This window comes from Prunus mume, linkage group LG3 (assembly GCF_029339155.1).
Source record: "Prunus mume cultivar Tortuosa linkage group LG3, ASM2933915v1, whole genome shotgun sequence".
In the NCBI taxonomy this organism is placed as follows: Eukaryota; Viridiplantae; Streptophyta; class Magnoliopsida; order Rosales; family Rosaceae; genus Prunus; species Prunus mume.
The window spans coordinates 24,002,385-24,074,473 of NC_142700.1; the positions used below are offsets into that span (position 1 = coordinate 24,002,385).

Here is a 72,089-nt window from a genome sequence, read left to right on the forward strand (position 1 = left end):
GCAAGATTTTCAGATGCTCAATGACCTTGTACTACACCATGAAATGCAGCTGCAGCAACAACTTGTAAATGGAAATCAGCACTTTGACTCCTCAGCCTGAGCAATATCAGGGACAGTCTGTCTGGACATGCCGTTATTTTGTGTGAAGTCAGTATGGTTATGATGGTGAGAATTTTTTTCTCTGCATGTGTTACAATTGCTGCCGATCTGTTCACAAAAACTTTGATCCCGAAAGCGACGCGCACATAAGCCAAGCCAGCATGCTGCATTTACAGTGATGAGAAAATGGAAAATTATCACGCAACAAGTTGTCCACAATCAGACTCAAATATTACCTGACAACAATAGTTATAATATCATTTGATCGGTCTCCAAAAACGAATAAGGCAAGAATTGAGAAACTGCATATACTTTTTCAACATATTCTGAAGTTTACTAACTTAAGGTTCCAACAAGAATTCTCTGGGTTTAAAATTATAATATTAATGGTAGAGGTGTCAAAGTTTGAAAGTTTAAGCTTCATATTAACCTTATACCCTAAGCTTCATTTTAGCATTAGAAAATTTAAGCAGATTCAATCATATAATTGTAATTAGCTGAAAGTTTGAACTCAAGGTGTTAGCAATGGTACTCATCAGTACCCTTCTCAATCCAACGTGAGACCATGATGGTCGAAAACCCTAACTCCCAACCCGTCGAACCCAAAGAAGACTTCGGCCCCACTATCCCATCGGGGCTAGGGACTTCATGTAGTAGCGTCAGGGACGAATCCAAGATTTGAAAATGGAGTGAGCTAAATTTACCTTATGTACATTCTTTAAATAAACAAATTAAAAAAAAAACCTTTTGTACAAACCTACTAAGAATAGAAAATTTGACTTAGGGGTGTTAAAAACTTATAGTCCTGCAATATAATGAGTTCCAAAATGTGTTTTCCTACCCAAAATAAACCTATAAACAACACCCATATGTAAGATATGAAGAAAAAAATTCAAACAAATTAGGTGCGTTAATCTCATTCATTGCCTTGGCACAGAGGCATTAGGTATAATGTCAACCATCAATTTCATATTATGTCCTGAGCTGACATCAATTTCAGCATTAGATGATGTAATAAACCATATAGAAGGAGACATATTTGCAATATTTGTTACAGAGAAAAGCAACTAAAGAATATATTGAGTATTGAAAATAACGGAGAGGGGGTGATGTGCCTTATATGTACATATATAATAAAAAATTTACAATTTACATGAGTATTGAAAATAATAATAAAAAATTTGTATGGGCTACATGTAACATCCCACATCGACCAACGGAGAGGGGGTGATGTGCCTTATATGTACATATATACCTGCCTCCATCTAGCACGAGGCCTTTTGGGAGCTCACTGGCTTCGAGTCATGGGAACTCCAAAGTTAAGCGAGTTGGGGCTAGAGCAATCCCAGGATGGATGACCCACGGGAAGTTGCTCGTAAACTCCCAAAAACAAAACCGTGAGGGTAAGGGGGGCCAAAGCGGACAATATCATGCTACGATGGAGCCAATCCTGGGATGTGACACTACAGCCCATACAGCCCACAATGTGGGTTCATCCATGTGTCAAACGAACTAGGCCAGTCCAAACACGGCTCGCTTAAGTAAGGTCCGGCACAGTACGGCTAGTATCTTTGGGCTAACCGAGACTAGGTAATTAGGCCCAATGGCAATAGAATTATCACTAGTCATTTTACATTTAAAGGTACTTTAAATAAAGTCATTTGCTTCTTTTTTCAACAAATAATAAATCTTGTTAGTATATACATAAGTCAAATTTAACGTGGGCCCATCTCGGCCCGTTTAATGGCTTGGCTCGAGCCCATATGGGCTAGGATTGTGGGATCGGGCTTGGACTGATGATTTTCATACATGCACAGGCCTAGCCCCGCCCGTTTATTAAATGGTCCGACTCTAAACAAGTTAGCACGGTCTGTTTGACACCTTTAATTAATGGCCAAACACCTAAAAATTTAACAATTTTGTTGATTTTTGTTTGTTTATTTTGTAGAAGTACTGGGCCATTTGATGACAATTTCTATTTCTAGTTTTCAATTTTTTTATTTTTTATTTATGGCCATACATAGTGCCACAGAGGGCTCTTGCAAACAATAAAACAACCATTGCAAGAAATAAGCAAAAACAAGCTCACCATGAACTAAAAAACATAAGAGGATACATAAAACCATTGCAGTCGATGCTATAGGAAGATCACATGAGAGATGAGAACTCTCTACCAGCTTGGAATTCAAGGATAGAAAACACGTACAAGTGGAAAAGAAAATCTTGCTCAACTTCTACCAGGACACATAGTCTCAATGTCTCCCAAAGACCCCTAACCCTAGTAGATTCACAAGATCAATCAACTCTACCCTTCACCACATAGATCTGATGGAGGTACACTTCATCAATCCTAAAAGTGCAAGGACAACATAACAGAGGCCAAAGAAAGATAGATCTACACAAATCTACAAATATCCAACCAAAAGGGTTGGTAGGAAAACCCTAGCACAATTAAGGGTGAGCCAAACCTTGCAAAACACAAGGGAGACAAAAGCCTAGCACAAAACGGCTAGGAAGAAAAGCCCTCCACAAGTACAGGGGAAATAACTTGGTTTATTCGTATGATGGGATGGTTCTACGTGGTGATCGATTCACTTGCTCAATGTAGCCAGTCCCATATCATAATTTTAATTTTGACTTAGTTCAGTTATAATGAAACTTTCAAGTAGCACCTATTTATGTAGAACTTGTAAATAAAGTTTTTATTGGGGCCTAATTGTGAATTTGAGTTCATTAAATAAAAGTTCACGTTACAGTAATGTTATACCTTTTTTTTCAGTGAATTTTTTTGGGTGAAATTTATGTCTAGAGTTTCCAGGGCTGGGACCAGATATGTTCGAACGCAAGTGTCCAGCGGTTCCGTTACAACACGAAACCAATTTCTAGTTGTGAAATATATTATTGCCCTAATCAACCTATTTAAGAAATGTCACTGAATATATATAGTTTCCAGGCTTTAATGGACGGAATAAAGAAGAAGCTATTTCTAGTTAGCAATAAATATATATATATAATATTAAATAATCAAAAGAAAAATATGAGAGAAAGATCTCTCTCGAATAAGTTTATTTGAGGGACATCCTTGTAGGGTCCATTCTGTATTGTATTTCACTAATCCAAACGTCTATTTTGTAGATACTCGTTCAAAGATCATCTCTACAAAAAATCACTTGAATTCAATATCATTTGACCACTCAATTGAATTATTGAAATTTTAGTATTTTCTTAAAGCACTGTGTTCATTGATTTTGAAAGACACAATTGGATATCGAAACGATTTTCGATTTGTCTAATTTTTTTGCAATGATGATCTATGAATGTATACTTAAATAGTAGATGGTTTAAATCGTTAAAAAAAATTCGTAGGGAACCCTAAAGGGTGTCCCTCAAATAAAATTATTTGAGAGATTCCTCAATAAAAGAGGACTACATATATATGACCAGTCTGGTTTTTGGAAGTGTAAAATCGAGATCGGAATCATTGGGATTGGTCCAATTTCTATGTTCAAGTTGAGAAGTCTCAAACACCAAATTTTGGGACTGGAGTATGATGCACGTGTTGTGATTTTGAATTGGTGAATAAAAAAGGTGGGCAAGAAGAAAAAATGAAAATGAAAATTGTGTTATAAAAATAAAATAATCAGAGTATGAAAAGTACCACTGAATATTAGGAGTAGAATTGTATTTAGTCTTGTGATATTTAGACTGATAGAATTTCCTCTCAGATAGAACTCACTCTCTTTTGTTTCCTCTCACTCTTCCTTTCTTCTCTTCCTGTCTTTTCTCTCTCCTCCTTTGGTGTGTTTTACTAAGCAATGAGAAGCTTATTTATAGGCAAATTGGATGGCTTACCCAACATCATCATTAAGCTTTTTGAATATTATTTCATTCTTTTCTTTATGCGGATTCCATAATTTTCTTTACAACAAATTGAAAATTAAAACATTTTAAAATTGTTTTCAAAAAGTGTTCAGATGATGAAACTATTGTGGAGTGAATCCGAAAACTTGACAAGTGTATCATATTGATACAAAAGAAAGGTGTGTTGGGGCACACGCAACTTGGTATGAAAATGTAATCATACCAACACCCACATGTGCTATATGTTACTAGAATCTCAATGTGAACCATTGACAATGTAAACTATGTAAGAAGTGCGGGAGACCATTATCCACATATTCAATGTCTTAGAATCTCAATGTGAACCATTGACAATGTAAACTATGTAAGAAGTGCGGGAGCCCATTATCCACATATTCAATGTCTTGGTAAAGAAAAGTTCCCAATCTAGATTTCGTGCAGGGTTAGTTTTCTAGTTAAAAATATTATTCTTGTGGACCTAAATTTAGATGTACTCTGTCCAAAATTTCTACTTCAAAGTAGAAACTAATGTCAAAGACTTCTGACAGAGAAATAGAGTGAGATCGATGTAAGATCTCAAGAGGGAGTCCATTGGAGAAGTGTAGACATTCTATTCTAGCCTTTTGTTTTGGTCGAATACAACGTAATGATCATTTTTTTCGGTTGAATACGACCTAATAATCTTCTTTTTTTTGGTCGAATACGACCTAATGATCTCCTTTTTTGGTCGAATACGACCCTTATGATCCTTTGATCATATAAACATCCTCCCCTTGGTCATCCTAGCCTATGACCTAATGATTGAAATTATTTTATTTCAAAGTCAATTTTTAGGGATTATCTTTGCAAACAATCAGTCAATCGGTAATCATTTGGCCATGGGAAGTGTTAATATAAACACGGTATGATTGATAAAATTGAAATGATAATGGTAATCAATGAGTAATTAATCAATTTTTTATGTTTCTATTTTTTTATAACCAAAAGTGTCACTAACTAAAAGAGATTCTGATCATATTGAACAGTAAATTAGAGGACGGCGGATATGCACTTGTTGTTTGTGACCATGACGGTGCACATTTGAGCATGCCTATCCTATTGAACTGCACATAAGAAAAGTTAAGAGGGTCTGTACTTTTCATTGCTTTGAAAGAAAAAGGGTAAATCTTAGGCAAGGAATGATTTTCTTGGGGTTTTGGGGTTGTAGCTTAAGTCACTAATATATTTGAACTCCTCCTCCTCACACAAAGATGATTTCCTTTTCCTTGCAAGGGGATTTGTAGTTGAGTGGTTAATAGCATTGACTTATACACCTAGGTTCCATTTGGTTCACGAAACGGATTTGAGAGGAAATCACTTCTTATGTCATTTTTCAATGAATAAAAAATAAAATATTCTTTTCTCATGTTTGATAATGCTGGGGAAGTAACTGGGAGATGTTACTTTATTTCATTTCTCATGTTTAAAACAAAGTTTGTATAATTTTTCAATTATACCCATATTAAATCAAATAAAAAAAGAATGCATTTAGTGATATATTGTAATTCTAAATTCTTAATGAGGACAAAATGTTCATGAAAAATGTACATTTAATGTTGGTTCATTTTCCCAAACATTCCTATGAGGAAGGAAAACAATACTTAAGGAGGGAGGAGGGTTTCACTCTTCCCCCTACTTTTCTAGGTGCAAGGCAATCATTTTTCATGTCTGGACTTACCAAACATGAGAAAACAATTGATTTTCCATCTCTAAGCCTCCTTTCCCATGAACTAAACGGAGGTCTTCTCCTTCAATATTGCTTGAATATAATAAATAAATAAAACATTTCCTTTTCCATAATTGTATAAAATGGATATGTTTGACCAGAACAAAAATATTAAATGGCGTGGCCCCACCATAAAAAAGTAGAAATGAAAGCAGACCACAAGTCATTGTTTTCCAAGATTTTTAAAGAAGGATTTATGACTCCTCTCAGCAATTCATGTGAACAAAATGTTTTTCCTATCGAAAGGAAAAGGATAAATTAAATTTATGTGAACAAAATGTTGCTCACTTTTATTTTTTGTGTCTTGCATCATGTCTTGCATCATGTCTAACAAATTATCTTTTACTAATTTTCTAAAAACAAGTTACTGATAATACTTTTCCCCTCATCATGTGGTTACTCAAATATGGTATAAATAAATACGCATCATGTGATACTCAAATATGATACGGTACACACACACACACACAAAAAAAAAAAAAAAACCTACTTTCTAACATTACTCTTCTTCTTTTCTTATATGCAAATACCAACCATAACCATTAATGAAGACTTTTAAATTGGAAATCTCACACTGACCCTGGCACCAGGAAAAAAAAGGAATAAAATTTGTATATCTAGATGGTAGAAATGAAGAAGTTCTTATCATATCCTTTTGAAAATGAAAAAGCTTGTGGTCTCATCTCATATCTTGCTGGCTAATTACTTAAATGCACTGCCCCACTGACCACCACACTAGAGGTGCTCACGGGCTAGCTTCTACTTTGGAAACTGAAAATTTGCCTATAAATTAAATAAAACCCACATAACCCAAAACCTCTCTCACTCTATCTCTATCTTTCTATCTCCTTCTGTGCCATGCAACAGTAAAATTGGTCACCGAAAATCTACAGAGTCCTTCATTCCAATCTAATCCCATTCCGTTAATCCAATGGGCACTAGCACCACCATTTCAGTCCTGTTTTTGATGCTCATAGCCCTCCACAGTCCAAGCCATGCCAATCCCATCAAAACCATTGTTGTAATTGTGATGGAGAACAGGTCATTTGACCACATGCTGGGTTGGATGAAGAGAATCAATCCAGAAATCAACGGTGTGGATGGCTCTGAGGCCAACCCTTTGTCCACAACTGATCCAAACTCCAAGCGCTTCTTCTTCAAGAATGAGTCTCACTATGTGGACCCTGATCCTGGCCACTCATTTCAGGCCATCAGAGAGCAAATCTTCGGCTCAGATAACACCTCAGCTGACCCGCCTCCCATGAATGGCTTTGCCCAGCAGGCTTTCTCCATGGACAACACCACCAACATGTCTCAAGATGTTATGAATGGCTTCAACCCGGATATGGTTGCTGTCTATAAAACTCTTGTTTCTGAATTTGCAGTCTGTGACAGGTACTTATTCTTTTTGCTTTTTCATTAAACTTAATCTTAACTGATTAATTTAGCAAAGCATAAGTTTTTTTTTTCTTTTTTATTTTTTATAAATTTTAAGCGATAGATTGCATTCATAATTCAACCTAAACAAATCGTGTTAATACAAATACGAAAGCTTTGTTGTATATGAATGAATTTTTCTTAAAAATATATTAAAATTAAGAGAGAGAAAGCTTTTGGGAAATGAATGTGAGAGAGAAGGAATGCTTTGCTTCAAAGTATCATTTTGTTTGTACTCCCAAATTATTCATAGCTGTTAAAAAAAACAAGAGATTCCTCTTTTGTATTTTTTTTCATTTTCTTTCTTAAAGCTTTCAAGATTAATCTGAATTTTAATCTCTTACCTCTTCCTTTGCTGCTGCCAACCTGCCATGCAATAATTGCGGTTGACACTTGTGTGGGTTGTTAGATTACGACTTCTGACACTGTCTTTTTACTTTTTTTTTACTGTTTTACTTTTTTACCCCTACCTTTTTTTTTTTTACTATCCCAAACAAAAAACATTAAGAATTTTGTGTATGTGTTAGGTGGTTTGCCTCGGTGCCATCCTCAACACAGCCGAATCGCCTCTACGTGCATTCAGGGACATCAGCTGGGGCAACAAGCAACATCCCAGCCCTTCTAGCCAAGGGCTATCCACAAAGAACCATCTTTGAAAGCGTTGACGACGCCGGAATATCCTTCGGAATATACTACCAAAACATTCCGGCCACACTCTTCTATAGGAACTTGAGGAAGCTCAAGTACATAAGCAAGTTCCACATGTATGACACCTTCAAGAGCCATGCAAAGCAAGGGAAGCTGCCAGGCTACACTGTCGTAGAACAGAGGTACTTCGACGTCAAAATTGCCCCCGCAAATGATGATCATCCCTCGCACGACGTGTTCCAAGGGCAGATGTTTGTCAAGGAGGTGTACGAGACACTGAGGGCGAGCCCTCAATGGAACGACACCTTGTTGATCATCACTTATGATGAACATGGAGGGTTCTATGATCATGTAGCTACGCCAGTACATGGAGTCCCTAGCCCCGATGGGATCGTGGGGCCGGAGCCTTTCTTGTTTCAGTTCGACCGGTTGGGAGTCAGGGTTCCGACCATCATGGTCTCACCCTGGATTGAGAAGGGTACTGGTGAGTACTAATGCTAGCTCCTTGATTTCAAACTTTCAGCTAATTACAATTATATGATTGAATCTGCTTAAATTTTCTAATGCTAATATGAAGCTTAGGGTTTAAAGTTTAGGATTAAGCATTTAGAATTTGTATTAGCACAATATCACCTCATAGAATAGTTCAAAATGCAATTTGATAACCCTTTTATCCCACCTTACAAACTAGATGGTATGAAAAGTCAACAATGTCATTTTAATCTTAAGAGGGTAATTTGGTAATTACACACTTGTGCATGATGTGATTTAAGAAATGTTATCTCACTCACAAAGTTACGTGATCATGTTAAAATCTTAAGTTGTATCTTATGATGTTAGATTTTTGTCGTGTTATACAGTTTCACATATAATGCATTGCTTGTACTCAAAACTATTTAGGATTCTGTTAGGTTGATAAACTTGGTTAAATGGAACGACATAAGCTGCTGATTTCACACTACATAATCTGCCACAGCCTGAATTTGTCGGCATTGCTGTCCCATAACCATATGTCGAAGGGAATCTAGATAGAAATATCTTCTGTTGATAACATTGATGGCTGGCTTGCTTCCACCTATACGCAAGCCACAAAGAATTTGCTTCCCATTTCACACTGCTTTTGGTAAAAAGAGGACCTACTTCTATGGATTCTTTCGTTAATGCTTGTCAAGCTTACCAACAAAACAATAAAGAGATTGGCTGTCTTCGTTTCTTATCTCAACCAACAAGTAGTTTGGTTGATGACTTAGCCATATGATGGGAGAAGAACTTACATGTATCGGGAATGCCATCGTGGCGGTATTCCAAGCCTATCATGCATATGTCATATCGGAAAGTTAAAATACATGTCAATGTGTGATTGGCTCGGGATAACACCACAGTGGTATCCCTGTTATAAGTTTGTTTTTCTCCATATGAGGAAATTAAAATGTTGGGTGTCATCAATGTTTTGAGATTTTCTATTTTTGTTTTTCACTAAAATTCTGCATAAAGTGATGGGAGTTTGTTGAAATTGTTAATTGGGGATAAGTTATAGGCAAGCACACCACACAAAAGCTAGCAGATAAAGTCTTACTAACTGACATAAAACTCTTGAGGAAAGTCAAGTATGCCAAGTTGTAGGAAAAAGTATACCTTCAAAATGAACCAACTGATAAAATCTCTTAAACTGTTTAATACCTCAAGTGTTAGAAGCATTTTTGCAGGAACCTAATAGATTGCCTTATTTTGCTGGTTGGTGCAGAGATAAAAATAGCTAAACTTCTCTCTGTTTACATTGTCGTCCAAATTCAGTCAATATTTTCGTAGCAACAAATGCTCATTAGCTTTGATTTCTAGCAAGAACAGAATAAGTTGAAACCTGCATGGCTAACTGTATGAACTTTCTAAAAACCTATGGTTAATGGCATATTTTCTCCATTGACGATGACAATGAATCGATTATGCAGTCCTTCATGGACCTAACGGATCACCATTTCCAACTTCGGAATTTGAACACTCATCCATTCCAGCAACAGTTAGGAAGATCTTCAACCTATCTGCACCCTTAACAAAGAGGGATGAATGGGCTGGTACCTTTGAAGGCATTGTTCAAACACGGACAGAACCCAGAACTGATTGCCCAGGTTAGTCACATTCCACTCTCTAATCAACTGGAAAAGATTATATGTGTCTTATGTTTGTCTCAATTGCTTGCAATTTTGAGCAGAGCAACTACCAACGCCAGTCAAGATAAGAACAAGTGAGCCTAAAGAAGATGCTAAGCTTACTGAATTTCAGCAGGAGATGACGCAACTTGCAGCAGTTTTAAAAGGAGATAACATATTTACAAGCTACCCCAAAAAGACAGGGAAGGAGATGACCGTCAAGGATGGTAAGGAATACGCAGATGACGCAGTTAAACGATTCTTCGAGGCAGGGCTTTATGCTAAGAGAATGGGAGTTAGTGAGGAACAGATTGTCCAGATGAGGCCCTCCCTTACTACAAGACCATCACCCATAGTTAACCAGACACCATAAATAGATGAAATGAAAACTGGTAGTGGATCCTCAGGTGCATATGTAAAAAGCAGTCATCTTTTTCTATATCTATACAAATCCAGGGAAAGAAATTAAATTATCTCATGAAAGTTTAGCATTTCACGATGCTTATATTCTTCAGTTTGCGGGCTTGTGTATCAAATTATTTTTCCCATCTCAACTTGGAAAAGTTTTTAAATGCGTATTTGATTAAACAAAGGCTAAAAGACAAGTTCTTAAGCCGTGTTTTCATATCAGGGCAGGAAAAAATAAATAAAATTCCAGTCTTAAGTACAGTTTAATCCCCTTCTTATCACTCTCAAGTTAGGAACAGAAGTCTGATCACATAGATTATAAGAATTTGGAGAAATCAATTTGAATACAAAACTCCTGAAGTGCTATCAGGACTTTATGCTTTTCGTTAAGGGAACAGTAGCTGGTACTATCTTAAGCTTTCTGTTGTAGGGAAACTATCAGCACTTTATAGACTAATAAAGGGGCATAAAGCTTTCACAACAAACACCTTAAACTGTTACTCACAATTACGAACATCTCAGAAAAGTAAACTGCCCTTCTTTATTACTAATTTCTGATTAGCAAGGGCTCCAAAATCTTATTGTTTCAATTAAGCGTAAGTAATTCCAACATGTGAACGTATACAAAAGAATTGAGTAACCTTCATGGCTGTATGTAAAAGAGCACCAACAAGAAAATATCCTTTTTGACTCATCAAGACATTCCTTTTCTACCTATAACATTCTTTTGCTACGTTAAATTCCGTATCGACAGAACTCCCTCACAGGCTTTAAAATATCAGTAAGCAAGAGAAGAATTCATGGGCTTATATCTTACTTTTCATCTCAGCCACTAGTTAATGTGTTCCACCCAGGAATGTTTGCTGTAGCCTCATTAACCATCTTCACGAGCCTTATCTGCAAACAAGATCAGTGCAACATCTATCAATTGGAGACAGAGGATCAGTGTAACATCAATTAACTGGAGAGAGAGTGTCTGTTTTACATAATTTGCCTTCACATCCAAGACAAACTAAGTATTGGATGATTGGATGATGAATGACTCGTACAGACACTATCTCATGGCATTATGGCTATCTCTGTTTATTTTTTCTAATTCCATTGGCCTCAATTACTGAGACCAATTTATAATCACGACAAATAAGACGAAAGCAAAGCTGATTCAACCTTCTTGTTCTGATATCATTGTTCACAACCATGCTTATGGGTAGGGAGAAAAATTAAAGCAGCCTTAGACACAGATGAGCCAATTAATGCAGCCATTTAGCTGAAAAATATTTGTTAAAAAAATGTTTTCTTTCTTGCCTACTGATGACAGCATTCAGCACACGGGCTCAATGAAACAGAATCAACATGCCTCAAAACATATTAGTGATAGACTTACCACACTTTCAGGAACTCCTGGAGGGGGCAAGGAGAGGTTTCTTGGTGGAGGACCACTAAGATATGATCTCTTGTCAAAACGCCATTCTCCAATCTTGCCATAAGTCAGTTCTCCCTAAATGTTAGAAAAGAAAAGCCATTCAGTGTAATTAAAAGAATTCATGCAGAAGAGAGATCACTATATTAATTAAACGAATTCATGCAGAAATAGAGATCCTGAAACAAGTGCAGTCAAACTGCCTTTCATAACAAAAAATTTCAACAAAAAAAAAGGGCAGAGAGAGAGAGAGAGAGAGAGACCTTTAAATTATAGTCGCATCCGTAAGTATAATGAATGATGAACGTCTTTCCAACTTCCAAATCCCATGGAGGCTGCACGCTTAAACTAAAGCATATTAGATCTTTTTATGACTTGAGGCAAAAGTGGAAAACCACAAAAATAATAATCACATGAATAAAATAAATAAAACCCAAATTCAAACCTGCAGCATGAAGTCTTTACGAAGAATATGCTGCACTCCATGCAATGCAGATGCTACAGCATATGCATACCTTATTTCAGCAGAGAAATGACACCAACATCAAATATAAAATAATCAACCTATTGGACGGAGATTAACTAGCAATTGAAGCTTATTACTTACATCTCAAGCACCCATCCAAAGGCCTTATCAGTCTCTGGGTCATCTTTCATTCTCAAAGAAACATTCACCCATGTGGGAGCAATTTCCTCCAGCAAGGACTGTCATAGATAAATTAGTCAGTACACATTTTAAAAGTATGATTTTGTAGTGAAAGTATAACCGTCAGCCTCATGGACAACACACCTATAATTATGATGCGAGGATGATATGTATAAAGCATACATATAAATCATACATATATACATATATATGTGTGTGTGTGTGTGTGTGTGTATATACATGTATGGACATGACCCACAATGTATATATAGGCACTAATGCATACATATATAAGTATGGAGATGCAGCACACATAGTAATGTATAATTAAGAATCTGTGTTTCATCATTTATAATCACCTCAATTCATAAACTACATTAGCAATACAATATTTTACCTTCTTTATGATTCAAAGAAGAATTGCCAATCTGATTAATATCAGTCACAGGACTGTTTTCTCAGGATGAATTTTCCTAATATTTTCTCATTTCAAATTATGGTTTATAGCAAAAAGTAAAATGGTCAGCTTGATGACAAGACAAATATAGCTACAATGAAGATATGAATAAAGCACACCTACATACACACCCTCGTGCATTCACAATCACACTATGAAAACAAATGTTCCACCATTCATAATCACATTAATACAAAGTTACATTAGCAATAAAATATTTTACCTTCTTTATGATTACAGGAGAATTGCCAATTGGATCAATATCAGTCACAGGACCTTTTTCCTCAGGATAAAATTTCCTAATTATTTTCTCATTTTCAGCTGGTTTAATGTAGAAAAATGGATACCCTGCTGGACTGTTTCCATGTGCCAAGTTTGGCAAGGGATTTACAAATATGTGGTCAGGTTCGGCCATTAGAATGTATCTGCATTGATCATGATAGAGACCAGCTCTCTGATTTCATCAATGAAGAGAGGAAAGTTTTGCAAGAAGTTAAAAAGGAACAACAAAAGCTTACTCTTCCTCGATTGTTGCTTTCTCTAGCCATTGCACAAAAGCCCATGGTCTATTTAGGACAATATAGCCCTGGATACACATTAAATTTAAGTCAGAATAATTTATATTAGCAAAAAGGGAAACCCATTACAAAAATGAACTATATGCTGGGGTTTGATGTTCAAGTAATCTCCAGTAACATACATCTCCTATGCAATTAGATTTAGGATACCAATTCATATTTTTGCATGAGAAACTTTCATTTTAATTAGAATCCGGTTAAGCTAATTAATGTGATGTAGGACAGCAACAACAGATAGGAAGAATAAGGAACTCACTCCGGCCTTTGGCATCGCACCAAAGGTGTCCAGTAGAACAATAAAAAAACTGCCGGCATCGCACCAGCCTTTGGCATCACACCACGAATGTGCCTTCGAATCACTCCAAGTCAACCTGTGCTTCACAAAGTTCTGTGATTTCCTGCTGGTGTGTGAAGCACAGGTTGACTTGGAGAGATCCCAAGGCACCTTCGTCGTGACGTCGAAGGCCAGTGCGATGACGGAATTTTTCTAATTTCTCTACTGGACACCTTTGGTGTGATGCCAAAGGCCAGAGTGAGTTCTTTATTTTCCCTATCTGTTCTTGCTGTCCTACATCATAATGTTATAAACCTCAGAATTCTTTAGTAAATAAAAATGACTACAATATGAATAACAAAGAGCATTTGAACTAAACTATACAAAAAAATTAAAAAATAAAAGAAAATAAGTTATTGTTATAACTTTTGTCCATTATTCGTCAAACAAATATGGATGACAAGCAGATTAATTTCATTCTCCAATCTAATAATTAGGAGCCCTATGTCATAAAATGGTATGTAGACAAGCTTCATATCACATATATGTATCTTCTATGACTGTCAATATTTGGGGACATTTCAAGCATATGATTGCTTCAACATCAACTTCTGCCAAAGTAAATTTGTTTATTATGTTAAAAATAGTTGACATTTGATATTTTCCTTTGCATATAAATCTGTTCCTCTGATACTGAGTAGTAAAACTGTTTGATGATAAGCAATAGAAAAGAAAATTTTATGTTATTAGCAACCCATAAATCTATGACTACGCTTTAGTTAAAGGGGGGAAACAAGCCAAAAAAAAAAAAAAAAGGGGGAAACAAGTTAAGTACAAGTGTTGGCACAGCAACATAAGTACACTTTTACAAAACAATGTCAATCCAACCTGATGTTACAACTTTCATCAGTTCCTTCCTCTTTTTTCTCTTCGTATTGATGACACCTTCTGTAAGGATGAATCTGTCTAGTATATTTCTGTCCTTTTATTCAAATGATAATTTACTTACCACTTATGTAATTGAAAAGCCTTAATCAAATTGATTTGAGTCATTCCCCCCATAATTGTGATTTTATTTTCAAATGGGGTGATAGAGGGAATTCATGTTTTATGAGATATTACTTGCATTCTTTCTCTCCACGATGAACATTAGTTAAACCTTTTTTAATTTGATATCGGCAGATTCATTTCTTAAATACACTTTTGATGAAACAATCTATAACAACAATCCCTTAAACATTACATCAATCATTGTCATAGAAAGAGAATTGAAGAAGAGAGAACTAGCTCATGAGATCAATTGAAAAAATACAGAAACAGCATAAGTGAAGAAGCAAATTCCAACCTACATAAATCTAATAGGAAGTAGAGATAAGTGAAACAACAGTGTCAAAAAAACTCTCACCCGATCCAAGCCCCCTGGAAGAGGATCAACCACAACTGTTGGAATCTCCTCCATCAAATTGTCAGCATTTCCAGAATGCAAAACTCGTGTGAACTTTCCCATATCTGATCCAGGCATATCTTTTACCTTCTTGTACCAGTAATACATAATCCGACACTGCCATTGGCTATAGGGAGCATCAGTTGCTGTAAGAGCAACATGATATTTCGAATTCTTCGCGTTCTCATACCTCTGAATCATGGGCTTTATCAACCGATCTGCCCCCAAAAGCCCCGAGGATGAAGCCTTGTTGTGTATTACCACAGTTAACAAATTATAAGATGCAAAGAAAAACCCAAGTGCCAAAAGCACCAAAAGTACTGGTGATGCACGCCCCATGCCTTTTCTCCCAATCATCTTTATGTGTCACTCAATTAGAAATATGGATTGTAAATCCTCAAAATTCAACAGAAGTCATTTCCGCTACCTACAAAAATCTTTTGAATACCAACCAATTTGGCCAAGCAAAATCCTCCACCACTTCACAGCTCAATTACAAGTATAGCAAAGCCACACTTACTGTAAACCCATTAAATGCTATCCTTTCCCAAACTTCTACTGACTCAATCAGAACCCAGAAAAGAGCAATGGACTATTCTGCATTACCATTACAAGAGAGAAACTAATAAGTCAAGGTATGGTTTGATGTTAGAAGAGCTAGAGCCACATTGCCAATAAGCAATAAAATGAATTAATTCCAAAACTACCAAAATAAAAAATAAATAAAAAATCAACAAACTAAATCAAACAATTCAGAACTACACAATCCCATTAGTTCAACCAAAAATAAAAGGAAAAAGTCATACTTGAGCCAGAATTCAGAGGATTATTAACTTGAGACACAGATCTAAAGTAAAAATAATAAAAAGGACACACTTAAAACAGAGAGATAGAAGCACATAAAGGAAGATAACTGAAGAAAGTTTATAACTGAAGAAACAACTTAAAAGAGAAATGAATGCAGAAGAAAAGAGATTAACCTGTACAAACTGGGCACTTTCTAACTGAAAACACCCTCCTCCTCCGAGTCTGTTGGAGTTGGAGCGAGAGAAGAAGAAAGAGTTGGGAGGTTTTTTTCAACGCCTGCTATAGAAAGGTTTTTCTTCTTTTTGTTTTTCGGACAGAACACTATGGGAGGTTTGAAAAGCCGGATACTGACTGACTGACTGAATCTTGCATAAAAAACTATTTGAAAGGTCGGATACTCAAATATTGTCCGTATAGTTGTGGAAAAAAAACAAAAATTGTATTTATAAAACACCATGACGAGTCAATCAGACCAAAAAACAAAAAGAACGTTATTACCGCAATACTCGGCGGTGAACAAAAATTAAATGAATAAAATGACATAATTGTGGGCTAGGCCAATTTGTCAAGAGAATGTGTAGCTCCTTTACTCATGTATTAGAATAGTTAGAAGTGCTATGACAATCTTTCTAAAGAAAATGGACATATTATTTATAATTTTAGCTTTACACATGACCTGTTTCAAAGAAAAATTATAGAATACTATGGTAGTATGGTCATGTGGTATATTTTATATATGTATTATAATATGGGTGGACTATAGGGTTTATTTTCCTCTTTTTAAGGAATAATATAATAAATATACACTTATATTATAACATATATATAAAATGTACTACGTGACTGTACTATCATAATACTCTATCATCACTCGTTTTTTTGGGTTTTGTAAAGAATGTGGTACCAACCTTCGAACCCAAGACCACTAGGGTTTGGCATTGTTGTCTATGAAAATAATTGTTGTCTGATTTGCTATAAGAGAAAGCAGTTTAGCGTTTGGTAAATTTTTTTGTTAAAAGTGTTGTTGGTACTGATTTCCGCATAATCAAAAATGATTGCCGCATAATCATTAAACCCAGTACCTCTTCGAAATTGATTCCTGCATAATCAGAAAATGAAAGCACATCATTAGTTATTTTCCCTTATAACTTTCTCTCACAACAATTTGTAATAATAAGTGATTTTCTCAAAGTTTACCAAACAAGGTGGGCTTCCCAAAATTATTAAAAAAAAACTTATCACCCTAAATAAACAATGTCAAACTGGTACTAGGAGTTAGTGCAAGCGCACTTACCACAAGGGCAGGTTGAAGGCTAGTTTTCATCACTCATTTCAAAGAGCTAGAAAAGCCCCTTATTTTTTTTGGTACTCGGCTTGCATCTCTATAAAGTGAAATGTATACATTAAGGCATAAATGGAGAGATCCTTACAATAAGCCTAATTTACGTATCAATGAAATATGAATAGTGGATCCTAATGCAGATGATTGCGACTTAATTGTGGGAAATATTAAAGCATGAGTACGTATGAGTAGTATTGGTGTAAACAATTGAGATGAAAAAAAAGAGTGTTGTTACACGAACCTTAAAATTAATTGAGTACACCATACTATCAAAGTATTTATTGAATTACTAATTTACTCTGATATAAAATTATTAAAAATATATATATTGAATTATAAAACAAATATAATTTTAATAAATACATACTCACCATATTCGACCCTAATATATGTTTAGGGTATTTTCAGACTAGGGTTTCCACCTCTTGTGTTGAGTAGGATTTCAAAAGGTAATGCCAGTGTGAATGCATCTCAGCCTTCTCTGTCTTCTCTCGTAATTGGAATTTGGAAGCATTCAAATCCAGCAAAGAAGTCACCTTCTCATACTTGGCACCATGACAAACAATTTCCTTCAAATAAATTATATCTTCTTACATTAATCCAATCTCTGATAGGTACCGTACAATAATCTTATATATTTTTCTAGCCCTACCACTTTGCAAGTCTCAATTAAATTTAGAGTCAAGATCGTTTTGTATTTTTCTTTACACTTTCACCCTCTCTCATATGCTCCCACTATCAACAACTCAACACGCATAAAAGCCTGTATGGAACAAGTCATATCCGTCTTGTATTCAATCACTTTATCGGCTAAATTATCGTTTTTTTGGGGCAGCAATATTTTATCACATTTCCAGCTATATATAGTCAATTTATCGATAATTTTCTCGATATTTTCGTTCAATTGACAGCTTTAAATGATCAAAATATCGCGATATGAACTTTCAAATGGCGAAATTATCAATTTTTTGGTGCAGCAATATTTTAGCACATTTCCAGCTATATATCGTTAATTTATCGATTTAAATGGTCAAAATATCGCGAGATGAACTTTCAAAAAATAAATAATTTAAACTCAGCGCACACAGTGGGGTTTGAACCCCTCTCCACTCCAAAATTTTGCAACCACTTAACCATCACGCCAGTCATCATTTTGTGATAATAAGCTATGGAATATATATTTATAATACATGCGAGTTGTTTCTCAAAATAGAAATTAACATAATTACTTATTGTTTTATATTATTGATCAGTTACTTAATTACTTAATATTATTTATTTATTTTCTATTTAATCCATTTAATGTTATTGATGATTTTATTATTCATTATAAGTACTTACATTACTAAATTTCCCTTCAAATTGTTGCTTAATTACTTAAATCTCTATAATTATTTTCTTTGTTTACTACTTAATTCTTCCTTTGATAAATTTATTTATGTTCTTAGTTAATTTTCAATCTTCACTATTATTTTTTAAAGTATGGTAAAGTGCCTAATTTTCATGAAAAGTCAAGTTGGTTTAATTATTTTTCAATTTTTGATAAATAATAAATATAAGAATGTGTACCATGTCCAATGAATAATGTGAAATAAGGTTACACATGTATCTTACCATGCAATTTATAAAGTGTAAAATATTGTACTAAAAAATGATAAATAAATTACTATGGGGTGTTTAATTCTCTTCATTAATTACTCCATATTTTCTAAGTCACAAAGTTTGTCAGCTCGCAATATAATCAACTTAAATAACTCAAACCCACTATGTAATGCATTTCCTTTCAGTTTTTTGTGTCAAAATAATAGATGATTGACTAAGTAAACTTCTTCTAAAGTTTTATTAAAAATTTCCATGTATTTATCACAATTTTCATGGTTTTTATCCAATTTTTATCGATATCGATATTTTCCCGATATTTCCATCGATATTGACGTGTTTTTGAACCACCGATATTTCCGAAACTATCGATATTTAAGATCTTGTAAAGAAGAGAAAAGTAGAAATATCGCCACGGTCTGCTCGTGATAGCATTAAAACTTTTGTGCTGAAAAAGATTTAAGAAGAATCATATATGACCTATCTTTTAGTTATTTAGTGGGTTCATTTCATAAATGGAGCTTTAATTTAGAATGTTGCTAAACGAATCCTAAAATTAACTGAGTAGACTCTATGATCTAAGTACACATTAATATTTAAATCAAAATATAAAATTAACTAAGTACACCCTATTTAACTAGGATGTATCATGTATATTTTTGGTAGTTAAATAGGGTGTACTTATTATATTTTGATTAAAATAATATAGCGTACTTAGTTAATTTTAGGATTTGTTTAACACCACCGGAAAAGAAAGAAAAAAACTAATGTAAACAATTTAAAAAACATAACATGTGGACCTTATTAGAAAATTCGTGCATTAAACACGTAGGTACATATTTTTGAAAATGTTTTTGTTTTTGTACATATCACAAATAAGCATTTTTTCAAAGGGAGCGCCACAAGGTTCTTCATTGGGCAGGTCCAGGCTTCGCAGGCTTGAAATTTTGGATTCGGGTTGGGCTCTGGTTTTACGGGCTTTTTTTTTCCTCCTGGCAGTTGCTCAATCCTATGCAGCAGCAGCAGCAGCTGAAGCTGAAAATGATTTTAATTAGACGCAGTAGCTACTTCTCTATCAGTTTGGATGAGAATGATGTTCGAAATGGAGTTAAAACTTTTACAGAAGAAAAGTGGGTGGACGTTTTTCACAGATAGAGCCGCTTCCTAAAGTAAAAGTAAAATATTTCTACAGGCGCCGAAAGAGGACTTGTAAGACAGATTGAGGGGGATAATGTTATAAGTTTCTTAAAATTTAGTAATGGAATGAATGCTGGGATTTAAAGAGCCTGAATGAAGCCATGTAATCATCTTATTTTGTGCATGGAAGAAAATTAAACACAACTACAGTACATGTCTTGTTTCTCCCTCTCTATTCTTCTGCATATTCTTCCTCCAGCCTTCAATTTTAGAGCACAATGTGGAAGTTAAAAGATCCTTAATAATCTGATACGGTTAGTTAACAGGCTAGATTGTTGTTTTCGAAGCCCTTCGAGACAGAATTATCCAACAAAGCACACGATAGAGCACAAAGAAGCCGAACATGATCCCCACATTGGTCCATCTGGTGTCCTTGTCAAGTCCCCTACTCTTCAACACGTCATTGCCTGTGAACAAACATTTTGAGTGGGAGTAATCTTGAGGATGCCAAGAGAAACACTCGCTTCGAATGCTCCAGTATTCGTTTATCAGCAGTGTGTCCAGCGGATACCTATAAAGAGAAACATAGTACATGAAGAGCCAGTATTTTGGTATGCTCTCTTTTGGAATGAAGTAGCCAGAGAAGAGAAAGAAGGCTCCAAGAACTGTGCAGATAAGAGAATTTCCTGATATGAAGTCAGGAGAGACTGCACTCAAAAAGAGCACCAGAGAACTAGCCATCAAAATGATGAGCCAAACCACGAAAGTGAAAAAAGCAAAGGCAGCAATAGAGGGATTGAGTCCTACTAGCCAATACACAGGAACAGAAAAGAGAATTGCCACTGCAAACAAGAAGGGTAGGAAGACAAAGGTATTGGCAATCATGTAAGAGGAGATTCTATAGGCACCCCTTGAGGCTTCCTTCATTAAAACACGTCGCTCTTGAAGGTATATCGGTAGCGCCTCAACTGTAGAAGAGAGGAGAAAACTGAGACTGAAAGCGAAGAGGCCCAACCGCTCTGCTACTCCTTCTTCATCCTTCCTCACTTTCATGTATACGCTTGCCAAGCCAAATCCTCCTACAAGAGCTTGCATTGTTCTCGCCAAGAACAGCTGCTTTGTTCTATAAATGATCTTCCAAAATCTTGAGCACAAAATCATAATCTCATATAAACTAGAAAAATAATATGTACCAATCTTTCTGCTATCTTGTTGATCTCTGACAATTTCTTCTTCTGGCCATGATGAGTAGGAGTATGGTTCTTTGTTCTCTGTCCCAGATATTTGATCAGTTCTCGAATACGAATCTTCCAGTGTCTCTATTATTTCCATGGAAAATTCTATTGCATTAAGTTGCACTGGAATTTGCAGTCCCAATTTGCTTATTGTTTCTTCGAGTAATTCAATGCTACCATTATGGACAACAGAGCCATGAGAGAGGATCAAAAAGCTAGAGATGTGATAGAGAATTCTATAGCTGGGTTGGTGTATTGATAAAACCACAGTTCTTTGCTTTGATTTGGCCATTGTAGAAAGCATCTCAATGACTTGAAGTGCTGAAGAGCTGTCTAGGCCTGAAGTTGGCTCATCAAGGAGCAAAATTGGTGGATCATGAATCATATCAACACCAATTGATACCCTTTTCCTCTCTCCACCAGATATCCCTCTGTTCTCTTCATCTCCAACGAAACTATCCGCAACATGTACAAGACGGAGCTCTTGCATTAACCTCTCTACCCTATCCTCCCTCTCTTTTGCACCAATACCTTTGAGCCTAAACTTGGCAGTAAACATCAAAGTTTCCTTCACAGTGAGCAGAGGAAGCAAATTATCTTCTTGTGCAACAAATCCACATATCTTTCGCAATTGAGCAGGACTAGTTATCTGATGATCGTTGATCGAGACGCATTTGGGATCGAAGTCATTATCTTTCACCCTCCCTGATACTATTCTTAAAAGGGTAGATTTTCCAGTGCCACTTGGGCCAACAATGGCAAGAATTTCAGAACTTGTGGCAGAAAAAGAGACAGATTTGAGAATGCTAACTGGCTTAGGCTTCTTCTGCACCAGATGACAAAATGAAGTGGTTATAAAACCCTTACTTGGGATAAAAGTGTGGGAAAGGTTTTGTACTGTGAGCTTGTAAGTTGGGTTATTGCTGGAATGGTGGGGTGGTGGAGATGAGTAGTAGAAAGAAGAGGCAGGGCTGGTGGATTCTTCAGGGGAGTTTGAGGTTGAAAAGAGTATCACTGAGTCATCTCCATTATTCATGCTTGGCTGCGGTTGCTGCTTAAAGCAAGTTGCCATAATTTTTTTGAGCTCAGCTAATATTCCGCTTGAAAATGGATGAGAAAAAGAAATTGAAATTAATGTACAAGATGAGCCAGAGAAATGGAGGTTGAAGGAAAGCAAGAGCCAAAAGAAGGTGGTGTCTGGTTGGTGGAGTTTGGTTACCTATGGGAAACTTTAGACTTACAGGGCCGATGGGAAACCCTCATCAGAGTCTAGATTTTGGGTGAAGTGGTTTAGAAACCTCACAACAACCAACCTAATAAAACTTGCATACCGATCCAAAGACAGCTCTAGGAGATGCTTTGCAGGTTAATTAGCTAGGGTTACGTCAAGCAAAAAAGGAAAAAAAAAACTAAAATGTAATTGCAAATTTAGTGTATGTAAATAACTTAAGAAAAAAATAAAATACTTTGTTCATACATAAAAGAATTAGAGACCCAACGGATCTAGCCTAGTAGAAAATGGCTTTGACTTACAAACTAGTGATTTCATGTTCGAACTCCCATGGTACCCTGGTTGCGTGTGTGAGAAACCCTATTCTCTGTAATTTAGACTACCACTTATACTGAAAAAAGAAATCGGGAAGAGAAGAGACCTACCCATCTTAGTTGAGCTACATTACCGACTTTATAAAATAGTGTTTCATGATGAAATGCTTCAGAAGTTCAGAATCAATGTTATTGTGCAAAATCCAGTCAGTAGATTTATCCCAGCAAATTCCCCCAATATCCCAAGCTTTAACAATCGGCCAACTCCTAGAGGAGCTGAAAAGGCCATATAGATTTAATTTCCATCATATAAGTTGAATTCAATCGGAAGAAAACGTCAATGTAAGAGGGAGAAATAGACACAATATTCTTGCTGATTGATAGGTATCTTATTATCAGGCGGCTCAATAAAACTTGCAATTATAAACGGTGAATCTCTCTTTCAATCCAAATCATCATTGCCGTTACTCTTGGCTAAATATATATATATATATGAATCAATCAAGTGAATTATCATTTTATATTTTCTTAATATCATATGTATTACTTCTTATTATCAATTTTATGTTATATCTTCTTATATTAATCTTTACCTGTGTAAAAAAGAATACATTTTTTTCTTCTTTATTTTTTATTACATTGGAGGAAAGAAACCCCACTGTAGTTTGATGTGGGTGCCCTAGAGGGGAGGGGGAATCCACCACCACTATGGGAGCCCATTGGCACATTTTTTTCTTTTACAATATTTTAAACTACTCTAAGAATGAAAAAATGGAATCAAACTCGTGTAGGGCAGCGGACATAATGCCTTCCTCAATTGGCCTAACTCACATATGCAAAGAATATATTATCTAAACATGATAGCAACAATTATGGCTCTAATTACTAGGGAAAATTGCCCGAATTTTTTCTTTTTTTAAAGTGACAAATTGAAAATATAAGTTCAAGTGACAATTTTAGAACTTTCTCAATATATTTTTGGGAAACAAAAATCTTAATGCCTTGCCTCTTTACACGTACGTACAATTTTTTCGTAGTTTACCGACTATATTTTTCTGCTCTGAATGAGATATGGAGTTGCTCTTTCTAAGTCAAATTACCACGAAGTCCACCGTCTGTGCCTCTGCACAGCATCGCTCTTTCAGTTTCTGTGCCTCTCTGCGCATGGTTTCACTACCACAAGCCCTTTGAGTGTTGTTTCTGGTTTTGCACAGTTACATTACTATTTCTCTATCCCTCTCTCATGGATTCAAATGAAACCCAACGACCCATTGAAAACCAACCACAACCCAATCCAACTCTCCCCTTCACATCAAAATTGAAACCCTATGCGTTCTACTTATCATCCATCCTAATTCTCATCCTTGCTATCTCATTCAGTTTGACCAAAACAAACTACCTCAAAACCCAGCAGCTGAAGTACACATTCTCATCACAGCCCGCCATTTTTCAAGTTCTGTTTGGCTTTCTTCAACCAAAACAAAAAACCAAGCAAACCCAGGTACCAAATCCCATTTCCAAGCCCCCTACTGTGTTCTGTGGATGGCTCCTTTCCTTTCAGGTGGTGGGTACAGTTCAGAAAGCTGGTCATATATTTTAGCCCTTCATGAACACAGTAAAAACCCAAACTTTAGAATGGCTATTGAGCAACATGGTGATCTGGAGTCCCTAGAATTCTGGGAGGGCTTGCCTAAATATATGAAGAACTTGGCAGTTGAGCTTTACCACACACAATGTAGTATGAAGGAGACCATAGTCATATGCCACAGTGAGCCTGGTGCTTGGAACCCTCCATTGTTTGAAACACTCCCTTGCCCACCAACTGCTTACCAAAATTTCAAGTCGGTGATTGGCAGGACCATGTTTGAGACCGATAGGGTGAATCCAGAACATGTGAAGCGCTGTAACCAAATGGATTATGTTTGGGTTCCTACTGAGTTTCATGTGTCTACATTTATACAAAGTGGGGTTGATAAATCTAAGGTTGTGAAAATTGTGCAGCCTATTGATGTGAAGTTCTTTGATCCACTTGAGTATGAGCCTTTAAATCTTGCCTCTATAGGGAAGTTGGTTATGGGGAAGACAGCCCAGAATTCGAAAGTGATGAAGAAATTTGTATTTATGAGTATATTTAAGTGGGAGTATAGGAAAGGATGGGATGTGTTGTTGAAATCTTATTTGGAAGAATTCAGTGAGGCAGATGGGGTTGCCTTGTATCTTCTAACAAATCCTTATCACTCTGATAGAGATTTTGGGAATAAGATAGTGGAGTTTGTGGAAAAATCTGGAATGCAGAAACCAGTGACTGGTTGGGCTCCAGTTTATGTGATTGATACTCACATAGCACAGATTGATTTGCCACGGGTATACAAGGCAGCTGATGCATTTGTTCTTCCATCAAGAGGGGAAGGGTGGGGAAGGCCTCTTGTTGAAGCTATGGCAATGTCATTGCCAGTGATTGCTACGAATTGGTCAGGGCCAACAGAGTATCTGACTGAGGAGAATAGCTATCCATTGCCGGTGGATAGAATGAGCGACATAATGGAAGGGCCTTTCAGAGGGCATCGCTGGGCAGAACCTTCTGTCAGTAAGCTTCGTGTGCTCATGAGGCATGTGCTGAATAATGTCGAGGAAGCCAAGGTGAAAGGGGAAAAAGCAAGGGAAGACATGATCACAAGGTTCTCTCCTGAGATCGTTGCAGATATCGTTACTAAACATGTGCAGAATATACTTCAGAAGGTGGATAAGTAGTTGCACTGTTTTCTTTTAAGATCTCAAGAAGCTCTGAGTTTGCTTGCACTTGGCTAGGTGTTGATCATGAAGCTCAGGCTTACAAAAGGCTTTGTCAAGCCTGACTAAGGAAGCGAGGACAAATTTAAAACGTTCAAACGTAGCTCCTCTCTAAGTTGATTGGATGCTAAAATTTCAAAGCATTGTTGTGAGGAAGCGAGAAAATGAGTCTGTCTCGTATTTTATTGCAAGATTTTGATTGTATTTGAAGGGTCAGTGCTACAGTTTTTGAATTAATACTGATGAATTCAACATGTTTTCGAACACATGCAATGAATTAGATTGTTGCTCTTATAAACATATTCCTAATACACAGAGAACATAACCTCGGACCTTTCAAAGTATCAGATCAGCTGCAGTTTGAAAGGTATCTTTACTGTCATATTCGGAGCTTTACAATCCCTTCCAACTATCTCAGCTAGCATCTGAGTCGACCTTGGCATTAAGGCATTGGCATATGGTTGACATAGGTTTCATTCAGGAATTTGACCACGTTATCTACATTAAAAAGGTGACAGTGGGTTAGGCCAAATGATCCAGGCAGTGCGTTCGCCCCTTGCACCTGAGTTCGATCTCTCTCCTACTACATTGGGGTAGTTAGAATATCGGTTTGGATTCACTTGGATTGCATCTGTTTGAGAAAGGTTCCTTCCAGGGATGTGCCCTGTTAGTTCGTTTGTTTGTTCTAGGCTTCATCCTGCCTTTCAATTGAAAACATTTAATTAGAAAATAAAAAACACACATACATACACACGACTTTCATTACGCAAGATCAGAATTTGTGAGAATGGGGAAGTACATATGTGCACTTTGAATTCTTGCACTCTTCTGGGTGGGAACGAATAACAGTTATATTATATACATGGCCAGATATCTCATTTTCAAGATTTAGTGAATTCATTATATAAAAAAACTACTTATTGACATGGTCAGATAGATCACGGATGCCTAGCAAAAACTCAGTTTTTTGCTTTTTTCATTATGGTCAGATAGATCACAGATGCCTAGCAAAAACTTGCGAAAAACATTTGCTCAAATCATTCAATCAGGGTCCCTCAACCCTAGGTTATTGAAGATAGGGTGCGAAGACTGCAAGAACTTCCTTGTAGACAGGCTTCTTGAAATCCACAGCCTGTACCGAAAAATAATAATAATAAATACATGTTCAAATAATAAAAATAATATATAACGTTAGCTATTCAAACAATATGTATTCTAAGTTTAACCCACAAGATCAATAATTTGTTCTGCTGACATCCATGACCACTCCCCAAACTCAGGTTTTTCACTTCCATCACCTAAAAGATTGATTTCTTCATCCTTCCCAGTGAACTTAAGAAGAAACCTGTGAAATTGCACATACATGTAATTATGTAAATAAGACCATGTGAATATGAGCATGTCATCTCTAAACTTCAACAAGTTACTCTCTTACCTAAAAAAGAAGAAAGCAAAAGCAGAAGCAAAACTTTAGAATATGGTTTTCGAACTAATCTTGAGCACAAATTCATGCACAAATGAATGATTGCTACATTGATTGCATGCTTAAACGATTAAACTTGTATTGATAATTAAATGAAGATGATGGGATGCCTTGTGGTTATAAACTGGCATATAATATTTGTCCCCAGACGAAGGATTAAACAGGTTGCAGCCTACGCAACATGCAAGGCATTGTGATCCTGACACTAACCACTTCTGTGATTGGCCTTTCCAGTCTGATCCCCATTGTTGCTGAAGTTTTGTCCGAACTTCTGGTGGGAAATCATAGGTTAACCAATGAGGTACCTGAACAGGACAAAAGCCAAAAATAGTCATAACTGAATGTTTTCCCACAAGCGGATATGTACCAGAAAAGGTACGGATAATAGACAGCTAAAGGACATTATAACACACCAGATAATATACAATAACTTATTACCAATAATCATGTAATGCAAGCATAAAAACATGATGTAACAAAAAGAAAAACATAACAAACATAAGCTGCATATAAGTGTCTAAAGTAAAGAGAAACAGATAAAAGTAATCAAACATGTTAATGACTCATGTTGAACACCCAAAAAAAAAAAAAAAAATAATACTATCCATCATTTTCCAAAATAACTTGAAGGTTCACCAGATCTTCAGGTGGTAATCCCATTTCCTGCATTTCCAATTTCTTTCTATCTTAATGCAAACATTAACAAATGGAGTGTGTTAGTTAGCAGAGAGAATGTTTTCATAAAGAATAGGATTGGCATTAAAAATGCCAAATAAGCATCTTGTTTACTGCATAAGTAGTTGGAAAGGAATACTATAATAGATCATGAAATCTGCAACCTTGACTCTCTTAGAATGTTATTAATAGTATAAACAAGAATTACTACAATACCTCCAAGAAAAAGGCGGATTAAATAACCAGAAAATAAGGAACCAGATGCACCCCCATAGAAATCACACTCATTAATCATCTTTAGGTGCGTCCTTATTGCAGGAGGGGAGAATAAGAAAGGATTCAGAGTCTCGAAGTCCCCCTCATTCTTTTCCTACCTCTATGACAAAGACTTCCTCTCTGATCTTCCTAATAGGGAATAGAATACTTTCGAGATTGTGATAGAGATAAGGAGTTCAGTGATATTGGTAGAATCGGAGGAGGGAAAGGTGTAACAAGGATGCTTAGGGCACTTGATCGGACTAAGATTCATTTAGCTGTAGACCTTTTTTTTTAAAATAGAAACTTTATAAAATCAAAAGAGATAAACAACGAAACATGCAAGTGGATAAGGAATCCAGAAGAGCAAAACAAAAGAAAACAGCAACCTCAAGAACAAAACAAACAGAGGAAAGAAGGACAAAAACGAACAAGAAGGCCATCCAGGAAAAAAGAAAAGAGCAACACATCACTTCACAACCGCTAACAAATCTCGCATAATAGAAGAGACAGCCAAATTCTTAAAAACAAGTAACCAAAGCCCATAATGCCGCCCAAAACTTCACTCTATCCCACATCTCACCCACCCCACACCCTTGTAGTCCTAAAAAATTCTTCTGTTACGCTCCAACCATAAGATCCAGAACACCGCATTTAGCTGTAGACCTGACTAGGACGTTTTGGACTGTTGACAATGACAGAAGGTTGGGTGAGATGGATAACTACTGTAGTATACTCATTGCTTACCCACACCAGAAGCATTCATAGTAGAGTATTGGCTCAACCCAAGCCCATGACAATAATTTATTTTATGCCAATAATGTAAAAATAATAATAAAAAAGCAATCCATAATATCTATCAGAACCAAAAATTTAGTGTATCAAAATCTGAGAAAATGAATTAAAGATAAATATGAAAGCGACATACTTAGCACAAATAAGATTTTATTCCCAAGATCTTAAGATTATATATGGATTTGAACTTCACATAAGATCCTAATTCAATTAAAAAATGTAAAAGAAAAACTAAAACAATTCATGATCAGTGAAAGGCGACTACATCATTAGCTCCAATTGCTTGTCGGAATACAATGAGTGGTCGAGAGTTATAATGTAATAGCTAGGTAAGCTAAAGGATATCAGATTAGACAAGGAATTTATATAGAGCCTAGATAGAAAAAGGGAAACAAATCTGCGACAATTAAATATTCCTTTTTAATTACTTATGAAGTGTAATAAAATATTGGAAATTCGACAAGGCATTCATTCATTAGAACTTCCATGTCTAACCACGGAACAGCCAATTTGAAGAGTGGGTTCAACAATATATTTCAAGATGCCATGATTGCTAACACCAACAAAAAAAGAAAAGAAATTCACTTGTAATTGATTAGGTTCAACCTTTTAAGGTTATTAATTCTAAACAAACTTCGTTAATATATAATGTGTTAATTGCTATAATGTAACTAACATGAACTTATAGTGCTTTCACTATAAAACTGCAAATTTGTTTTATGAATAATGGAATAGAGTGTGAACCATAAAATTCTGGAATAGTACGAACAAGAGAGGGGAGATTCAATGAATTCTGTGACTCTATCTAACAATCTCCAGTTTAATGATTTGAATTGTTGAAGGGATAATATACATATACTAGCTAGTTTAGTAATTCTACCAAGGCTAAATTTAGAGTGCAAAATTGTGTAAGACTTGGGGGGTGTGTTGTTTCAGTGGTTTTTTGGCTTTGTTCCTCCCTGTTAGTTTGGGAGGGGTTGGTGTTGTTTGTTTCTTTTTGTGTTGTTGTTGTTCTTCGGTTGTGGTTGCCTTATCCACCTCCGTGTTCTTTTGCTTAATAATTTTCGTTTCTTCTCAAAAAAAACTTCAACAATTTTTTTTTCCCACATCTGCTAACTATAGTTGGATTTCCACTTACCGCTCATATTTGCATTTATGAAAAATAAATGTTGTTGCTTTATCCAAACACCAACATGGTAAGAAGCATATCTAAGCTCATCCTTGTAGACCACTTAGTTCAGGTTTTCTACTGCTTTCCCTTTTAACCGCTAAGTTTAATGTTTCCTTCACCAGACTTTATTGGTGTCTGATAACCAAATGAAAACAACCAACAAAATTCCAACAAAGACATACAACTCGATTAGCATATCTTTTTGCATTCTCTCATACTTACTTAACAAAATGCAGGCATAAAAATGTTTGGTGTAATGTTGCAAAAACATGAAAACAGGAATGGAAACACAAGTGTAGCAGCAGAAAAGTCCTACCTCTGCAAGAATTTCCGCTGAATTAACTCCTGTCTCTTCTCTTAATTCCCTCATGGCTGCAGTTCTTGGATCTTCAGCCTCATCAATACCACCCTTTCCAACACAAATTTTATTAAATACTATTTGAATGAAAAGAAAACAACGAAATCTCACACAAGAGGAAATCAAGTAATGACTGCAGCTAGTAGCTACACTCATTGGCATGTTCCTATTAAAAACTCTATACTTTCCTCCCTTTACATATTCAATAACTGATTCAACCAAACTTCATTTAGTCATGCCCTAAATGAAAAATGGCAATCCGTGATTAGAGCAGAAGGTAGGCACATTATCATTAACAGGATCCTAACTAGTACCACATAAGCAATTATGGACGATATTCAATTCTGAGAAAAAAGTTTTGTAACGGTTGTACATTGGAGTCTTTCATGCCTTACACTGTTTCATTCAACAATATATTTACCATTTGGAAATCCAATACGTTTTCAGAACTTGCCAATGTTCATTTAATCCTGTAAGTGGAAGCCAAACCCCACATATTAATATCAGGAGTACTGCCCTTTTAGATACTTCATGTTCAATGAAATGAGATGGCAGATCTAAGCTGCAAGTCAAAACAGTATGGCTAAACAGTTGTCAATTTTAGTACTTCTAGACCTTCTTCCAAATTGAAGATCCTTCCTTTCCTACTTGTATATAAAATGTTATATAGCAGGTAGGTTGCCTGACCATATTCAAAGGGGTGGTCATTACTTGTTACTGAAAGGTTCATCCTTTGTACCAGATATTGAGACATAGGAATGCAGAATTCAGCGCTTATTAAAATTTTTGTAATCTAATTCAATGTTTCAAGTGCTTGCTTGGATGCTCCAAAGAAACTTAAAACTCGTGTATGTGCTGTGTGTGTGTGTGTGTGTGTGTCAGGCGCAGGTTTGATGGAAACTCGAAAAAAATTATAGTTGTTATTTTAATACAGAATTGTTATTTTTAATGTTGAAAAGACTGTAAATGTTATTCAATTATATTAAAAAACAAACTCCAAATAGCATATTTGACTCAATCCAGCCAACTTAGGATTGTATTAGTATTATTTTTTCCAATACAATGCAATCTAATCCTACCTTAAAATCCAATCCCCAGTCACCAAACATTCAAAACAAAAAATAATAGAAAAACCCAGACATTCAATCCAAACTGTTATGAATTTACCTGCGGCATTTGCCAAGCATTGGGTATATCTAACCTTGAAGCAGCAAAAATCTGCGTAGAAAAATACGTATACAAAAAAATTCAGTCTATGGAGGTACATACACCTATACACACGAGTTGGTACAGACAGCTATAGAAGGAGATGAAAACCTGACCTTCTTAGAATCGTTGATGAGACAAATGCCGACATTCCTGCGGTAACCTTGGGGAGGAGCTTCCATTGATGACGACGATGGCGATGAAGTATGGGAGGAGGTACAGAGGAGTCTAGTATGATTGATGGGTTTTGGGGGGAGGAGTGGCAGGTGCGAAAATTTGGTGATTTTTGGAGGGCAAGTTTGGAAGGATTGAAACAGAACAGGAGGCCTGATGAGAATCGATAAAGGAGGAAGATGAAGTGGGGAATTAAGCAAAGCGAATCGGCATATATCCATTCAATTCAATAATAACGTCCAAATAGGGGGACATCTTCCAACTCCCCTGCTTATGTATATGGCTATGGCTCCTGACTGTGCCCGTTGGTTTTAAGAAACCTTCACCAAGGCAATGCTATATCTTCAACAAACAACAATATAAAATATAGGGTAAATTAATTTTTTTGTCCTCATGCATTTTCTATTCTTTAGTGTATATAGGGAAAGTAACCCTAAACCCTTTATTTCATTTCCCATGTTTGGTTTGTGTAGGAATGTGAAATAAAGTTTGTTTAATTTTTTCAATTATACCAATACTAAATTAAATATAAAAAAAAATACATTTAATGCTATATTGTAATTCTAAAGTGTTAATGAGGACAAAATGGTCATGAAAAGTGTGCATTTAATGTTGGTTTATTTTCCCGAACTTTTTCATGGGAGGGAAAACAAAACCCAAGAGAGGAGGAGGGCTTCACTTTCCCACATACTTTCTCATGTGTCAGGCAACCATTTTCCATACATGGACATACCAAACATGGGAAAACAATTGATTTTCCATCCCCAAGCCTCCTTTTCCATGAACCAAACGGGGCCTTACGGTCCACCCTCTTTCTCGATATCCCAATTCTAGCGGTTGTTAGCAGAAGTTGAGATAGAAAGAGGTAGCCGAAGGAAAGGCAATCTATATATGTCATTGGAAATCATGATTGAGGGTTTTATATTGTAGTATGTAACTCTACATGGAATCATTCACTATACTAGGGGGCGAGACATGACCGAAGACTCAAGCGAAATGCATCGAGGGGTCGTGGACCAATCCTCTTATCCATCAACCCATTGGTTAGGTCATTCACACTTTATCTTCTTTAATCAATTCTAACTGTTCACTCTTTGTTAACTATTCCGATGGGGCTTCCTCTTTGAGTGGAAGCCATGCACTGTTGAAAACAAGCGATAATTTATAAGTGAAAAGGGGTTTTCCACACACACTTCCAAAGTGCCATGAGAGTTAGAATGTAAGACCACTAGTATGTAAGTCAAGGCTGTGGATCCAAATTTCTCCATGATTAGTCTACTACTACGAGTGATCTGCAAAACAACAAATGTTAAGGAAGAACACTGCTGTGGTGTTTGCCAAGGAACTTTTGTTGCTTAAGTAAGATGGTGTTTATGTAAATATAGAGTGAGAGAGTGCAAAATAATTTAGACAGTGTGAACCAAGTTTGCATTATTGTTTGATGACTAATGTCTAAGTATTTACGAAGGCTGAAATATGTTAACTACTAGCATTTGTAGTCTTGTAGATGACAAGTGGTAGGTGATGAGTCTTTGTGGGCTTGCACTTCTCTGATGTGGAGAAGATAATGGGATTATGGTAGTTAACCCACAACGACACTATCCATGTTTGTAGGATGGTGGTTGTGATCCATTTCGGATTTCGTGGCGACACCTGCTGGTGCATGTGCTTTATTGAACAATGAACAGTGGTTGAGCATTCTTCCTCACCTGAATCGACTTTCCTTGAGCCGTGCTCAGCTAATTGAGGTTGTTGCCTGCTTACGAGCCTTGCAACATATGTCTTCTTAGGCCTAGGTCTTAAGGGTATTTTCATCATTCATGACATGAAGAGTCCACGTGGCGTGCTTTGAGTTAAGTTGAGAATTTGTGATTCCATAAAGGCCCTTTTCCATTTTTGGTTCTCGTTATTTTAATTTTAGTAATTTTAATCATATAATTTTGTGTATTGTTTTGGAACTGAATGCCACAACTATGCATAGATCAAAATGCCTTTAGATGTGGTATTTGCATATGGCCAAGTCGAATTTCATCTTGTAACACCTCGACCCAATTTAATTGTGTAATTTAATTTTTAATCATGAATTACAATTTTGCCCTTGGGAGTAGGGGCACTTTAGTCACTTTTCGTTTAAGATGGATTTTGGGGAATTGAGTGACATTTTTGTGTAAGGCTCGCCGATACAAGTTCGTAAATAGGTGTCAATTCTGAGTTGTAACGATCATGTAAAGGTTTGAAAACCGAAAGGACTTAAATGTAATTTTGAAAATTGTCAGAAAACCCTAAATACCCAGCTTTCCTCTCTCTCTCGCGTGCGTAGACCCCCCATACTCTCTCTCTCTCTCTCTCTCTCTCTTTCTCTCTCTCTCTCTTGCAATGCCGCCACTTTGAGAGACGAGATCATCGTTGTCCAAATGACCAAATTAGGCAATACATGGTCCCAAAGAACCATCTCTCTCCTCTATCTAACCTACCCAATTTCCTGATCAAAACCAAAGTTACACCTTGTATAAACTAGAAGATTCGGCCGAATTTCTCAACGTCGGGCGACGCTTCCAACCACTTCAGTCACGCCACCACTTGGAACAGGTAGCTCTCTCCTCCCTCTTGCTTTCCCTAGGTCGTGTGACGCCATTGATGGCTATTGCCAACGCTATAGGTCGGGAAATTTTAGCCAAAACCCTGACGGGTTTGTAGCGATTTTCTAGTTTCTCGCCACTTTTGGCCAGTGGTCTAAGAAGCAAAATGTTCCCTTTATTAGTTTGATTCATGGGTATAGGTATTGTAGGGTATTTTGAGAATTTGCAGTCACTGAATTTTCTCAAAACACCGCCTCTCGGCGGTGGCGATTTGGAGCAACGCGTGGTGGCCTATTTTGGTTCTACAATGTTCCCTGCATCGTTCCAAGCACTACGGTATGCTCAAATTCGGAATTGGTTGTCGTTTGACTATCAAACAGATATTGCATTTATTATCCGATATCTGGGTTTGATAGGTTCGGATTGTTCAATCAGTTTCAATTTCATTTATGTTGTTTCCTGTACCTCTAGGATCATTTAGGAACTTTTGAATCCGAAATTGAAGGTCGTGGGCCCCAAGGGCTCGGTTGATAATTATGGGAAGTTCGACCACTCAGTTGACCGCGAGTCTTCCGAGGTCGTCTCACCTTTCAAAGAGTATTAGATTGGCCTTAAGAACTCCCCAAAATTTGTGCACACACTTTGAGTCCTGGGATTTAGGAGTTTGAATTAAGGCTCACAGTTGAGGTACTTTTATTGATCAAGTCCCCATGTTATTTAAAACAAGTGCCCAGGTTCTACGTATGCAAGAGGCGGGACCCTCGCAGGGTCAAGCAGCTTTGGACTATTTGCAAGTGGACGTTTGTTTTAAATGGGCATTATTATTCTAATATGGAATTGCATGCGTAAACGAGTTTTGATTGAGATTTGAGTTATTTTGGTTTTGTTGGGATTATGAAACTATATTAATGTCTTAACTATGGTTTATAGTATTTTATGGGATTCTCGGATTTTAATGTGAGATTTGAAGTATATGGATATTTTGAGCTTGAGAATATGATATTTGGGATGTTTTGATTTGAATATTTGTGAAAGCGAGTTTTGGAACTCGGTTATATTTGTTGGAAAGTGAATTGTGAGAGATATGTATATTGATGATTATGGTATTTTGGTTTTCGGATTTGCACTATGATATGTACCTTCCCTGGTTTGATATGTTATTTTTCCACAAGGGCGATGTTGGATTCCAACGTGTGGGCTCACATGTCGATGATGAATGCCGTCATGTGGGTTAAGATCCGGGCACCCTTGGGGGGTGTGCTGTAGGCTCTTGAAGGGTAGTCTGTGCGCGTAGGACTTAATTTGGCCGTATAGATGATGTAGGATTCCTGCTTGTGTGCTATGGAGCGATAGTCTCCCTGTTGGACAACTCATCCCTAGTTTCAGGGTAAAATGTTGATACCCTGAGGGCTAGTCAAACAATCCCCCGTTAGATGGTTTTCCCCAGTACTTGTGATGGTGTGAGGATGATACTTATATATATATATAATATATATATATATATATATATAATTTAAGAAAATTTTCTTTGCATTTCATATTTTTTTAAGTTTATACATCGGCAAGGGTATGGTTACACGAAGAAAGGTTTAGCTTGATTTTTATACTATGCTATATCGGGATTATGGGATTGCTTTGGTTTTAAAGTTCAAGTATACTATAACAATGGATTTCATTGCATGATTTAGCATCGTTTTTCTAAAACGGTGGGGTTAGTACGTTCAATTACAATTATGTTCAAAACTTTATTTTTGTCCAGTCACAGTTTCTATTTTGAACCCCATAGGCCGTAGTTTACGTGACCCGAGCAATCAAGCCAAGTCTTCCTCTTCTTGCACTTCGATTTCATTGTAGGATACTTTTGCTGTTTATTTCCTTTGAAAACTACTTTGGATGTGTAACCAAAGATTTCTTAGATTGCTCTAATACTAAGTTGACAGGACCCATCCTGGATTCCCTCGTAGATAACGTAATGCCAAATTCACCTCCAATCGGTGTAGGTCTAACACTTGCATAAGGTACAAAACTAGGTGTAGTAAACAAGTTTGTGGCTCGTGGATTTATTAAAACACGTGCAAGATAACCAAAAACATGTAGCATACCAATGATGACATCTTGTGTGGCCTGTGCCTCCTGTCGAGTCAAAGCAAACACACGGGCCTGAGTCACTGGACGCACTTGTTGACCTCTTTGATGTCTACCACCTTTTCCCTGGAAGGTAGACTGAACCCCACTGCTGGAAGAAGAACCTGTAGCTGATGATGAGGCACCATTCTAACTTTGACTCTAACCATGATTACCTTGCCCCTACTAGGCTACTGCATTGTTGGACCACTTGGATGGAGACTAGGACAATTCCTCTTGTTATGTCCAACTTGTCCACAAGCGTAACAACCTAGGCCAGTCCTCTGACTCTGCCCACCGCTCTGATCGAAATGTAGACAGTCCCTAATAAAGTGTCTAATTTGTCCACAGTTGTGACAAGCTAAGCCAATTCGCTGTGAAGAATCCCTAGCTATGTTGGCAATGCTTGTTGACTGGAATTTTGACTCCAGTTTGGCATGGGTCCAAATCTTCCACTTCTTGAATTTGATCCGCATCCCTCTGACGAACCACTACCTGAAGAACCATAACTAGATCCTCCTCTTTTTGATAGACTCGACTTGGTCCGTCAAAGTTAGACGTATCTCGACGACATCATGCTGCACCAGCACTAATTTTCTTCGCCACTCGGTCTGTTGCTTAGGCCAACACTCTCATGGAAGGGTAAGTATTTGCAGTTACCATAGCTTGAATTTCAATCCACAGTCCCTCTTCAAACCGTTTGCACTTCTCTTCCTCAGTAGGGACCAACTCTAGGACAAACCTGGTGTTAGGCAAAAAATTGTCGTATGAACCTCCACCCAACACAATTTCACTCTCATCCCTGATAGACATGAGTTTTATTTAACTATGACCCATTCAAGACAAAGTATCTCTTAATTACAATCTCTCATTAAAAAGAGAACACCCTTTGATTCCAACATGGATTAAACTTTAAATGGGGGTTTTGTGTGTTTGTTTAAGTTTGCGGCTGCACCTAGGTTGACCCTAGGTTGCCTACATACCCCTTTTGAGGGATCAAGCCACTTGTAGTTCTTTAGAGAATTTGATTGGACTTTCAAAGAGTGAAGGACCCCTTAAAAGAATTTGTGGTGTGGGAAATATTTTATGGAAATTGGGTAAATGTGGTTGGCCCAGAGATTCAATTTGATTTTGTGGTTGGAAAAGTGTTTGGGGAAAATTTGGTTAAGGTAAACTAGGGATTTTGTTTAGACTTGCAGTTGTATCTGGATTGAATTTCCAAATTGACTACGTATCTTTGGCTGAATCAAACCATACTTAGTTCCTTTAAATTTGACTTGTGAGATTTTGTACCGTTTGAGTTTTGGCGTGGTTTTGTACTATTTGAGAAATTTGGGATTTTCATATCAATTATTTTCTAATTGATGCCTTTTTATTTTGAATGGAATTTTGGACGGACCAATTTTGATTTGAGGAAAAGGTCCATCGAACTTTATCTGATGGTTATACCAATTATTTGTTAACTGATATTTTCTAGCACTTGAAAATTGACAATGGTTGGCTCCATTAAACATGTGGGAGTTGTTATACTGTATGAACACTTGAATTTGGAAGATGACCCACTTGCCCTTCATCCTTCTTTGACGTTTTTTGGGGAATTGCCCTTGTCCCATTGATTAAGCATTATTTTGTTTTGTGCTTCCCAGATAGATCAAATTGGTGTTTCAAGAGTTAGACTTCTTCCATCTTCTCTCTTTGATAGATAATAATTAATTGTAAAAGGAGGGAGAGATAGAAAAAGAGAGAGAGAGAGAGAGAGAGAGAGAGAGAGAGAGAGAGAGAGAGAGAGAGAGAGAGAGAGAGAGAGTATTAAAAGGTCTTTGGGGCTTGTTTCAACTTTCGATAAAGCCACATCTTTTCCTTCTCCATCAAATCCCTCTTTCCTCCTCTGTATTTTCTCAGTCCACCACACTAAACACTGCTTCACCTTTTGCTTCTTCTTGGATATTTGGTTGGGAGCACCAGTCTCTGCATGTCCAGCAAAACCAATTGGTTGGGCTTTGGTTTTGCTATTATTACATCTTTATTAAGCAACAAACTCTCCACCCCACTTTCTTCCTCTACTTTTTCCTTGTTTGAATTTTGTAGCAACGACCTGATGCTTTGGTACATTCTTTTCTTTCTGATTTTGAAAGAAATTTCTATGGCTTTGCATATTTCCATTTGCAAACTGACATCATTTGGGTGACTAATTTGGGGCCCTGCCTTTGCTCTACCTTCTGGGTTGTCGTCATCCTGGGAAGATGAGTGCCTGACCAAACCATTTTCATGGGTTTTGTCGTCATAAGTGCTGACCTTCGATTTTGCTAGAAAGGGTACTTCTATTTTGGTTGCTGCGAGCAAGGAAGAAGTGAAAATGGCAGTGATGAATTTCTCTTGCTTAGCACAAGCAGTGTCGGTCTTGAATTTTTCAAGGCCCAGGGCAAAAGTAAAAATTAAGCCTTTATATATATTTAAACTTAATGGTAAAATTAGGCCCCAATTTTAATACTTCAAAGAATAAACAAAGAACAATATAACCTAGAATTTGAGAAATCCCCCTTTGAGAAATCCCCTTCCACGGAAACAAACTTGATATTTCCAAATTTGCAATCAATTAGAGCTTAAAAGAATTCTTGCAAAGAGAATGTGTAATTGCATGAGTTCACAAATCTACAAACAAAAAAACAAAAAAAAAATTAATATTTCCCTTTTCAATTGATATCAAATCATAAAAAATTACCTTCAATTGATTTCTACAAGGACCAATTTTGCACTGAATAAAAGCCCACACTTTGGATTTTGGAATCTCCATAATCTACCAACAAAAATAATTTTAACCTATAACTAAAAGAAGAGGATTCACAAGGACCAACTTAGATGGAGGCTTAGGATTTCAGATTCACAAATCACAAGGACCAGCTTAGATGAGGCTTAGGAGAGGATTCAAAACTCTGTAGAAGAAGAGAAACAAGAAAAAAAGACGAAGAAGAAGAAGAAGTAAAAGCGACCTGGATGAGTGGAATAGGAACAGACAAAAGCTTTCTTCTTCTTGAGAAGTGGAACAGACTGATCGTTGGTTTTTTTTTTTTTTTTTGCGTTTTCAAAATATTAAATCAGTTAATAGTTATAATAATATAATATAATACTTACTAAAAAAAATTAATATTTGGGACCCCTTGAATAATGGGCCCAGTGGTAGTCGACCGACGGTCGTCGGCCCGAGCACAAGATAGTCATTTGCTTTTAATTTTATGCAGGTTGCTAGACTGTTAACATGATTTAAACTCCTTTGCTAGCAGCCATTTTATGTGTCTTTCCCATTGATTTTGATCACTGGTGCATGTTTGCTTCTGTCTTTTGGGTGTCGAGAGCCATTCAGTTTTCGTTCTTTGATTGGCCTAGACATTCTTCCATTAATTTTATTCATTCGCTGCATAATTGAACAAGAATCATGACATTCCGTTTGGCTTGATGTTTTGCCATCGCCGTATGCTTCAAATGCTTATGTCACCAAGCCATGTGCCCTTGAACACTCAATTGGTGTTTTGGACACTCAATACGGTGGGGTTCTTGCGAAAGCCCATCTGCATATTTTCACAACAAAGAGGTCCTTGTGAGAGCTCTCTTTGAGTAAAAGTTGTGCAATCATATTGTCACTAATTTGAGAAGGATCAATTTCTTTGGCCTACAGCTTCTTAAGATCTCTTTGACAACAGGGAACTTTTGAGACTTCTTTGACAGTAAGGACATGGACGAATTTTGACGACAAGTACTCTTTTTCCCATATCAAATGGCTGTAAATGTCTTTGCCTATAAACGAGTTCAACCAAAAGAATGTTAAATTGACAAATAACATTATACCTTGCCATTTGTTGTTCTAAGCCAGGCCTTGCTTGTTAAGGGTCATTTTCAGGGGTTATTCTTCTTATATTTGGCCAATGCGGGTGAAGATATAGCCAGCTTCTAATTGCAACAAGTGAATTGCTCTTTGCTTGGCGACTTACCGAGACGACGTGGCTCCATACTCTGAGATGAGGGACTTAAACAAATTTGCAACACTTCATTATTTCTCTTTTTGTTTGCCTTTGAATATATGCAGGACCCGGAAAGGGTAATGGAAATAGTCTTTTATGTAGTTGAGCCTAACTCTTGGCAGGTACCAAGTCTCAGGGATCCCACAATGCACATGGTTTTTATTGGGTGATTCGGGACTGGCGATAGGGAGTTAGACAAGATGACTAACAAAAGGGGAATTATGGGATAATTGAAATAGGTGTTAGTTCATATAAATGGGCATTTGGGACTAAGTGGTATAAGCATAGTATGAGACGTATAGGTCTGCATTGGCTGTGTGATTGTATGTCACTTATTTTAATTATATCAATTTCCTGTAAAAAGGTTTATGTCCCTACTGAGTTGTGTTTTCGCTCACCCCCTAACAAATTTTGCAAGTATCGAACCTGAAATCTAGAGCTTATGATCATTTTAGCATATCTATAGAGTGTATTGTGTACATAGCTTGTGGATGAATAATGAACTACTCTTTTAGTGAACTCTCGAGTAGTTCTAACTTGTGAAATAGAGTAGTTCTAACTTGTAAAATAAGGTATGTAAAATTTTTAAGATTTCAAAAGTTGTCGTTTCTGTTGAATATTTTATGTGAAATATTTATTTTATTTATTTAAATGTTTCTTCACATTTTAGTTATAGTTTTTATTAAATTCTATAATTAATGTGTGAATCACGTCTTAACCCAAGGTTACATAAATCCGTGGGTTGGGGCATGACAAGTTGGTATCAGAGTGAGTTTTATGATTTCATTAAATTGTTTTGTTACTCACTGGCCTGTTAAATTAATATTTAGGATGCAACCCGATCAGAGTGATGATACATGGAGAGGGTTCCAAATGGGACTCGATGGCCTCATCCCAGTAAACGAAGACATATACCACAGTTGTCTACGCAACCAAGCTTATGTGGACCTATTTAATGAAATTATAGATACAGAATATAGAAAGATGTTTTATACTCCAGAGATGCAGAGACTGGTTGTTCGACATCGGTTGTAGGCCCACAATATTAGGAGTCAATATCAATTAAATATTGAATCACATTCTTACAACCAAGTGTTAGAAGATGTTGCAATTATAGCTGTTGATATGTGGCCACCACTAGGGATAGACTTACCATATGTTCCAGAACCACAGGAGTTAAACTTACCCCATGTCCCAGACCCAGAAGATGAAGCATATTTGGAACTTCTGGACCTTGATACTCTATTTGTTGAGTCTATTGCATCAGCTGCTTTAGTGGTAATCATTGAACCACAAAAGTCTAATCCAACTGACATCAATCTAAGTTTTGACGATGAAAATGAATATCCCGAGCCTGTTATCCCTCTTGTTGAAATCATAGATATTAGTTCTGATGATGAATAGATACTTTCAAAAGTTTGACTAATAAAATAGGTAGTGTGAACCTAACAGGCTGATTTTGGTATGGTGGATTTGTATAGTTTTTGTGGGCAGCCTTGTGAAGGTCTTGGAGTGGGGAGTTCTTTGTAACATAGGTTTGTGACTGTTTTGTTAAATTTTGTGAAATAGGTTTGTAACAACCTATAAATGTTTAATATGTATGCTTGATTTTCTATAATGTTTTTTTAGTATAATTTATAAATGTTTAATATAATTTTTTTTTAAATAGATATATATATATATATATACATATATATTTTTTAATCTTGTGGAATTATTTGGTAAAGGTTCAATTGTTAAAGATGGCTGGACTAGAAGGACAAAATGAGAATGATATGAGTGATAGTATGAGAATAATGTTAGCCATTCAGGATATGGCCTTTGTTATTCGTGAGACAAATCAACATAACCACAAACCCCACCAGGAAACTCAAGATGATCAAATAATGAGAATTCAAGGAGAATTTCGTAAGACACGACCACCTGTGTTCAAGGGTGATCCAAACCCTATGGCAATAGAAGAATGGTTAAGACAAATATGGAGAAAGATGAATGAACACAGAGTTCCTGGAAACCTGAAGGTGACCATTGCTTTTACCTATTTGGAAGGACATGCTTATCATTGGTAGGAATCTGTCTTGGCTATGCCTGATGTTGAGATTACAACTTGGGTTGCCTTTGAGACAATATTTCTAGAAAAATATTTTCCTAAAACTATGAAAACCATGAAGGTACGTGCGTTCACTAATCTTCATCAAGATGATATGATTGTGGGATAATATCAAGCTAAGTTTGAAGAACGAATGCGTTTTGCTCCTTACATGATTCTTGATGAGTCTGCAAAAGCAAAGAAATTTGAAGAAGGGTTGAGACTAGTGGTCAAGGAGAAAGTGGAACTTTTTAAATTGAAAAAGTATGCTGAAGTTGTTGATGCCGTAATGGCCGAACAAAGGATACTTGGTTCTAAGAGAGTTTTTGAACCTAAGAATCCTAACTGGGGACAAAGTAGTAAAGGCCAAAGATTTTTCCCTTCTCGTTCCCAATATCAAAATTCGAAGGGATTGTCCCCAGCTACAATCATATTAGATACCTATTGTTCCACAACCACAACCACAGTTTCGTGCACCACAACAGCAATTTCAAGCTTCACAAACACAGTACCATGCTTCGTACCAAGCCCCATATCAAGATTCACAGAATCAGTTTAGAGGTTTTGTACTAATCAAAAGACATAACGTCCGAGGGGATAACCTACACAACAAAGGCCTAGGGCACCAGGAACAGTAAGGAAACCTGAACAACTCACTCAAGGACGAGTATATATTGTTGGACAAGTGACAAAGCAGAATGAACCTACTGTGGTGGAAGGTACATTTCTAGTTTTTAACTCGTGGGCTAGAATATTGTTTCACCCCAGTGCTACAAATTCATTCATATCTGTGTTTGCATCTATTCTTGGATTAGAATATGAATTTATGAAATCCTCATTGATGATTGGATCTCCATTGGGTAAATGTGTTGAAGTTAATAAGTTGTGTAGATCCTGGCCAATAGAGATAGCAGATCATAAACTTGTTGTTGACTTGATGATATTGGAATTTATGGTGTATGATGTAATATTGGGGATGGACTTGCTTACCCAATTTAAATCTATTCTTGATTATGGTAGAAAGATGGTGACTATGACTCTCAGTGCAGGGAAGACATTTAGTTTTTATGGAAAAAGGAATAGTTGCAAGCTTGAATCAATCTTGGATAATATAACTTGTAATTATTTGAGATTGATTGCTTACATGGCCAATAAGAATCTGGATTATCCCAAACTTGAGCTTATTCCTATAGTGAAGAATTTCAATGATGTTTTTCTAGAAAAGTTATCTGGATTACCCCCAGAACGTGAAGTGGAGTTTTCTATAGATATCTATCTTGGCACATCACATATCTCTATATCTCCACATCAGATGGCACCAGCAAAGTTGAAAGAAGTCAAAACACAACTTCAAGAACTTGAGAGACAAGGTTTCATTCATCCTAGTACCTCATCATGAGGTTTTCCTACACTCTTTGTGAAGAAAAGTAATCAAAGTTTGAGGATGTGTATTGACTATCGTCAACTAAATAGAATCACCATCAAGAACAAGTACCCATTACCTAGGATTGATGATCTGTTTAATCAACTACAAGGTTCCTGATACTTCTCAAAGATTGATCTTTACTCTGGTTATCACCAATTATGAGTAAAAGCAGAAGATGTATCAAAAACTGCATTTCGAACGCAATACGGACATTATGAATTCCTAGTAATGCCTTTTGGATTGACAAATGCTCCGGTGGTTTTCATGGACTTAATGAATCAAGTTTTTTGACCTTATCTGGATCAATTTGTGATTGTGTTCATTGATGATGTTCTCATTTATTCATCATCTCAAGAAGAACATGAACAACACCTATCAATTATTCTACAGACATTGAGAGAACACAAATTATTTGCCAAGCTAAGTAAGTGTGAATTTTGGTTGACAGAAGTAAAGTTTTTAGGTCAAGTTATTTCAAAAGAAGGCATCACCATGTATCCTGGAAAAGTAGAAGCAATGTTGAATTGGAAACAACCGAAAAATGTTCATGAGATTCGGAGTTTTCTTGGTTTGTGTGAAGACCCGTATTTTAAAATATATATAAATATATATGTATATTGGTTATATTTTTAATTATCTTGGTACATAAATGTACACATTGTTGTTATAATTTTTTACTAATTATTATACTACTACAATAATAACTTATATATATATATATATAATTGTTTTGTTTTAGGTGTTATACTTTTAGATTTTGTTCTTAGTTATTAAAAAAAAAAAAGTAGTAATATTAGAAATAAGTTTATGTATTGCTTTTAACTTTATCTCTTCCTTGCCGACCAAGTTGAAGTGGCCTAGATAATTTGTACAAACACACTTTAAGACTCCAAGTGTCAATCTATTGAGATGACTAAGCCTTATTTAGCATGAGGTGTTGGCAAGTTGATAAATAGCTATCCTAAACTTGGAGATCAAGTTCCCACGTGGTCATCACCTCTCCACCAATTAGAACAATTTGAAACCTCTTGAGTATTACTATAAATAGGACACTTCCTTTGTTTTTTTGAAAGCATTTTTACCTGCATGAAAGTTCTTACAAAGAGAGAAAAAAAACGTAGAGGGAGAGAGTAGTAAGGAAATTCTTGGAGGAGGTACTTAGCTTGGGTTTTCGTAATTTGGAGCTAGCTTTGGAATTAAGGTAGGGGTTTCTTGGGGGGCCTTTTTCAGAGATTGATTTAATTAAATTTCATGAGCATAATATTATACATAGTACTGTTTGATTTACGTACTCTTAATTGTTTGAACAATGTGGGCATGATTATATGTACATTGGTGATATTTAAATGATTACATTGTTTTTATGAGATATGTGAACTATATAATGTCATGGAAATTATTTGGAGTTCTTGGGTTGAGAAAATAATGGTGGAAAAAGAGGGTAATGGGAATGATCTTTTGTGCGTTGAGTCTAATCATGGTGTACTGTGTCTCGTGGATCCCACAGTGCACATGGTTTTATTGGGTGATTCGGGATGGCAAGAAAGGGAGTTAGACAAGATGACTAACAAAAGGGGGAATTATGGATGATTAAAATGGGTGTTAGTTCATATAAATGGGCATTCGGGACCAAGTAATATAGGCATGGTATATGACGTGCAGGTCTGCTTGTCCAGTTATATGAATTAACGGGATTAGATGAAGAGCATTCATGCATTGTTACTAATAATGTGAAATTTGACTGCTTGATTATTTGTCACTTAATTTAATTATATCAATTTATAGCAAAAAGGTTGTTGAGGCCCAAAAATCCAAGGGGCTAAGCCCAAATTAACCCTTAACCCAATATGAGTAATTGGATGCAAAATAAGCTCAATCGGGATAAAAGAAAATTTATAAAGGCCGCCAACACAAGCTATAAGCGACAAATCATGCTAAACAAGCACATGCAAAAGGTGCCAAGGACATACCGATACTACTAGATCACGCTCACATGCTCATTCGGCACTACTTGGCCCGACTATAGCCCGTCATGGCATAATAAAACCCCAAGCACGAGCATAGAAATCATGCGCATTCTAATACTAAGCTACGTCACGAGCTTAAGTGGGCCCAAGCCACGAAATTAACCGGGGCTTACTGAGAAGGTTGTGGTATGGAGGGAAACAAGCAATCACGGGGCCCATTGAGGGTTCAAGGAACGTAGGTTTCAAAGCCACTTGGGGGCTTTGGAACTCAAGCCCGTTCCTAGAACCCAAGCATATGGGTTAGCATGAGAGAGAGGAGAAAAAATTGACCCATGCTCTAGGAAGACACCAAAGAACCTACCAAGATATTTAGCCCAGCCCACATCAATAGAATTAGAGGGAAAGCCTTTCCAGCAGCTTGACAAAAGACTGTCAAACGATAGAAGCAACAAAGCCAGAGAACCCAATACCATATGTACAAGCCCAAGCCCAGCAACTTGCAAAATCCTGGCGTCAAGCCCTATTCCCGTTTGAATTCCAAACAATGGTCATAAGGGAGCCACGGCAAGACCAGAGGAAATCCATGGGGGTGAGAGAAGTATCCATCGGACAAAAGGCTCCATCTCTCCCCTTTTCCTCTGTAAGCTCTGCCTGGGAGAAAACATAAGGAAAGCAGGTGGCGCCTTCCCCTCTATGGGAAAGCCCAGCTGCGTCAAGCCATTGGAACCGTGAAGGGTTCCTTACCCATGCCCCTTGGATGGAGAAATTCATCAAAATAGGGCTAAGTAGGAGCTGCCAAGGAAAAAGGAAGAGGAAAACCAGACGAAATTGGAGCTCCTAACGCCTATAAAAGGAGACTTTTTGCTACCCAGAAAAGACATCCACAACTCAACGATCCAGACCTTGACCAAGCTTTGTCAAGCAAATCTGGAATTTTCTCAAGCCACCCAAACCTCTCTTCTGTTCATCTTTCTTCTTCTTAGGATAGGGCTCGCACTGATATTTCCTCCGTAAGAAACCCACGCTGTTTCTCTCTCTCAAATTGCTAAACTTGTGAAAGCTTAGCTCCCATGCCACATGCTCCTCAAGCTAAGCCATTAATGAAATCCTCATGCTTATTTGGGTGTTAGTGAAGTGATCCTGAGAGTGTTCTTTTAAAATCTCATTAGATTTTCTAAAAACTCTCTTGGGAGCTTGTTTTTCGAACTCAGGCATTTGGGGGATTTTGCTCGTTATCTTCTTACAAAGAGCCCAGTGCCTATTCGTCAGTTGCTGGAACAAAACCCCTACAAAGGTTTATGTCCCTACTGAGCTGTGATTTCGCTCACCCTAATAGATTTTGCAGGTACCGAACCTGAAATCTAGAGCTTGTGATGATTTTTGGCATGTCTATAGAATGTAACATAGCTTGTGGTTGAATAATGAGCTACTCTTTAAGTGAACTCTCGAGTAGTTCTAACTTGTAAAATAATGTAAAATTTTTATGGTTTCAAACGTTATCGTTTCCGCGTTATGTGAAATATCTATTTTATTTATTTAAATGTCTTCTTCACATTTTAGTTATAGTTTGTATTCAATTCTATAATTAAGGTGTGAATCACGTCGTAACCCATGGTTTTGTAAATCCGAGGGTTGGGGTGTAACAAGTTGGTATCAGAGCTTTGTTTTACGATTTCATTAAATTGTTTTGTTACTCACTGATATGTTAAAATATTGTTTAGGATGCAACCCGATCAGAGTAATGATACATGGGGAGGGTTCCAAATGGGACCCGAAGGCCTTATCCCAATAGACGAAGAAGTATACCATAGTCGCCTACGTAACCAAACCTATGTGGACGTCGTTAATGAAGTTGTAGAGACAGGGTATAGAAGGATGTTTTATACACAAAAATGCAAAGACTTGTTGTTAGACATCGATTGCAGGCCAATAACATAAGGAGTCAATATCAGTTGATTATTGAAGCACACTCTTACAACCAGGTATTAGAAGATGCTGCAATTATTACTGCTGATATGTGGCCACCACCAGGAATAGACTTACCTTATGTTCCAGAACCACAGGACTTAAACTTACCCCCGGTGCCAGACCCAAGAGATGAAGCCTATTTGGAACTTCGGACGTTGATGCTTTATCTGCTGAATCATTGCATCACCGCTTCAGTAGTTATCATTGAACCACAAAATCCTAGTCCAACTATCATCAATATAAGTTCTGATGATGAAAATGAATATCCCGAGCCCATTATCCCTCCTGTTGAAGTTATAGATATTAGTTCTGATGATGAATAGATTCTCTCAGAAGTTTGACTAATAAGATAGTGTAAGTCTAACAAGCTGATTTTGGTATGTATAGTTTTTGGTAAGCAGCCTTATGAAGGTTTTTAAATAGAAAGTTCCTTGTAATATAGGTTTGTGACTATTTTGTTAAAATAGGTTTGTAATAACTTATAAATGTTTAATAAGCATGTTTGATTTTCTGTAATGTTTTTTTTTTCTTTTCTTTTTCTGCATATAATTTATCAATGTTATATATATAGGTATATTTTCCTTTCTGATTTCTATTGACATGATTAATTGCATAAAAAGTTGCTATGAATTAATTAATTGTCAATTTCATTTTTCATAATATGTATTACTTCATACAATTATTTTTGTGTCATGCCAGTATTTTTGATCTTGATATATTGAGTGATTTAACCTAAACTCAATTATGTGCAACTCATCAGCTTACACACTAGCAATTCTTTTTACTGTATCATATAGGTTTGCATTTAACTTACAAAGACAAGTGGCAGTTTTTAGTTTTGTTAGATTCTATTAAAATCTTGTGTACATTTCAGTATAGTTTGGAGTTTTCTTAAGTATAGCATTCAGTTATTTTATTTAGTTTATTTGACTCTTCGATTCACTAGATTATAAAAATCCATACTAGATTTCGTTAGCATCAACACTTTTTATTGGTATCTGTCATTGTGTGTCTTACGTTGTGCATATGACAAATATGCTTATTTTAATATTATATATATATATATATATTTTAATCTTGTGGAATTATTTGGTATCAAGGTTTAATTATTAAGATGGCTGGAGTAGAAGGACAAAATGAGAATGATGTGAGTGATAGTATGAGAATAATGTTAGCCATTCAAGATATGGCATCTGCTATTCGTGAGACAAATCAACAAAACCACGAACCCCATCAGGAAACTCAAGATGATCAAATAATGAAGATTCAAGAAGAATTTCGTAAGACACGACCACCTATGTTCAAGGGTGATCCAAACCCTATGGCAGCAGAAGAATGGTTAAGACAAATAAAGAGAAAGATGAATGAACAAAGAGTTCCTGGAAACTTGAAAGTGACCATTGCTTCTACCTATTTGGAAGGACAAGCTTATCATTGGTGGGAATCTGTCTTGGCTATGCCTGATGTTGAGGTTGCAACTTGGGTTGCCTTTGAGACAATGTTTCTGGAGAAATATTTTCCTGAAACTATGAAAACCATGAAGGTACGTGAGTTCACTAATCTGTATCAAGGTGGTATGACTGTGGGACAATATCAAGCTAAGTTTGAAGAACTCATGCGTTTTGCTCCTTACATAATTCCTGATGAGTCTGCAAAAGCAAAGAAATTTGAAGAAGGATTGAGACTAGAGGTCAAGGAGAAAGTAGACCTTTTTAAATTGAAAAAGTATACTGAAGTTGTTGATCGTGCCTTAATGGCCGAACAAAGGATACCTAGTTCTAAAAGAGTTTTTGAAACTAAGAATCCTAACGGGGGACAAAGTAACAAACGCCAAAGATTTTTTCCCTCTCGTTCTCGATATCAAAATCCAAGATCATTTGAGGCAACTCAAAACTCAGGATTTTGTTATCATTGTCGACAGATAGGACATTACCGGAGGGATTGTCCCCAGCTACAATCATATCATATACCTGTTGCTCCACAACCACAACCACAGTTTCGTGCACCACAACAACAATTTCAAGCTCCACAAACACAGTACCGTGCATCTCCGTACCAAGCCCCATATCAAGATTCACTGAATCAGTTTAGAGGTCCTGTTGGTCAACAGACACAACGTCCAAGGGGACAACCTACACAACAAAGGCCTAGGGCACCAGGAACAGCAAGGAGGTCAGAAGAACTCACTCAAGGACGAGTATATGCTGTTGGACAAGTGACAGAGCCGAATGAACCTACTGTGGTGGAAGGTACATTTCTAGTTTTTAACTCGTGGGCTAGAATCGGTGCTACAAATTCATTCATATCCGTATCATTTGCATCTATTCTCGGAATAGAATATGAATTTATGAAATCCTCGTTGATGATTGGATCTCCATTGGGTAAATGTGTTGAAGTTAATAAGTTGTGTAAATCCTGCTCAATAGAGATATCAGATCATAAACTTGTTATTGACCTGATGATATTGGAATTTATGGTGTATGATGTAATATTGGGAATGGACTTACTTACCCAATTTAAAGCTATTCTTGATTGCGGTAGAAAGATGGTGACTATGACTGTCAGTGAAGGGGAAACATTCAGTTTTTATGGAAATAGGAATAGTTGCAAGCCTGAATCAATCTTGGATAATAAAAATTATAATTATTTGAGATTGATTGCTCACATGGCCAATAAGGATCTGGGTGATCCGAAACTTGAGCTTATTCCTATAGTGAAGAATTTCAGTGATATTTTCCCAGAAGATTTATCCGAATTACCCCCAGAACGTGAAGTGGAGTTTTCTATAGATATCTATCCTGGCACATCACCTATCTCTATACCTCCACATCGAATGGCACCAGCAGAGTTGAAAGAACTCAAAATACAACTTCAAGAACTTGAAAGAAAAGGTTTCATTCGTCCTAGTACGTCACCATGGGGTTTTCCTGCACTTTTTGTGAAGAAAAGTGATCAAAGTCTGAGAATGTGTATTGACTACCGTCAACTGAATAGAGTCACCATAAAGAATAAGTACCCTTTACCTAGGATTGATGACCTGTTTGATCAACTGCAAGGTTCCCGATACTTCTCAAAGATTGATCTTCGCTCTGGTTATCACCAATTACGAGTAAAAGCAGAAGACGTATCGAAAACTGCATTTCGAACGCGATATGGACATTATGAATTCCTAGTAATGCCTTTTGGGTTGACAAATGCTCCAGCAGTTTTCATGGATTTAATGAATCGAGTTTTTCGACCTTATCTGGATCAATTTGTGATTGTGTTCATTGATGATATTCTCATTTATTCATCATCTCAAGAAGAGCATGAACAACACTTGTCAATTGTTCTACAGACATTGAGAGAACACAAGTTATTTGCCAAGCTAAGTAAGTGTGAATTTTGGTTGACAGAAGTGAAATTTTTAGGACATGTTATTTCAAAAGAAGGCATTGCCGTGGATCCTACAAAAGTAGAAGCAGTGTTGAATTGGAGACAGCTGAAAAATGTTCACGAGATTCGAAGTTTTCTTGGTTTAGCTGGCTATTATAGGAAATTTATCAAGGATTTTTCTCAGATAGCTAATCCAATGACCAAATTGACACAAAAAGGAGTTAAGTTTATTTGGGATGATAAATGTGAGGAAGCATTTCAAGAGTTAAAAACTCGATTAACATCAGCTCCTGTGTTAATTATACCAGAAAGAGGTGTAAGTTATATAGTGTATACTGATGCATCATTGCATGGTTTAGGATGTGTTTTGATGCAATCTGACAGAGTTGTTGCTTATGCTTCTCGTCAATTGAAATCACATGAGAAAAATTACCCGACACACGATCTAGAACTGGCAGCTATTGTTCATGCATTGAAAGTGTGGAGACATTATCTATATGGAGAACATTTTGAACTCTACTCAGATCATAAGAGTTTGAAGTACTTATTCACTCAGAAGGAGTTGAATTTAAGACAAAGGCGTTGGATGGAATATCTAGAAGACTATGACTTTGATTTACATTATCATCCAGGAAAAGCTAATGTGGTCGCAGATGCTTTAAGTCGAAATCCCCAAAAAGTCATAGCCAGTTTATATGATCAAAGGTGGAAGATGGTAGAATCTCTCTATGATTTTGACTTGTATGTAGGTATGCACCAGGATCACGCATATCTATATAATTTAGTAACTCACCCCACTTTGATTGGAAAAATAATTGAGGCACAAGAATCTGATTCTATGTCTCAAGACATTCGAACTAAGATTACAACTGGAGAGACACCAGATGGATGGAATGTCCACGCAGACGGTGGATTAAGATATTTGGATAGATTGTATGTACCAGAAATTTCTGATATGAGAAAAGAAGTTTTGAAAGAAGGACATCATTCATTCTATACAATTCATCCTGGAGGAACAAAGATGTATCTTGACCTGAAACGTAACTTTTGGTGGAATGGTATGAAAAGAGATATAGAAAAATTTGTAGCAAAGTGTCTCACATGTCAGCAGGTGAAAGCTGAACATCAGAAACCGTCAGGTTCATTACAGCCATTACCAGTAGCAGAGTGGAAATGGGATCATATAACCATGGATTTTGTTACAGGTTTACCTAGGTCTCTAAAGGGACGAGATGCAATATGGGTTATAGTGGATCGTTTGACCAAATCTGCACATTTTTTACCAGTCAAAACAACAGAGTCCACTGAAAACCTTGGAAAGCTTTACGTTCGAGAGATAGTAAGATTACATGGGATTCCTGTTTCAATTGTTTCAGATAGAGATTCCAAGTTTACTTCCAAATTTTGGGGAAGTTTACAGAAAGCATTGGGTACGCAACTAAATTTTAGTACTGCTTTTCATCCCCAAACTGATGGACAATCAGAGAGAACCATTCAAATTTTAGAGGACATGTTGAGAGCATGTATTCTAGATTTTGGAGGAAGTTGGGAAGATCATTTGGTATTGGCAGAATTCGCCTACAACAACAGTTATCAATCTAGTATTCAAATGGCACCTTATGAAGCTTTATATGGAAGACCTTGTCGGTCACCTGTATGTTGGACTGAAATAGGAGAAACTGTGTTGTTAGGACCTGATTTGGTACAAGAGACAACTGCAAAGATTAAAGTTATCAAGCAACGTCTCTTAACTGCTCAAAGTCGACAAAAGAATTACGCTGACCAAAGAAGGAAACCATTAAGCTTTTATGTGGGGGATTATGTATTTCTTAAAGTCTCACCACGAAGAGGAGTAAAAAGGTTTGGAAAGACTGGAAAATTAGCACCAAGGTTTATTGGACCATTTGAAATCTTAGAAAGGATTGGTGAAGTAGCTTATAAGCTAACATTACCACCTCAACTTTCGAATATACATAATGTTTTTCATGTTTCTATGCTTCGAAGGTATGAACCTGATCCAACCCATGTTCTGGATTGGGGAGAGCTCAATTTAGATGAAGAACTGTCATTTGAGGAAAGACCAATACAAATTTTGGATCATAAGGAACAAGTGTTACGTACGAAAATAATATCATTGGTTAAAGTTCTTTGGTTACATGGGAATACAGAAGAAGCTACATGGGAATTAGAAACTGAAATACGTAAGAAGTACCTAGAATTGTTCTCTGATTCCAGTAAGTTTTTAATTTCGAGGACGAAATTTCTTTTAAGGAGGATAGATTGTGAAGACCCGTATTTTAAAATATATATAAATATATATATATTGGTTATATTTTTAATTATCTTGGTACATAAATGTACACATTGTTGTTATAATTTTTTACTAATTATTATACTACTACAATAATAACTTATATATATATATATATAATTTTTTTGTTTTAGGTGTTATACTTTTAGATTTTGTTCTTAGTTATTAAAAAAAAAAAATAGTAGTAATATTAGAAATAAGTTTATGTATTGCTTTTAACTTTATCTCTTCCTTGCCGACCAAGTTGAAGTGGCCTAGATAATTTGTACAAACACACTTTAAGACTCCAAGAGTCAATCTATTGAGATGACTAAGCCTTATTTAGCATGAGGTGTTGGCAAGTTGATAAATAGCTATCCTAAACTTGGAGATCAAGTTCCCACGTGGTCATCACCTCTCCACCAATTAGAACAATTTGAAACCTCTTGAGTATTACCATAAATAGGACACTTCCTTTGTTTTTTTGAAAGCATTTTTACTTGCATGAAAGTTCTTACAAAGAGAGAAAAAAAAACGTAGAGGGAGAGAGCACTAAGGAAATTCTTGGAGGAGGTACTTAGCTTGGGTTTTTCGTAATTTGGAGCTAGCTTTGGAATTAAGGTAGGGGTTTCTTGGGCCTTTTTCAGAGATTGATTTAATTAAATTTCATGAGCATAATATTATACATAGTACTGTTTGATTTACGTACTCTTAATTGTTTGAACAATGTGGGCATGATTATATGTACATTGGTGATATTTAAATGATTACATTGTTTTTATGAGATATGTGAACTATATAATGTCATGGAAATTATTTGGAGTTCTTGGGTTGAGAAAATAATGGTGGAAAAAGAGGGTAATGGGAATGGTCTTTTGTGTAGTTGAGTCTAACTCTTGGCAGGTACCAGGTCTCAGGGATCCCACAGTGCACATGGTTTTTATTGGGTGATTCGGGACTGGCGAAAGGGAGTTAGACAAGATGACTAACAAAAGGGGGAATTATGGATGATTAAAATGGGTGTTAGTTCATATAAATGGGCATTCGGGACCAAGTGGTATAAGCATGGTATGGGACGTGCAGGTCTGCTTGTCCAGTTATATGAATTAACGGGATTAGATGAAGAGCATTCATGCATTGTTACTAATAATGTGAAATTTGACTGCTTGATTATTTGTCACTTAATTTAATTATATCAATTTATAGCAAAAAGGTTTATGTCTCTACTGAGCTGTGATTTCGCTCACCCCCTAATAGATTTTGCAGGTACCGAACCTGAAATCTAGAACTTGTGATGATTTTTGGCATGTCTATAGAATGTAACATAGCTTGTGGTTGAATAATGAGCTACTCTTTAAGTGAACTCTCGAGTAGTTCTAACTTGTAAAATAATGTAAAATTTTTATGGTTTCAAACGTTATCGTTTTCGCGTTATGTGAAATATCTATTTTATTTATTTAAATGTCTTCTTCACATTTTAGTTATAGTTTGTATTCAATTCTATAATTAAGGTGTGAATCACGTCGTAACCCAAGGTTTTGTAAATCCGAGGGTTGGGGTGTGACAATTTGGCTGGCTATTATAAGAAGTTTATCAAGGATTTTTCTCGGATAGCTAATCCAATGAGCAAGTTGACACAAAAGGGAGTTAAGTTTATTTGGGATGATAAATGTGAGGAAGCATTTCAAGAGTTAAAAACTCAATTGACATCAGCTCCTGTGTTAATAATACCAGAAAGAGGTATAAGTTATATAGTGTATACTGATGCATCATAGCATGGTTTAGGATGTGTTTTGATGCAATCTGACAGAGTTATTGCTTATGCTTCTCGTCAATTGAAATCATATGAGAAGAATTACCTGACGCACAATCTAGAACTAATAGACATTGTTCACGCATTGAAAGTGTGGAGATATTATTTATATGGGGAACGTTTTGAACTCTACTCGGATCATAAGAGTTTGAAGTACTTATTCACTCAAAAGGAGTTAAATTTAAGACAAAGGCGTTGGATAGAATATCTAGAAGATTATGACTTTGATTTACATTATCATCCAGGAAAGCTAATGTAGTAGCAGATGCTTTAAGTCGAAATCCCCAAAAAGCCGTAGCCAGTTTATATGATCAAAGGTAGAAGATGGTAAAGTCTCTCTATGATTTTGACTTGTACGTAGGTATACATGAGGATTGTGCATATCTATGTAATTTAGTAACTTACCCCACTTTGATTGGAAACATAATTGAGGCACAAGAATCTGATTCTATGTCTAAAAACATTCGACCTAAGATTATAACTGGAGAGACACCAGATGGATGGAATGTCTATGCAGACAGGGGATTAAGATTTCTAAATAGATTGTATGTACCAGAAATTTATGGTCTGAGAAAGGAAGCTTTGAAAGAAGGACATCATTTGTCCTATACAATTCATCCTGGAGGGATAAAGATGTATCATGACCTGAGATGTAACTTTTGGTGGAATGCCATCAAGGGAGATATAAAAAAATTTGTAGCAAAGTGTCTTACATGTCAGTAGGTAAAAGCTGAACATCAAAAACCATCAAGTCCATTATAGCCATTATCAATAGCAGAATGGAAATGAGATCATATAACCATGGATTTTGTTACAAGTTTACCTAAATCTCCAAAGGGACTAGATGCAATATGGGTTATAGTGGATTGTTTGACCGAATCTGCACATTTCTTACATGTCAAAACAACATATTCCACTAAAAGCCTTGGAAAACTTTATGTTCGAGAGATAGTAAGATTACATGGGATTCTTATTTCGATTGTTTCAAATAGAGATTCCAAGTTTACTTCCAAAATTTGGGGAAGTTTACAAAAAGCATTGGGTACGCAACTAAATTTTAGTACTGCTTTTCATCACCAAACTGATGGATAGTCAGAGAGAACCATTCAAATTTTAGAACACATGTTGAGAGCATGTATTCTAGATTTTAGGGGAAGTTGGGAAGATCATTTGGCATTGGCAGAATTCACCTACAACAACAACTATCAATCTAGCATTCAAATGGCACCTTATGAAGCTTTATATGGAAGACCTTGTTGGTCACCTGTATGTTGTACTGAAGTAGGAGAAACTATGTTGCTAGGACTTGATTTGGTACAAGAGACAACTGAAAAGGTTCAACTTATGAAGCAACGTCTCTTGATTGCTCAAAGTCGACAAAAGAACTATGCTAACCAAAGATGGAAACCATTAAGTTTTAATGTGAGGGATTTTGTGTTTCTTAAAATCTCACCGCGAAGAGGAGTAAAAAGATTTGGAATGACTGGAAAATGAGCACCATGGTTTATTGGACCATTTGAAATCTTGGAAATGATTGGTGCAATAGCTTATAAGCTAGCATTACCACCTCAACTTTCGAATATACATAATGTTTTCCATGTTTCTATGCTTCGAAAGTATGAACTTGATCCAACCCATGCTCTAGATAGGGGAGAGCTCAACTTAGATGAAGAACTGTCATTTGAGGAAAGACCAATACAGACTTTGGATCATAAGGAACAAGTGTTACGTATGACAATAATATCATTGGTTAAAGTTCTTTGGTTACATGGGAATACCAAAGAAGCCACATGGGAATTAGAAACTGAAATACGTAAGAAGTGCCCAGAATTGTTCTCTAATTCCAGTAAGTTTTTAATTTCGAGGACGAAATTTCTTTTAAAGATGATAGATTGTGAAGACCCGTATTTTAAAAATATATATTGGTTATATTTATCTGTGTAATTATCTTGGTACGTATATGTAAATATTGTTGTTATACTTTTATATTAATTATTATGAATACTATTATAATAATACTTATATATTTCTATGTTTATGGTAATATTTAGTTTCTTTGATTATTAAACAAATATATAAAGAAGTTTGTTATCATATGTGTCCTCCACTTCATGCATGTTAAATGGCTAAGTTCAAAGGTGTAGTAATCCTATTACATTCGCAACACCTCGTGCTATTACATTTTATACCTAGCTGCAGTCTTATATTCATTACATGCATTATCACCTTGAGTTTATCTATTTACTTTGCAGGGTATGAGATACCTCATGCTATAATTTTGGGTTGCTGGCAGCCTTATCTTGTTAATATCATGCCAAATCGACAACATGCTATTTTGTTAGCTACCATAGGTTAGTAGCAACCGATTTTCCCTGAATATAAATAAGGCATTCTACAATTGAAATGAGAGTAAGAAATAAGAGAGAGAGAGAGAGAGAGAGAGAGAGAGAGAGAGAGAGAGAGAGAGAGAGAGAGAGAGAGAGAGAGAGAGAGAGAGAGAGAGAGAGAGAGAGAGTAGCTTGTGTTTTCTTAAAATTTTGAGCTAGCTTTGGAATAGAGGCAGAGAAAAGTAGAATTGTTAAGAAAAAGAATGGGAGATTGAGTTTGTGAATGCAATGAAAAATTGGGAAACACCTTACATTTCTAGCAAAAGCTTTGGTGTCAAGGTAATGGTTTCTTGGGGGCCTTTATGAGGATTGATCTAATTAAATTTCGTGAGCTCTATATTATGTGTGATGTTATAATGGATGTTCTTGATATTACAGTTTGGTTGATGTTCCTTGTATCGGGTGTTTACGTATCCTTAATTATTTGAACAATGTTAGCATAATTGTATATACATGGGTGATGTTTTAAATGTAGGAGAATTTGGTCTATGGATGCTACTTTTCATGCAAAACATCACAAAAAATATATATTAGAAAATTATTATTTACATTGATATAATAGATTAAATAAAATTAATAGAAGTACTATAAAATACTTATCTTTTGGGATGTGGAAGTTGGTCTCCATTATACTTGAGTACAATAATAGTTTTAGGTTGAGGCGTGTAGTCACTATCCTTAAGAGTAGATTTCACCCATCGAAGACAATGTCTCGATGTAGTAAGGTTGTATGGTAGCCTACCCTCCAGGATACAACAACTATAACCCTCATAAGCGTACACTCGCAATACTTGGATCGGATGAACAACTCGAATCTTTTCCTTGATAAAAGAAACAAATTGGAACACAAACTCAAGAATGTGGAGGAGAAAATAATGAAGAAAGGTGCCAAAAATCTCTCTCCAACGTTTTTCTTTTTGGTATATATAAGCTTATTGACTCCAGTGAATGTTGGGTTATTAACCAAGCAATTAAACCACATTTGCACGTTAAGAACAAAACTAAAGGCTATTGCTCAAATAGTAAATTTTGATCCCAACTAAGCAATTAACTCATGCAATAAAGCTTTGGAATCAAAACCTTCAACCACTATTGTAAAACCAAAGGCATTTAACTTATTTAAATGATAAAATAAATTGATACAAAAAGATAACGGAAATAAACCAGACCACAAAGGAGATATCAAAACCGACAACAAATTAATGTCCAATTTATTCATAACCAATATGAAAGAAGTTATAATTTTCATAAAATAGAATTAAATCAAACATGTAAAATTTCACTTTCAACATAAATTAGATAAATTAATTTTGTATTTTGAAATACTTACAAAAATTCCAACATTAAATGGTTACATTGTTGTGAGATACATGGGGGATATGTGAAAGGTATAATTATATCATGTCATGGAAATTGGTTGGAGTTGTTGGATTGATAAAATAATGATGGAAAATAGGGTAATGGAAATAGTCTTTTGTGTAGTTGAGTCTAACTCTTGGCAGGCTAGGTATCAAGGATCCCACAGTGCACATAGTTTTTATTGGGTGATTAGGGACTGGCGACAGGGAGTTAGACAAGATGACTAACAAAAGAGGAATTATGGGATGATTAAAATGGGTGTTAGTTCATATAAATGGGCATTCGGGATCAAGTGGTATAAATATGGTATGGGACGTGTAGGTCTGCATTGGTGTGTGATTGTATGTCATTTAATTTAATTATATCAATTTCTATAAATACAAAAAAGGTTTATGTCTCTATTGAGCTGTGGTTTCGCTCACCCCTTAACAAATTTTGCAGGTACCGACCTGAAATCTAGAGCTTGTGATGATTTTGGCATATCTATAGAGTGTATTGTGTACATAGCTTGTGAATGAATAATTTTAGTGAACTCTCGAGTAGTTCTAACTTGTAAAATAATGTAAAAATTTTAAGATTTCATATGTTGTCGTTTTCGCTGAATATTTTATGTGAAATATTTATTTTATTTATTTAAATGTTTCTTCACATTTTAGTTATAGTTTTTATTAAATTCTATAATTAAAGTGTGAATCATGTCTTAACCCAAGGTCACGTAAATCTGTGGGTTGGGGCGTAAACTCATGTAATTTTTTGTGTTCAACACCTGGATAACTCATTAAACTTATGCTCATACTCCAACATAGACATTGCCCCCTACTTTAGCCTTAAAAACTCGACTCTCTTCAAATCTCGATAGAGCGAGGATAAAACTGCTCATAAAGATACGCTGAAACTCAACCCAAGTTCACTTTCCTTTGGACTTCGCGCTTCTTTTGCATTCTTGAGACTAATGACTAATTGTAGTTGTAGTGCGAAGTCCGAAGGAAATTGAACCTGAGTGGAGTTTCAACTTATCTTCTATGAGCAGTTTTATCCTTGCTCTTACTGAGATTCAAAGAGAGCCGAGTTCTTGAGGTTCAAGTTGGGGGCAATGTCTCTCTTGGAGTATGATCACAAGACTTGACCTCTTTCAAAAAAGATTTGATCACATCAGAAGGAAGTCTTAGCTCATTTCTTAGCAGAGACACGTCCCTAGCCTGCGAAGTATAGCTTTCTCTTTGGATGACCTGGCATCGGCATTCCTTTTTTTGGGGGGTTTGGTCGAGGACTTCTCCCGTTCGACATGCAAATTATCCGAGTATGGGCCATACTACTTCCATCTCTCAACATCCTTGGCAGTGGGCAGACTACCAACTTTCTTCCGATACTCGCTCAACAACTAGTGTCATTCGTGAAACCTCGCAAGGATGTTCAAGGTCCGACGGACCTTAGCCATGTCCAGCTTGAGATCCAGCTTCTTGCTGATATCATTCTTTGTAAGCAGAAGACAGAAGTTAGTTGGTCACACATCAAAGAATTTAGACAAAATTGAAGCATATCAATAGAGTATGACGTACCATCGCAGTAAGTGAGGGGACCAAGTGGACCATCGTCAACCTCGGCTTCCCACCGTCCGTTAACCTCCAAAACATCAACGTGCCACACGTGATCTCCTTGGTTGAGACTGTCAAACACTTGGCTATGCATACGAGCTTGGGCATACTTCTTGTAGTGCCTTACTCGAAAAAGTAAAGAACTCCCCACCGTCAGATCCACTTGAAGACGCAGCTTAGATTCTCAAAACACATGATCACCCCAGACGTTTGGAGTACATTGGCTTGGGGCACACTCCATGGCGCAGAACACCTTTTGAAGAATTTCGACAACAAGAACATGAAGCCAGGCCTGCGACGCACACAAAGAAGAAACAGCCATAGCCGCCGCCATCAACGACGCATAGCCACAGTCGCGTTGCACCATCCGACCTATCCTGTTGCTCCAACTTTTGGTTACAACAACAATCAGCTAGTCATGACCAGTAGGTCCTCGCTGCAAAGAAAAACCAAGAAAAAAAATAATAATATGAATTTGACCTACCTTGGCATGTACGGCGACTCCTATCCTCAACAAGCAGTATACTCCTTCAAGATCTCTCTTACAAGTTAGAAAGTAGAGGATGACAAGTTTGCAATCTGAAGAGGAGTGAAGAAAAACTTTGTATTTATAAAGGTTGAGCATCCTAGGTCAATGAGGAATCACAAGCCTATTCCCATTGGGAGCCCAACTCTCAAAAGGAGCCTAACTCAAAGAAGAAAGCCCAAATGCAATTGGAAAGCCAGATAAATATTTATCATCTCCTCTATGCCTCACAAGCGCCATGCAGAAGCTGTGAGGCATTTGTGGGAACATATATTTCACTGGCCAATAAGAAGATAGCACGTGGAAAAGGAATATTCCTTAGGTGAACTAATTACTCTAATTAAATTATCTTTGATTTAAGATAGGAATATTTCCTCAAATCAAGGATCGAATTTCCACCAAATCTATTGGAGTAATTCCTATCATCTTTTTGGGGAAAGAATAATCCTAACCAAATAAGGATTATTCTCCCAAAATCCTAGCACACAAAGAGACTATAAATACATAAATACACAAGACATTCAAGGCAATTCTAAATTCCTCTTTAAATTCTAAAATCCTATAGAAATTCCTCACACACACACACTCTCTCTCTCTCTCTCTCTCTCTCTCCGCCCCTTACTCTCTCTCTATCTCACACGGCTAAGGCCACCCGACTCTCCCTGTGAGAAATCAACTTGCGAATATTCTCCCGTGCGAAATTTTGCTCAAAAAACTAATGCTAAGAATTGATATAACTAACTACCTCAATCTTTTTTGCATTCAAATTCATAAATTTGAGTTCCAGTTAAATAAATTTTTAATTTTTTTATCAAGTGAACTAAATAAATAAAATAAACTTCTGATAAGAATAGGTGAACGGCTTGTCAGAATTATCGGAAAGACTTTTGATTAGGTATTCATGACGTGGTGGGAAAAATGGAGAACCGGGAAGCTGACCCCACAAGACCATTTAAAACAGAAATATGTCTTTCAGAGTAGGGTCTAATCTGTAAGAATATGGATATGGAGTCAGCAGCAGATCACCTTCTCCAAAAGTTGTGGTGAAATGAGCTCCAGCTAAGATCAAATGTTTTTTCTCTTTTTTTTTTCAAACTCATTTTTCTCGTCCATTTGATTTGCCACACGGTATTTAACTAAGAATATTGTTCGAAATTTATAAACTTATAGTAGTTCATTGGCCAGATTCATGTATGAGAGAAATGTGAATAAATTAATTTAGTGGTTCATGATTCATGTATCTAGTCTTTTTTGTAAATTAATCTAAGCAATATTAGGATAAGGGGAATCGAAGCTATCGTGTATATCCTATTATGTGGAGAGGACACTAATTGTGAAGGTATTTGATGTAATGTAGAATTTAAAATAGTGTTGAATACAAAGAGTTCTTAAGAAGATTCAAAGTTTCCATTACAGGCTAATGGTCGTAAATGTTTCGACTTACACGCCAAAATAAAGAGATAGTCTCGGTATATTATTTTGTTCATAGTTTAGCTTACCCTGCCCCAACAAACATGAGATAGACCAGAATGTAAATTTGTTTTCCAAAAAAGGGGCAAAACTCATCTTGTAGTATCTGCGTTCTGAGCAACTTTTCATTTTTAAAATTTTCCAGATGTACAAGAATTTTTTTTTCTTTCCATTTTTCCTTTATACTATCGTTAAATGAAAATTGAAATGAAATAATGGAAATCCAATATCATTTCCTGGTCAGTGATTTTTTAAGAGCAAGAAATGATATTCCATTAAAACCATAAAACAACGTAGCAAGAACCAGTATGTTAATGGCTGTCTCGTTAAAATTTTCCCGGAGAAAATCATGCGGGACAAAACCCGGAATAACCCATATTATCGACTAACAAAAGAATTAAAACTCACACAAACAAATCTCACCCATTTCCTGGTCAGTTGAGTGTATTTAAATTCTTGGATAGTTATTAACTATAAATATTATGAGAATTTTTTTAAATAATTTTTTAAAGGGTGATAGCGATAGGGATTCTAGCGATAGGGATTCGAACTTGATACTCTTCCAAGTACAAACTAGACTACCATGCGAATTATTCCAAATCCCAATCCATTCTTGCCCCTGAAAGGGAATGCAGAAAACGTTGTACACATTACAACAACATTAACCTTGTACACAACATTGGCATGAAGTTATATTATAAATAACCTAAAAGAAAAAGAGAGACAGCGTGCTTCATAGCATCAAAATACACTTAGTTAAACAGCATCACTAAACTAAGCACAGAAAAGAAATTAACAACAAGAAAGACGAGAAAAAAACACAAGAACAGACAAAAAAAGAACCATTCAAGTTCCAGAAGGTCTGGGGGTGGGGGGCTTCTTGTTGGGCGCGGGAGAGTGAGTGGAAGAATCTTGCCCAGGGGCTTTTGGTGGTGAGTTTTTTGAGCTCTCAGTTGTAGTAGTTGTTGCTGTGCCAGCAGCAAGTATGGTGCCTTGGGCCAAGTCAGGGAGGTCGTCGCCGGCTATGAACTCCGGCGGGAGGACCTGCGAGAGCTGTCGGCGGTGACGAGACTCACGTGACATTTGCAAATTATTGGTTATCTTTATGTTTCACAGAGAGAGAGAGAGAGAGAGAGAGAGAGAGAGATGAAGGCAGAAGAAGTGGTGAGGTTTTGGTTTTGTTGGTTGGTGGTGGGTTTGTGAGGAGAAATTGGTGAATGGGCGATTATTTATTTATGATGTCGGGAGGGGAGTGAGTGGGTCTCTCTCTCTCTCTCTCTCTCGCGTGGAAGGAGTGATTTCATTCTGCCCTTCACGTGCCTGGCCACTCAATATCAGTCACGCCTACTTTTCGGTCAAACTTGTCTTTCTTATAGTAATTATGTTTCTAACCATGCATGGAGGCAATCAACTTCATCTTGTTGGGCTCCTAATAGACGAAAATGATTTATTTGATATTATGGATTACTAGTTACGGAGGGACCATTTCGTTTTGTAGGTTGGTCTGGCCTATTTCTCTTTCGTTGTGCCTACAAATCCCCATCCTCTCCTCTTGATTCCTCAATTCTTCTAAACAACAAAATACTTCTTTTCCCAAAAAAAGAAAAGAAAAAAAACCGTTATAATTTAGATTTTCTTTGGAAGGGCTCAATGTTGGAGCTTTCAAGCTCCATCGCTATAGTAGTATTATAGATAAACTCAGTGATACGTTAATGGAATAGATGATATGCACTAAAGGGACTATTAAGGCATAAAGAGGTGCAGTTGCACCTCTTCTCACTTGAAAAGTCATTGTAGGTGTTGCATATTGCACCTCTGCTCAGCCTAGGAGATGCACTTTAGGTGTTTAACTAAAAGCCTAAACAAAGTCTGTGTTGCTTTGTTGTATTGCGCTGCACGCATCGCCCTTGTTTTTTTTAAAAAAAAAAATCGTGACCAAAATAACGCCGTTTTGGACTAAGATTTAATAAATAAATAAATAAGAGGAAATCTGGGCTGCCATTTCGAGGCCTACATATGAAAAGACAAAAAGGCTTTAAACAAGGGCTTTTAACTCTAGGGCTTTTAACAACAAGACCTTTTTTTTTTTTGGTGTGTGGTGTGCCCAACAAGACTTTCTTTTGCTTCTACAACAATTGTAGGTTATTTGTAATGCTATTTTCTATGACTTATGAATGATATTGGTATTTTTTACATTTTAAGGATATTTGATTGTCAATTTTTTATATATAAAGCTTTTAACCTTTCAAAATTGCATATCCGCTAAAAAATTCATAAGTCCACTAGTGACGATGTGGGTTGTTTATTTCATATTAGGTAGACCCAATATCTATTAAATAATTGGTTCTTATTAGGTTTGGACGGATTCCTACTTGTGTTGAGATTAGGGTTTTTCCTTGATGGGTGGTAAATCTAATTGACACACTATATAAGTAAGGTCTCCTCACTAGTAACTATACGAATTAATGTTATCTCCATTGTAGTTGTGCACACTGATTAGTGAGAAAGACTTTGTTGGTGCAGTGTCAGATTATTAAGGATGAATGCTCCTTCTCAAGTTAATATCTTACGTTGTATGAATATCGTACTCGTACTAACTCAAGTCATCATAGTTTCTCTTACTTGTCCCTCGATTTAAAAATGAATCTCTTGGCAATTGAATTGATAAAACGTGATTAAAATAAGAGAAATGTTAGCAACCTTTTCTCTAACCTTCTCCTTTGGGACCTTCTTCCTTTTTTTGCTTGACATGTGTCATTCTCTTTACACTTAAAACAATGTCATTGATATATTATAAAAGATAACTTTTGCTTTCCAAGTTTACCCTTATTAAATATGTTCAATTTATCCACACACAAAAATTTCACAACTTTCTTACCATTTTATTAATTATTTTTTTAAAAGAAAATGTCTGCTTTTAAAAAAAAAAAGGAAATGTCCTTTATTTTTATTTTTTTTTATCACAAAGGGTTTAGATAGAAAAAAAAAAGTCATTCACATCCGTAAGCACCCCAATGGTAGTTAAGATTGTCATATACAGGGGTGGAGCTAGAATTGTAAAGTTGGGGGGGCCGAAATAGAAAATATAAGTATATAAAATACTTAAATATTCAATACTTACATGTTCAGAGCTAAATATTTCTAATTAAGTCATATCTAATTTGTTTTAGAGGACATTTTAACTTAAATTCTAAGTTGTTTATTATAAATTCTATATATTATATATATAATATAATAGAAGAGTGGTAAAATATGGGGCCACCTGTGTCTCAGGAGTGGCTCCGCCACTGGTCATATATGATTTATTTGTATTTATTACTAATATATTTGTATTAATTAAGGTGCATATCTACTATATGTAACAGAGAAATTATAATTTCTGGACCTCAGACATGTATGAATATTTTGCTGGTCAAGTTACACCAAATGGTATTGTTATAAGGACTTTTTTTCTTTCTATCTAAACCTTTTGTGTTTAAAAAAAAAAAAAAAACAAGAAGGGACATTTCCTCCTTTTCCTTTTTTTTTTTTTTTTTTTAAAGCAGACATTTAAAAAAAAAATCAATAAGATGGTAAGAAAATTGTGAATTTATTGTGTGTGGACGTATCTTATTTAAAAAATATTTTAACTTTCTCTTTGCGGTAGGACATATCTTATTTATTCTACCTTATCCCCTCCTCAGTGTCAGTGACATGCCAAAAGCCTGAAGCCAATATCACAAGGTACCCTTCTACGGATGTACCGCGGGTGACAAGCATTACATTCCAAAACGCAGTAAATTAAGATGACAAGCATTACCTTCCATGAATGGCTACTATTAATTTCGTTGCTGAATTGCACAGATATTTTATGACTTTTCAGTTTGGACCAGTCAAAAGTCTGGTGAGATATTTTAAGACTTTACCCCTAAATTGGCATGCATTTGCTTCCATTTGAAATTAGGGCTTGGCAGGACAGGATGCTTTAACCTAATTCATCCCACTGTAAAACACACCATATGATCTTAAAACTTGCATAGATGAAGAGGATGCTAATTAAAATGTTCTTTACTGATGGAACTTCTTGACGGTGGGGATCATGCTTCCAAAGAAAATTTCAATGGTGTTTGCATTTTCTCGAATTATCCACACCCAAAAAAAAGGAGGAAGTACTGTATAGTTGATCATTATGCATGCTAAAATAGGTAATGGACTTATTACAAATTCCGGAAAAATTAATTATAGAAATAATTGATGTCTTGCCCATTTCAATGTAATATATTGATGTCTTGCCCTCTTGTTCATTTGGGCAATGGACTCTTTATGCATGCTAAAGTTACCACTTTGGAATAGAGTTTTAATTTAAAACCTACCTTTAGTTTGGCGAAGCAAATTATCGAGGGTATGGTTGCTAAAGAAGGCGTTGCTTTTGCAGTGAGCGCTGATCAATTAGAAAGTGATTTTCTTTGGAAGAGCTTGTAGCTCAAGTGATTAATAACATTTATTCTTACATATGAAGTTTTAGGTTCAATTCTCTCCTTCTTCAACATTGCTTGTGTTATAAAAAAATAAAAAAAAAAGTAATTCTTTTTATATCATTTCTGCCATATTTATCACTCGGATTTTATTTGTACTATTTTTCCTTTATAAACTGGGAATTCTATTTGTACTTTTGTGGGGTTGTTTATGTTAGGAAATGAGGACCTTTAAGACTTTTTAACTATTGGATAAATTATTTGGAAAAAAAAAACTATTGGAAAAATTCATGATAATAATGATTATCACGTGGTAAATTAACTTTAAATGTACAGTGTATTTAGTTGTCACAGCTATTTAATGCATTAAATGAATGCATTTGAACGACGTTTGGTCGGTAGGATTGAATTTTCTTGGCTTTTCCAATTTCAATAATTTACAATCATATTCCTTATTTTTTTAGTTAAAATTTAACTAAAAACACACAAAAGTTATTTTAGGAGCTCTCTATAAAATTTGAACTTCAATCATATTCCCTAGTTTAGGGATTCAAATACTATAATTATTTTTTAATTCAATATGATTGGTCAATCTCTATAAAAAATTATATACAAAAATAGTTAGCATTAATTAAAATTTTAAACTATGAGTCCTTTCTCTTTCCTCAGATTTAGGAACTCGTAGAGGTCTCCCTATTTTAGGAGATGAATAGGGAGCATAATTGAAGTTGTATTTTTTAAATACAAATTTATAAATAAACCCAATCCTAGACATGTATTTATAAAAAAATCCAGGCACTATTTAAACATAGAAACACACCCAAAATCAACCCCAAAGTCAACTTTTTGGGTGTGTTTATAAATGGGTTTTGAGTGTGTATAATGATGAGTTTTGAGTGTGTTTATAAAGTGTTTTGGGTGTTGGGTTTTTTTATAATTTCAACCTCCATTTTGGGTGTTTTAGTGAAACTCCCTTTTTAAATTCCTCCCTAAAATTTGTCTAAGGAAGTAGTTTAAGGAGTCCATTGTGGATGCTCTTATGCATTGTATATGGCAGTGGCGGATGAATATTTCATTATCTAGATTAGGTCTGTAAAATGGGTCACCGGATTAGCTCAGTTGTGAGACGAGTTCGTTTAGGCCGTACCCAATCATTAGAGTTTTTCAACCTTAAAGGATGTATGGGCCGGGGTAGGCCCACCTTATCTTAAACAGGCTAAGCCTAGGCCCTACTCAAGGGCACTAAGAATTTTCGAGCTCATGAACAGGCCAATGGACCAAGAATGGACCAAGAATTTCAAGTTTTACCCCTATGTCATTAATTAAGTAGTACCCTTCCTCATTTACTCATCCTATGCTTTTATCTCCTTAGATTTGAATCTACATGACTCTTGTATTGATCCAATGACTACAAATTAACACCTAATAATGTGAAACAAGAAACAAGTAGAAAAATAATTGGAGAATATTAAATCTAATAATGGGTTCAAGATTTTTCATATGGAATATTATGAGAATAGATTCTGCAACCTTGGGGAAATATCTCGAATATGTTCTCTATATGACGACTTATTGTTAAGTTTTCCAGTAGTGAAATTGCTTTGGCTAAAAGACAGTTGAAGAAGCCCTGCAATTTTCAGTTTGCAGATTCCAACAGAAAGAGAGATGGTTGGATCTCCAAACAGAGAAAAAACAAGTGCCATCAATCGGAAGGCAAAAAAAGAAGAAGAAAGAGATGTCGAGTTAATTGTCCGAGAAGAACTCCAACCGCATTTGTTTCTCTGATCACTAACGTTTGAGTGCTATTTCTTTAATTTGTTTTCCAAATTAAAAGCAAGCCGTTTGATAAAGATATAAATTAATGTAAACGTTCCAACAACAAAAAATATATGTATACGACAATGTAGGGATGGATACAAACTGCTGCTTGGAGCATAGCCCCTAAATTCTCCTCAATTATATCTGCGTTGGGGAACATGTACGGTCATGAAGTAGACACTGATATAATAGCGCACTGGTGCTAAACAACTGAAGGATAGAGATGTGGTACACAACTACGCATTCGTCCTCGTTGGTCCCTTCCTTACAATGATAATCTTCTATATGCATAAAACAAAAAGGTAGTGGCAAGGGAGATGGCAAAAACCGCCAATTGGAGCCATTAAGATGGTTCACCTGTATTAGAGAAGTGGTACACAATGTGGTATTCATAATATTTTTTATTATTTAAAATGAAAATATTAAAAAATTTAACCACTAGCATAATAAGAATTAATTATGACCTTTGCAGTTTGAGTCTGTTCAAATTTATTGGCATCAACCGTATAAGTTTCCTAAATACAAACTGTAAAAACATAAATAATTAACTTTGACGTGCATATATTAGTTGTTAACACAAGAACAATGGAATTAGAGCCATACTATTTGTAAAAGGATGAATTTCATTATAAAAAAATACTTCTCTTTTAGAGACAAACCAATGAATTTTTTTTTTTGGGAGAGTTAGGGCTAAAGACTTTACCCTTACTATGCGCATTGGTGTTGGGACAATCTTTAATAGCTACAAAGGTTATCTTCTTTAGCTGGGGGAAGAATCCGCACGAATCGGATTTTTTGAGGAACATATCGAGAGAGAATTGGTTAGACAATGTGTGGTTGTTAAACAAGGATCGGTTTTCTAGCAAGATAAGGAATGTATCATCAAATATTCAATATGATTCCACAAGATCTAGTTTCGTTCAAGTAACAAATTCTAGCCAATTGAAAAGGATCCTCTAATCAATCCAGAGATCATTTCGATTATATTAGTAATGAGGATTCAGAATATCACACGTTAATCAATCAAAGAGAGATTCAACATCTAAAAGAAAGATAGATTCTTTGGGATCCTTCTTTTCTTCAAACGGAACGAATAGAGATAGAATCAGACAAATTCCCTAAATGCCTTTCTGGATATTCCTCAATGTCTCGGCTATTCACGGAACGTGAGAAGCATATGAATAAGCACTTGCTTTTGGAAGAAATCGAAAAATTTATTGGGAATCCTACAAGATCCATTTGTTCTTTTTTCTCTAACGTATGCTCAGAACTTCATCTGGGTTCGAATCCTATTGAGAGGTCCACTAGAGAGAAGACATCTGACTTTGCATATTGGTGTTGGCAATGTATGAAATTGTGTAGCTTTATGCATTTTAAGGTTAACACATTGGACTATGTAGGTATAAATTTTTTGAGTTTTTCTATTTAAACCCCACACTTTTCTTTGTTCACCCCAACACTTAAATCATTAAGCTCTTAAGTTTTATTATTGTGTAAAAAGACAAAAAAGGTCATCTAACTTAATACTTAACCCTAGTACATCTATACACCCTAGCATTCTTCATATTTATGAGGAAGACATGTTGGTTTTGATTTGAACTTTTAATTAATGGGTTCTTTTCAATTTTAGTTTGATTGATTGGGAGTATGTGAGTTTTATTGTTTTCTTCTATGCAAAGTTGATTGGTTTGTTTTGGTGCCTTTGGTAATGCAGATATGGGAATGCGACTGTGGCAGAGAATATGGAGAGAGGATGGTGGGATCTTATTTTCCAAAGGATACATGCTGTTTTTGGTTTTGGAATTTGAGATACTTGAGTAGTGTTTTCTCTTGAAAGTGTAGAATTTGATGATTTTGGGATCATAATTCAGATCTAATGTTTCCTATCCAAACAATTTGCTGAATCTAATATTACAATGTTTCGCAATGTCATTGATAAAATCCTTTTTCACAATAAAATAATAAAGACGTGATGTTATGCATTAGGAGAGAAACGAGGCCATGTCAAATAAAACTTCCATTAGAATATTTGGGTTTAGCCTTCTATTGGAATGTTTTATGGGCAAGATAGTGGGGTGTGGGGTGTGGGGTTGATGAGTTATTTATTATTATTTTTCTACTGGGTGTGTATTTAAGGATAGTGGAGTTTTCTTAGAAATTGTGAAAATTGTGAATTAGAAGTTGGGGTGAACTTAGAATATGGGGTGAACAAAGAGAAATGCGGAGTTTAAATAGAAAAACTCATTTTTTTTACCCTAAGAAAATGTCATTGGGCTACAGCCCACTGTTGCCCACTATGTGGTTCCGCCCTTGGGTTGTTCTTCATGGTATGAGGATCTTCCTCATGTCATCCAAGACGCACTTCTGCAAGATCTTTTGTAATCAATTTCTTTGGTTCAATGCACCGATTTTATCTATAAAATAAGGTAGTGGCAAGGGGGCTAACATCATTTACCCTTGCACCCAAGGTTCTAAATTCGATTATGCCTCCCCCAATATCGTTTGTATTTTTTTTAAAAGTAGTTTCAAAAAACTTAAAATTGTACTTATTCAAGAAAAAATTTCACATTGCAACTATATATATTTTACAAGGAATATTGGAGGGCAGGGAATTGAACCTAACACTTTGGGCGCATGAGTAAATGCTCTTAATATCTTGAGCTACAAACCCCTTGCAAATACAATCTTCTATATGCATAAAATAAAAATGTTTAAATTTGCAGATATAAACTACTATAAAATCGTGATTGATACACCTGGACTTTTAAACTTCTTTAAAATCTTTTAAAATCTCAATTAAATACACCACTACTTGACTTGGGATTTATTTCATATTAATTTAAATCAAATTTGATTAGTCTTGTGTCATGTATGCATGCAGTTTGTAGGGCTCGCAATTTGAGCTAGGGATGGCAACAGGTCGAATAGGGGTCGGGTATGACAATACCATCCCCTTCCCCGCTCTCCATCCCCGGAGTTTTTATCAAAAGTAGCCAAAATTTACCCCATATTTTCATAAATGTCAATTTTTATGAAAACTTTCAAATATAGCAAAAAGCCCACTTAAATAGACTTAA

At 36.0% G+C, this 72,089-nt stretch overlaps 3 protein-coding genes and 2 pseudogenes across 4 annotated transcripts; 2 read left to right on the forward strand and 3 right to left on the reverse strand.

Annotated features, from left to right (window-relative positions):
- The first annotated feature begins 6,404 nt into the window (after positions 1 to 6,404).
- Positions 6,405 to 10,440, forward strand: LOC103326814 (non-specific phospholipase C2). The gene is given in 5 exon segments (XM_008229059.3): positions 6,405 to 7,120; positions 7,690 to 8,294; positions 9,760 to 9,936; positions 10,020 to 10,282; positions 10,284 to 10,440. Coding segments are annotated over 5 exon segments (1,539 nt in total). The 5' UTR covers positions 6,405 to 6,656; the 3' UTR covers positions 10,314 to 10,440.
- Positions 10,441 to 10,886: 446 nt separating this feature from the next.
- LOC148919172 (hydroxyproline O-arabinosyltransferase NOD3-like) lies at positions 10,887 to 16,348 on the reverse strand. The gene is made up of 9 exons (XM_089048512.1): positions 16,165 to 16,348; positions 15,146 to 15,781; positions 13,407 to 13,474; positions 13,112 to 13,313; positions 12,393 to 12,490; positions 12,231 to 12,300; positions 12,049 to 12,120; positions 11,750 to 11,863; positions 10,887 to 11,262 (listed from the first exon to the last, which is right to left on the reverse strand). The coding sequence occupies exons 2-9, from the start codon at positions 15,539 to 15,541 to the stop codon at positions 11,191 to 11,193; spliced, it is 1,092 nt and encodes a 363-aa protein (XP_088904638.1). The 5' UTR covers positions 15,542 to 15,781; positions 16,165 to 16,348; the 3' UTR covers positions 10,887 to 11,190.
- Positions 16,349 to 20,161: 3,813 nt separating this feature from the next.
- On the reverse strand, positions 20,162 to 22,807 carry LOC148919173 (ABC transporter G family member 23 pseudogene; annotated as a pseudogene).
- A 1,133-nt stretch (positions 22,808 to 23,940) lies between these two features.
- On the forward strand, positions 23,941 to 25,937 carry LOC148919174 (uncharacterized; annotated as a pseudogene). Its single transcript, XR_016125457.1, has one exon. The product of XR_016125457.1 is annotated as an uncharacterized LOC148919174 (transcript).
- A 480-nt stretch (positions 25,938 to 26,417) lies between these two features.
- LOC103326819 (nudix hydrolase 26, chloroplastic) lies at positions 26,418 to 32,103 on the reverse strand. The gene is made up of 6 exons (XM_008229064.3): positions 31,699 to 32,103; positions 31,544 to 31,594; positions 30,335 to 30,427; positions 27,333 to 27,427; positions 26,870 to 26,984; positions 26,418 to 26,771 (listed from the first exon to the last, which is right to left on the reverse strand). The coding sequence occupies exons 1-6, from the start codon at positions 31,975 to 31,977 to the stop codon at positions 26,706 to 26,708; spliced, it is 699 nt and encodes a 232-aa protein (XP_008227286.2). The 5' UTR covers positions 31,978 to 32,103; the 3' UTR covers positions 26,418 to 26,705.
- Between the last annotated feature and the right edge of the window lie 39,986 nt (positions 32,104 to 72,089).

Excerpts from the sequence above, each read along its gene's own strand:
- LOC103326819 (XM_008229064.3), bottom strand. The coding sequence starts at position 31,977 with ATGGATATATGCCGATTCGCTTTGCTTAATTCCCCACTTCATCTTCCT. Across the intron at positions 30,428-31,543 it reads ATGCTTGGCAAATGCCGCAG|GGTGGTATTGATGAGGCTGA; the intron begins GTAAATTCATAA and ends TGTGTTGGAAAG. Across the intron at positions 26,772-26,869 it reads CAGAACAAATTATTGATCTT|GCTGTGGATTTCAAGAAGCC; the intron begins GTGGGTTAAACT and ends TTTTCGGTACAG.
- LOC148919172 (XM_089048512.1), bottom strand. The coding sequence starts at position 15,541 with ATGATTGGGAGAAAAGGCATGGGGCGTGCATCACCAGTACTTTTGGTG. Across the intron at positions 13,475-15,145 it reads TTCCAGGGGGCTTGGATCGG|GGCTATATTGTCCTAAATAG; the intron begins GTGAGAGTTTTT and ends ATGTGTATCCAG. Across the intron at positions 12,491-13,111 it reads CTCCTGTAATCATAAAGAAG|TCCTTGCTGGAGGAAATTGC; the intron begins GTAAAATATTTT and ends TATCTATGACAG.